Source organism: Carcharodon carcharias, chromosome 30, assembly GCF_017639515.1.
Source record: "Carcharodon carcharias isolate sCarCar2 chromosome 30, sCarCar2.pri, whole genome shotgun sequence".
NCBI classification, from domain to species: Eukaryota; Metazoa; Chordata; class Chondrichthyes; order Lamniformes; family Lamnidae; genus Carcharodon; species Carcharodon carcharias.
In genome coordinates, this window is record NC_054496.1 from 15,793,763 (window position 1) to 15,865,851 (window position 72,089).

The 72,089-nt window shown below is 45.2% G+C and overlaps 1 protein-coding gene across 1 annotated transcript; it reads right to left on the bottom strand.

Annotated features, from left to right (window-relative positions):
* Positions 1 to 13,937: 13,937 nt before the first annotated feature.
* Positions 13,938 to 48,964, bottom strand: LOC121271426 (G-protein coupled receptor 54-like). The gene is made up of 5 exons (XM_041177433.1): positions 48,795 to 48,964; positions 34,254 to 34,378; positions 32,006 to 32,141; positions 30,179 to 30,417; positions 13,938 to 14,829 (listed from the first exon to the last, which is right to left on the bottom strand). The coding sequence occupies exons 1-5, from the start codon at positions 48,880 to 48,882 to the stop codon at positions 14,461 to 14,463; spliced, it is 957 nt and encodes a 318-aa protein (XP_041033367.1). The 5' UTR covers positions 48,883 to 48,964; the 3' UTR covers positions 13,938 to 14,460.
* Positions 48,965 to 72,089: the final 23,125 nt, after the last annotated feature.

The following is a 72,089-nucleotide window of genomic DNA, read 5'->3' on the forward strand; positions in this document are numbered from 1 at the left end:
ACTGTCGGCGGTCCCGCTTGCTACTGCCACGCGTACCCACCGAGTGAAATATCGCGTGAGTACACAATGGCATCGGGTCGCTTCAGCCAACATCATCTCGCGTCATTTCACGTCCATTTGAGTCAGACGCGTGCCCACCCGCTTGACATAAAATCCTGGCCCATATTTTGGGAACGATTCAGCTTCTTCCACCAATGGTCAGGAACGAGTGGAAAAATGGAATGGCTTGCTTACACCAGGGAGTTAATCGGACCATCAGAAGATCGGTAGAGATGACCATTTGGCACAGACCAGCTCACTCCCAGAAATACCCTGCAGTGCCGTCCCCGTCCTAGAACCTTAACTGTTTAACCTCCAGTATGGTAACCACTGCCGGCCTAAGGCGATGAGTCATTGTGCGAGTAATTCCTGAGCATTACACTTAAATTTGTCCTCCTCCAGTTTAAAAACCCCATTATTTTGTCCTGTGTCACGATTTAATTCAGGTAGTGTCCAAGACTTACCCATTCTATACATCACAACGTCTTATTTAATAAAATGCAACCTTCTATGGCAACCTTGAATGACATGATCCCAGCCTGACGGACAGTGTGGACTGCAGGCTTACCTTCCAGGGCCAGCTGGAGAAAGTAGCCACTAAGACAGAGTCAACTTGATCCAGAAACTGACTAACACCAGTTGGGGAGCCTGAGCACCATGGACTATGAGTGATGGTCCACATGTACTCTTCCTGTATGGACCAGAAGTAACTCTTTCGAGTACAAACACGTTTTCCATCTGTTCCTATTCAGGTGAAGTTACATTGTTTCATAGTTTGCCATTGTGAGATTTGAACTCTTGATCTTGAGGTTGCAAGCCCAGTACCATAACCACTTGGCTATTTAGGCCAAGCATGGACCAGAAGTAACCACACTCGACTGGTTGATGTTCAAGTGAACACTGTGATGAGGTGCATCGCTGGAACCCTCGAGTTGACCCCAGCACCCTAGCTCCCCCGTGCAGACACATATCGTAAACCCTATTCCTGGTCCCACTGCGACCCTCCGTAGATCTCATCAAATCGAGGAAAACAACAAACCCTCCCTATCCACCAGGGCCGTGCCAACGTCCCTCACCCTCCGCTTGAAGTCACATGAGCCCCCTTTTGAACCCAGGCACACAGCCACAGCCAATGAGGAAGCTTGGAAAAATGAATGGTACTCGCAATAAGTCACAGACATAAAACTGAAAGACACCAACACTAAAGGTCCCTGGTCTCGTCCTCCCACAAAGCTCACGGGAGCTACAAAGGAGCACCGTCTGAACTTTAGTCCGTGAAGGTGACATCGCTTTGGGGGCCAAATGCAGCAGCCAAATCCACAGCCCCATCCAACTCAAATTGCTGGCACTAACAGATTTTTGGCTAAGATCTGCCACTGAGATGGATACGAATGTCTGCATACAGGTGGTTGTTAAGGCCTGGAACACAGCGCCTGAAAAGACTTGTGCTTGAAGAGGACTAATTTTTTTTGCAGGGTTACGGAGAAACAAAGATGAGGTGCAGGGCTAAATTGGACAGCCCTTTCAAAGAGCTAGCACTAGCACAGCAGGGCCGAATGGCTTCCTTCTGAGCTGTTAGTTTCTATGGGAGCGAAATTGGTCTCCTTCAAAAGTACGAAAAGAGAGAGAGCCAGCAGACGATTATTAATTTCCATTGAATTAGTTGGAAAACAGTGCTAGGATTTTTAATTTCAAGCCAAGTTAAAGTGACAGTGAGGCCGAGAGACTGAGTCCCCAAAATGAATTTGAACTGTAAATTTCGGTGGGAAAATGTCAGGAGCAGTGAAAAAAAATCAGCTGTTCATTCACTCTGAGCCCGCTTAACACTGCTGGTATAACTGATCACACTATGACTCAGTCAGAAAAAAGGCCAGACCACTAACCAACAACATTCAAACCAGCAAAGAAGAAATGTAAAAGTGAATTGGGCTGATTTTTTTTGCTCGACTTCAGGGAGTGGATTGCCAGGCCCTGGCGTTAACAGGATCCAAGCAGGCTGGTGAAGCCAAAACCAAGACACAGAGCTTTTCTTTATTGAGAGAGCTCATTGACTTGTTCAGTCTCACAGCTCTCCTCCCACTCAACCCAGTGTCCCAGCTATCCCCATTCATATGTGCTCAAAGACAATTAATACCCATCACCTGTTTCTCTTAACCATAACAATGTAATTGACACGATATTAACACCTAGATCCCCGCTCCTGTGACAGACAATGGACATCACTACGAGGGACCTCCATTTTCAGGCCCCATAGTACAACAACAACGTATATTTATATAGTGCCTTCAACACAATGAAAAGTTCCCAAGGTTCACACAAAGTATGACACCATGCCACTTAAACAGATAGGTCAGATGATGAAAAACTTGGCCAAAGAGAAGTGTCTTAAAGGAGGAAAGTGAGGTAGGGGTGCAGCAAAGGAATTCCGGAGGCTTGGAGGAGATTGCAGAGATAGGGAAGGGCCAAGCCACAAGGGAATTGGAAACAAGAATACTCATTTTAAAATCAGGCGTTTTGCCGGGAGCCAAATCGGTGAGCACAAGGGTGACAGGGGAACAGACCTTCTATGAGCGAAGGCACAGGCGGCAGAGTTTTGGATGACCTCAAGTTTACAGAGAGTAGAATTTGAGAGACCAGGCAAGAGTTGGAATAGTTGAGAATAGCTGGAAAGTAGATCATAATAAGCTTTGAGTGTATACTGAAGACTACCCTGGAATTAAAGATAGGTCACAATATAATTGCATCAATAGAATTTGTTATAACAAGGTTCTGCTTCACTTTTTAATGTAGGTTTCACTCCAGGCCTCCTCTGTTTCAGGTGTAACTGAGGAGTATGATGTTGATAAAAGCAAAAAACTGCAGATGCTGGAAATCCAAAACAAAAACAAAAATACCTGGAAAAACTCAGCAGGTCCGGTAGCATCTGTGGAGAGGGACACAGTTAACGTTTCGAGTCCGAATGACCCTTCAACAGAACTAAGTAAAAATGGAAGAGAAGTGAAATATAAGCTGGTTTAAGGGGGGAGTGGGACAAGTAGAACTGGATAGAGGGCCAGTGATAGCTGGAGATAGCCAAATGATGTCACAGACAAAAGAACAAAGAGGTGTTGAAGGTGGTGATATTATCTAAGGAATGTGCTAATTAAGGGTAGAAAGCAGGACAAGCAAGGTACAGATAGCCCTAGTGGGGTTGGGGTGGGGGGAAGGAACCAAAAAAGGCTAAAAGGTAGAGATAAAACAATGGATGGAAATACATTTAAAAATAACAGAAATAGGTGGGAAAAGAAAAATCTATATAAATTATTGGAAAGGAAAGGGGGGAATCGGAAAGGGGGTGGGGATGGAGGAGTGAGTTCATGATCTAAAATTGTTGAACTCAATATTCAGTCCGGAAGGCTGTAAAGTGCCTAGTCAGAAGATGAGGTGCTGTTCCTTCAGTTTGCGTTGAGCTTCACTGGAAGAATGCAGCAGGCCAAGGACGGACATGTGGGCATGAGAGCAGGGTGGAGTGTTGAAATGGCAAGCGACAGGGAGGTCTGGGTCATGCTTGTGGACAGACCGAAGGTGTTCCGCAAAGCGGTCACCCTGATGTGTTTGGTCTCTCCAATGTAGAGGAAACTGCATTGGGAGCAACAAATGCAGTAGACTAAGTTGAGGTAAGTGCAAATGAAATGCTGCTTCACTTGAAAGGAGTGTTTGGGCCCTTGGACAGTGAGGAGAGGGGAAGTAAAGGGGTATTTTAGATCATGAACTCTCTCCTCCATCCCCACCCCCTTTCTGATCCCCCCCACCCACTTTTTTTCCAATAATTTATATAGATTTTTCTTTTCCCACCTATTTCCGTTATTCTTAAATGTATTTCCATCCATTGTTTTATCTCTACCTTTTAGCCTTTTTCGATTCCTTCACCCCACCCCACCCCCACTAGGGCTATCTGTACCTTGCTTGTCCTGCTTTCTACCCTTAATTAGCACATTCCTTAGATAATATCACCACCTTCAACACCTCTTTGTTCTTTTGTCTGTGACATCTTTTGATTATCTCCACCTATCACTGGCCCTCTATCCAGCTCTACTTGTCCCACCCCCCCTTAAACCAGCTTATATTTCACCTCTCTTCTATTTTTACTTAGTTCTGTTGAAGAGTCATACGGACTCGAAATGTTAACTGTGTTCCTCTCCGTAGATGCTGTCAGACCTACTGAGTTTTTCCAGGTATTTTTGTTTTTGATATGATGTTGATGTTGCTCAACAGTGACCTCTGCTGATGAAGCCTAGTAATTAAATATAGCAGAGGGACTTTACAGCAGAAGTAAAAATCACGCATTTATATGGCACTTTTTGCAACCACCAGACTTCTCAAAGCACTTTACAATCAATGACATGCTTTTCTAAGTGTAGTCATTGTAGGAAACAGGGCAGCCAATTTGCACACAGCAAGCTCCCACAAACAGCAATGTGATATTGGCGGGATAATCTGTTTTCGTGATGTTGGTTGAGGGATAAATATTGTCCAGGACATTGGGGAGAGCTCCCCTGCTGTTCTTCGAATTTTTTGCATCCACCTGAGCAATGGGGTTTCGTTTTAACATCTTGTTCAAAAGACAGCGCCTCCGACAGTGCAGGGCTCCCTCGGTACTGCCTGTAGTGTCAGCCTTGATTTTCGTGCTCAAGAGCTGGAGTGGGGCTTAAACCTGGGATTCAGAGGCAGGCACACTATCAATTGACCTATAGATAATGCATATTGTTGCATATGAAATTGTCTGATTAATCATCAGCTTTTGTATATTATGGACCTAGGTCTCCATTCTTAATGTCAGATTATTGTTTTAGGGGTTCAACAGGACAGAGATATATTATTTCTGTCATCCTACCTCCAGTCCCATCACAAGGGTTAATCGCATTTAGGCAACATTAGTAAGCCATCAATGAAATTGTGAGATAAAAGCAAAATACTGCGGATGCTGGAAATCTGGAATAAAAACAGAAAATGCTGGGAAAACTCAGCAGGTCTGACAGCATCTGTGGAGAGAGAAACAGAGTTAACGTTTCGAGTCCGTATGACTCTTCTTCAGGGCTAAAGAGTAGAAATATGATGGATTTTACACTGTTTAAGAGGGGGTGGAGCAGGTGGAGCAAAATAGAAGGTATGGGATAGCGGGAACTCAGGAGAGATGCGACGGATTCAAGACAATGGGAGTGGTAATGGTAGTGTTAAAGATTAAAGAAGGTGCTGACAGTGGTGTAAAGATAAGATAGCAGAATGTATTATTAGCAGAAAAAGGGTCAACACTCTGTGAAAGAACAACATAAAAAATGAATGAAATTGTGTAATCTGGCTAACATGATTAAACATACTTTTAATCCCTTGCTTCAAACTGTTGCCACCACTGGGAGCTACACCCTGAGGTTATACCCAAGATGCTTTCTAGAAGAGAGAATCAGAATCTAGAACTTAGGGTCACCATTTCAAAATGAGGGGTTGCCCATTTAGGTAACAGATGTTTTTTTAGGACGGAGATGAGGATTTTTTTTCTCTCAGTGGGTTGTGGGATTTTGGAATTCTCTTCCTCAAAGGGTGGTTGAGGCAGAGTCTTTGGATATCTTTAAGGCAGAGGTAGATAGATTCTTGATAAGCGAGGGGGTGAAAGGTTATCGGGGGGTAGGCAGAAATGTGGGGTTACAGTCAGATCAGCCATGATTGTTTTGAATGGCGGAGCAGGCTCGAGGGGCTGAGTGACCTATTCCTAATTCGTATGTTTGTCTGTAAACTTGTGGTCCAGAATGTATTATTCTGCCTCTAAGGTGGTGCTCTGTTCCTCAAAGGCCCCAATGTGTCATTGTGAAGTGAACATAGTCTCTGGTCAAACGAGGTTCAAGGGTTTTTTCATGAAGGCATGCTGCAAAATATTATGCATCTGTAGATTTTAACACTTTGGAGTGTAGCGTCTGGAGTATTACAACCAAGCGACAGGAGAGGGGTGGGGCCAGTGGACACACAGCTTAGGTTTTCCTAGAATCGTACAGCCACAGAAGGAGGCCATTCAGCCCACTGTGTCTGTCTTGGTTCATTGAAGGAGCTAGGCAATGCACAGCTTCAGGTTTCCTCCTCAAAGTTTTCTGATATTTGTTGCGAATGAAAAGCCCATTAAATACCTTAATAAACTTGTCAATAATGATGATTGCCAGAGATGCCTGTGGTTTTGAGCAGGAGTCAGGTTCACATTTTTAAAATATTTTTGGGAAGGCCCACTCAAACCCAGACAGTCTGAAACACAGCCAGTTAGCTGCCATAGCGTGAGGTAATCTAGGAGGTTGTCGAGCAACCTTCTCCACATGGCCATTCTCCACACTTAACTTTAGATTAATTGTCCTCTCCTTACTCAAGCACTGGGGGTGGTTGTATAATGGTAATGCTGCTGGAGGTCTGTATTGATACCTTAGAGATGTGAGTTCAAATCCCATTACAGCTGGATTGATTAATCAATCCAGGATAAAATGCTGTAGTTACTAATTTTTTTTTATTAATTCACGGGATGTGGGCATCGCTGGCTGGGCCAGAATTTATTGCCCATCCCTAACTGCCCTTGAGAAGGTGGTGGTGAGCTGCCTTCTTGAACCGCTGCAGTCCACATAGTGTAGGTACACCCACAGTGCTGTTAGGGAGGGAGTTCCAGGATTTTGGCCCGGAGACAGGGAAGGGATGTGAAACTATTGGATTGGTGCAAAAACCTACCCGGTTCCTTCAGGAGAGGAAAATCTGCCATCTTTGCCTGGTCTGGTCCGGAGTACGTGTGACTCTAGGTCTTTGGATCTCTGAAATGGCCACTCAGTTGTATCAAACTACTACAGGAAGGGTTAAAAAAAAAGTACAGTACTGTGGGTGTACTGACACCACGTGGACTGCAGAGATTCAAAAATGAATCGGCTCACCTTTCAAGATTGAAGTGAGGAAATAAAGCGGTGACGGGGTGGGAAGCAAGTTACGACTCAAGTCAGACCCTACCCTCATCCAACGTCCAGGCAAAGGTGCTTTCCCGCGGGGGGGATCACCGGGCAGAGATCAGGAGCAGGAACCATGGCTGATTTTTCCCAGTTGAAGCCTATTGTGTGGCTGATAATTCTACTTCATTAAATTAATCCCCTGAGCCGAAACCACCGAGGGCTGTGATTCCTCTTTTAACAAGAAATGGAGAACGCCTGATTGACTCTGCAGTGAGCCAGTGACTAACCAGGTCACTGTACAAAACGCATACTTGATGCCAATTAACACCACCTTAGGTTTCCTTCTCCACCCTCAGAATTGATTCAGCATTGTGTGACCGCAAACCATGGGTCCCAGGCGTCTTGTGGTTTTGCCAGGGACGTGTTTGTTCCTCGAAACCAAAGCAAAAAAAATTCTCGGGAAAGGGTACCTTTCAGAGGTGGGCCCTCCCAAGGTTTCAGTAGCTGGATGTTAATTATGGAGGGAAAAGACACCCTTTTGTGGCTGAGGAATAACAAGGGAGGTTTCTCATCCCTTTCGAATTTTTTCCCTGAAGGGGCAGAGTCAGAGGCTCCAGGATCCCTCCTGTATCACTCCACGTGATTCCGTGCAGGATGGTCAACCAGGAAACCAACTAATGCTGCAGTGTCTTTAATGACAATAAGGATTGGTCAGGCCCTTCTCGCTGATGTACCGAGTGGACCTTTTAAAAGATTTGGTTCATAGGTTTAGAAGACATTGAATATCGTTGAAAAGAGAGACATGTTGCTGAAGATTTTCATCTTGCACTTATCAGGACAAACACAAGAATGCCAAATTTCAAACAAGCAATCACAACAATTTATACTGCAAGAGAAAAGGGACACTGAGACAATTAGAAAGCAATAAAGTTTCTGGTGCAGTTAGGTTACTGTTCTTAGAACAACGATCGCACTGGCTGCAGGGAGACTGAGGACTGCCCATAGTAAGCTGCCTTATATTTATTTTGTGTCAGATAAGATTCACCTGGACAGGTGATACATAGGGCAGGTAAGAATGAGGAAGTCAGGAGTAAGAAGGTAAATTAGGTGAAACCTTTTTCCCTACCAAGTAATTGAGTTGCAGAATTGCTTTGAAACTAATAATATTAATAAGTCGATTTAAGCTTCATGGCCCCTGAATGTTTTTACATTAGTTCTCAGGGTGCTGGCAAGCTCACTTTGCAATGACATTAGGGTCAATCTTATAATGTAGGCCAGACCAGGTAAGAAGTGGTATGGTCCCTTCCTTACAGGACACTGGTAAACCAGCCACCATCTAAAGACTCTTGAGCGAGCTACAAATTGTTAGACTAATTGAACTCACCGTCCCAATTTGTCACAGTGGTGTTGAAACTGACAACCCTCTAGGACAAGGATGTGCAGCAAACCTGTGGCTCTGGAGCTGGATGCAGCTCATTAAGGATCCACATGTGCCTCCTGATCTTGAGCAATCAAAACCACATTGATAGCAGTGAAATGGCTTCCTTCATTTCTTAAACTTTTATTCACATTGTGCTTGTGAGAAAGTTTTATTCAATTAACTTTTTTTTAAAAAACTTCTTTTAGCTTTTAAAATGCTGTTGAAATGTGTCTCTCTTGTTTTTCATCATGATTGGAATTTGAGTAATAGCATTATGGGTCTCGAGGAATGGTGTTTTTGTCTACATTTTTTTTTAAATGGCACGTCTTGCATTGAAGTTGCTGACCCCTCCTCTAGGATACCAGCCCAGCACCATATTCACTGCACTAACCCCACCATGACCATTCATGATTAGCAACTGAGTGTGTGGTAGCTGGGGCTCAGTGGGTGACACTCTTGCCTCTGATTTAGAAGGCAGTGGGTTCAAGGACTTGAGCACAAAATTCATGATTGACATTCCAGTACAGTACAGAGAGAGTGCTGCACTGTCAGATGCGCTGTCTTTCCAATGATGTGCTCTCTTGGGTGAAATCCCATGGTACTATTTTGAAGATGAGTAGGAGAGTTGCCGCTGGTGTTCCCCAATATTTATCCCTCAAATAACATCACTATAACAGATTATCTGGCCATTATCCCATAGCTGGTTGTGGAAGCTTGCTGTGTGCAAATTGGCTGCTGTGTTTCGTACATTACGACAGTGACTACACTTCAAAAGTACCTCGTTAGGTGTAACACACTTTGGGACATCTTGTGGTGTAAATGGTGCTATATGAATGCAAGATTTTTAAAATTATCATATGAAATTTTAAATGTATTTGCTTTTGGAAGGGGGGTGACAACCTGTATATTGGAAGCAGATTAACAGTAAAGTAGTTAACACGAAAATTAACACGAAAGTAGTGAACAGGGCAAACTGGTATGCAATAAAGCTTTCATCCTGTGCTCCCACATTGTGACTACACAGCCCAGGTATTTCTGCAGAGGGAATGGATTGAGGAAAGTGTCAGAAGTGAAGTGGGTGAAGTTGGTCTCTGGAGATAGGCTTTTTGCCACTGATTACCTTTCTCTTGCTCCTTTAAAAACAATGAGCCAGAACTTAGGAAGTCCTTTGGAATCGGATCGCCATTTTGCTCCTCTCCGCTTACCCATGTTGCACATTTTTCACCCACTCTTCCGACCCGGGCTTGCTGAGAATTGTGCAGCGCACCTGGTTCCTGGACCCTTCCAGCGCAGGGCAGCAGTGACGGGGCAAGTGAAGTGATGCCCCCTTTTAACAGCTGCCATAAAGCGGTAAGTTTCAAAGTCCCTGTGATCAAATGCCACCTTGAGAAGCAGGGAGAAGGCAAGTGTATAAGGTAAGTAGGTAGGATGGGGGGGGTCGGGGGTTGGGGGGCAGAGGTAGGATAAGTTGGGGGGCTAGCATGGGTAGGGAGGGTAGTCGGGGGATTGAGGGGGGAGTTGGGAGGGTGGGGGTAGTCAGTGAGGGAGGGAGGGTAGTGAGAGTGGGTGATGGTTTGTCAGGGGCTGTCAGGAGGGTAGTTGGGCTTGGGGGGTAGTCAGAGGTCATGAGGCTTGTCGGGAGGGGAGGGGATAGTTGGGGGTATAGGGGTGGGGAGGGTCAGAGAGGTGGTCAGGGGGGTTCTCAGGTAGTTGGGGGGTGGGGGTTGGTCAGGTTACTAGTAGGGGGTCCAGTGGAGGTGGGGCGGTGTCAGGTGTTCATTCCTAAAGTTACCCAGAAGTTAGAAATGGGCTTCATCCTTCTAAGTTTTTCTGGGTAACTATTTTGCTAAGAGAGTTGGAACCATCCAAAGTCTCCAATTCTCCAATTTAGATCAGAGTTGCTGGTGCAAGGCAATTCCCCATCGGAAGTTTAAACTTCTCGGGCAATTCCCGTGCAGTTCTTGTGTGGGGACATCCAGGGGAGAGTCTTTTTGGATACCTCTGGGGTACGACCCAACCCGGAGATCAGAAGTTCTGGGCCGATCTCACATTGCAAGTCAGCATGGTGCTCCATCCCAGGCTGTGTATTTCAGCTCAGCTAAACCCCTCAATAAAATGTAGTGAACTTTATTTCAATATCTTCCTGTGAAGCTTCGCGCTCAATACCAAGCAACATGTTGGAACATTTCCCAGGGTCTCTTTCACAGACTCCATGTCCGCAGAACAACTGCAGAAAGTAATTCCAGAGGGCAGAATCTTTTAGGTGCTAATCTTGTGTTTGTTTTTCTGTCTGTAACAGGCCTGAATGTTAAGACACAAAAATACCATAAGCAATCACCTGTTTAAGATGGAAGACCACCCTGATCTAAGTCACTGCGCAACCATTAGAAAAATCCTCAACTGTCCTTAAACTCTCCTCACCTGGCATTCAAACACTCATTTTTCAGGATGGATTGAGAGGGAACAATCCGGAAGGCAGGATTCTGATTCTTCTTCTTTAGGGCTATTGCCTCAAAGCGCCTGAAGTGCCCCGACTTCCCTTCTCCTAACCACCCCCACCTCCTCTGGCTGAGATATATTGACAGCACAAACTCGGAATCGGAAAGGCTGAGGCCTTTTCCTGTCTATCACCCAGTTCCTGACTAGTCACTGCATTTATTCAAAGCCATTCAGGAGGCTGATACCACCATGTAGTCGCTGAAATGAATGTTGGAATTCACATGCGTCCTACATCAATAAAAGTTGGTATAAAAGGGGATAAATGTGGTAGGACTGACAACACAACGATAAGACAAATCTAAGCTCTCTTCTTTCAGATATTAAAAGTGTGGAGTCTCTCTTTCTCACCAAGTGACATTGAGGGGCATTTTGTCTGTATTATGTCATCCAGTGGTTTTACATACCTCAAGCTCAATAACTGAGCTGATGCCCACAACTCATTGATTACCTTCATTAACAATTTTTAAAATTCTTTCATCGGATGGGGGTATCGCTGGCTAGGCCAGCATTTATTACCCATCCCTAATTGAGAAGGTGGTGGTGAGCTGCCTTCTTGACCCACTGCAGTCCATGTAGTGTAGGTACACCCACAGTGCTGTTAGGGAGGGAGTTCCAGGATTTTGACCCAGCGACAGTGAAGGAATGGCGATATTTTTCCAAGTCAGGATGGTGAGTGACTTGGAGGGGAACTTCCAGGTGGTGGTGTTCCCATGTGTCTGCTGCTCTTGTCCTTCTTTGGGGCAGAGATCGTGGGTTTGGAAGGTGCTGTCGATGGAGCCTTGATAAGTTGCTGTGGTGCATCTTGCGGATGGTGTGCACTGCTGCTACTGCACATCGGTGGAGGAGGGAGTGAATGTTTAAGGTGGCGGATGAGATGCCAATCAAACAGGTTGCTTTGTCCTGGATGGCTTCTTGAGTGTTGTTGGAACTGCACTCATCCAGACAAATGGAGAGTGTTCCATCACAGTCCTGACTTGTGCCTTCTAGATATTGACGAATTTGTAGAAAATTGATTAATTTCCACCACCCCCTTCCCTCCTTCACACCAACTGAATACCAAAGTCCTGTACATATGTAAGACCATTGGATGACATAATACAGACAATATGCCCCTCAATGTCACTTGGTGAGAAAGTCCTATACCTGAAGCTCAAACATAATACAGGAGGCAACTTGACTCAGAACCTTGTCCAAATGTACTGTGAAAACATTACATGCTTCGCCCTTGAGTTCTTGTTCCAATTTGCTTTAATATAACGAACTCCAGCTGATATTACAAATACAGAAAGCAGGTTTGGAATACATAGATTTCAAATTAACTGCAATTACTCCGGATTTAAGCTCTCTTCCTTACAATAATACTGTACTTCACTGGGTGCAAAATGGCTTGAGACATCCACGCAATGTGCTTCATATTAAAATGCAAGTTCCTTCTCTCATTTTCTTTTTCTCTCTTCCTTTGATTTCCAGATTGTGGAATGGCTTTCCTTAGTGATTAAGATAGCAATAATATAACCATGGTGTTACACTACCCCAGGACTCTGGCTCCAAGCACTCTGACAGCTGTTCAAAGGTGCCTTTTTGCTCCAACTCATGTTAGCCATGGCTCGGTGGGTCTCTGAGACAGAGGGTGCCTTTGCAAAGGAGGTCTGGAAAGAGATGCCGTGGTTTTTGTTGAGCTTCATCCCAAGCAGCACCGTGACACGGGACTTTTGACCTATGGGCTGTTCCCAGGCCATGGTAAGACACCACTGCGGCTGGGGTACCATCAATCAGTGAAAGACGATCTTTGGTCTGCCCAAGACTTGATGCACGTTCCAATGCCCAGGACTATGTGCTAAAGGTCGCACTAAAGCCTGGGGCAGGCAGCCACTGCAAAGGGGAAAGGCCACCATCGAAGATCTTTCAGCCCTAGAAAATCGAGGGACTGGAAACTGGGTAAAACCCCTCGGGCTGAATGTTTGACGTAACAAATATTATAAATAAGAACTAATTGTTAATGCAGTAACATACAGTATTGGCAGAAACTAATTTGGTTTACACCTTATCTAATGTCAACTTTGAACTGTCACGTCATGTGCTTTTATAAATTTTATGAATCAAGTATATTTTTGGGGGAAGAAAGGTCTGAGGATTCAGGCCCCACTCTAGAGAATGGGACCCATAATCTAGGCTGACTCTTCAGTGCAGTCGATGAGATAGTGCTTTCAGATTAGATTTTCAACCAAGGCTCCACACTGTTTGAAAATAAGCAGGGGCAATCGCTCCAGTGCCCTCACAGAAGTTATCCTTCCGCCAACATCACTAAAAACACATATTACCTTATCATGTATTCCACAGCTGTTTGTGACATAAAATGGCTACATTTCTCTAAACTACAACAGAGACTACACTTTTAAAAGTAATTAATTGACTTCAAAGTGCTAAGGTTGCAAAAGTCAATATCAAAATGCTTTCCTTTAATGAGTGATGATTTTTGCTACATGTTCCCTATTATATATTACATTGCAAGCTCATGCTCTGATGGGTAGCTACTGTTGATCTCCAGTTATCACTTCAGCCACAGCTCAAATACACTTAAGCCTCTTGGTCCCCACATAACCAGTAAGCTGTTATTAACTTTTATTATCCTCCTCCCTCCCATCCTTTAACCATGCAGCTGATCCAGAATTTCCCAAGTTGGAAAATGCTCTGCTTTTAGCTCCAGTCCTATCTCGCAAAACATTTTGAATATCTGGACGGTAATCACCCCAAAGTTGACACAACACAGGTAGTATTCAATAATAATAAGCCATGCAGTCACACTTCATTTGAATACTGAAAGTTGATTGGCTGAAATTTGCTCTTGACTCTATGAGTTGGGTTGAGTAGATTATGAGTTGAGTTGGGTGGATCCATTACAGATGTGTTGGTGGGGTAAGGTTGCCAACTGTGATTAAATGGATTCCTGGAGGTTTCATCACATGATTTGCTCCCAGTGTCCAGCCATTAGTCAGCCAACACATCCATCCTAGTGACGTACTGCCTTCCTACGCCAATTGCAAAGCAAAAGGGACTCTTACCCAATTGGATGATGCTTGACTGTCAACCAAACAGCACTTTTTCCCATTTCCAATATTTTTATACCTGGACAAAGGCAATTACAGAAAAAAACAATCTTTTTAAATATCCTGATGGCTTTTCTCCAGGGCTGCACACAGCAGTGTCCTGGAGATTGATCTTCAACTCCTGGAGACTCCAGGCCAATCCTGGAGGGTTGGCAACCCTATGGTGGGATCAAGTCCATGGTAGATCATTGGATTAGGTAAATTCCAAGATAGATCAGTTGGGTTGGGTGAATAGTATGCTAGATGAGCTTTGGAGGGAATAGATTCGTTGGACTGAATGGTGTTCTCTATTCCAACTGACAATTACTCACTAGATCATTAACTAGAATTTTGGCAAAAGTCACTAATTCAAAGGAAGGGCGTGTAGAGTTAATGATGAAGAATTTCTACTTGCACCACTCAGACATTCAGTTACTGAGGATTCCATTATTTTCTGGTCAATTGCCACCTTCTAAGAACTTAAGACTCCCTCTGTGACAAACTTCATCTCTGCATTTCTGGAACCATTGGCAACACTGCTGTCTCTCACTCGTTTCTTAAACATAAAGGGGAAGGCTTTTTTGAATGACTTCCTGAAACTCTCACCCATGAAGGCATAGACAATGGGGTTGATTGAAGAGTTAGCATATGACATGCAGTTGGCCCAGGTTTTAATTTTGTACGTCTCATAGTTGGCTTGGAAGTTTGTGTAGAAACCTTGGAAGAGGATGAAGAGTTGGATGGGGCCCCAACAGACTGTAAACAGCAATATGATCACCACCACCATCTTGGTGACCTTAGCTCTCATAGCGATCGACCTCTCTGATAAAGGATGTACTTGCTGCAAGAGAGTGTATGGATGGAGAATTAACTAATAGCTTTCTCATGCATCAAAATCAGTAGCAACCAAACATTGCTCATAAATAATTTGTTCTGTTCCTGCCCTCACCTTCTCTTGCTCAATGAGGTCTTTCAAATCTTGGCTTTGCTTCCTCAAAATATATTTAAGATCCTCCATGGATAAGAAACATAAAATCCAGTGTGAGAAAAGGCCTTTCAGCCCATCACACACTATCTGTTGGCCTGTTAGGTCCTTTCGCCTCCCTTCAGCCAAGCAGGGATATTGATAATTCTCTAATCCTCGATCCATCTTCTCAGCAAATATTGACCCAGCTTCTTTTGAAGGTGCCAATTTTATTTGAACAAATTACACGCTCGGACTCTGAGGCTGTTCCCTATCCACTATCCGATGGGGAAAATAGTGTTCTTTCCAATCAACTTTACATATTAGGTAACATTAGCAAACTGAAGCATTTTGGCATTTTCTCAACTTACTTTTGGAGTAATTGAGCAGAGTTAGAGTAGATAGGTTGGAGTTCCATAGTTCACAAGTTGGGTAATGTGGGGTTCACGACTGTTAAAATACATGATAGCCAAAAGTACCTCACTGGTAGTAATCCCCACAGTGTCCCAATGATCATGGCCAAATCCAACCCATAGAGTATGCAGCACTCACAGAGGCTATTCAACCCAAATGGTCTATGCTGGTGCTTGTGCTCCATGTGAGCCGCCTCTCACTCATATCCCATCCTGCCCTATAATCCCTCCATTTCCTTCTCCCTCGTGCATGCCTTAAATGTGTCAGGGGTGTCCTATCAAGCCCCTTCATCATTTTGAAGGTCTCTATTAGGTCTCCTACAAAGAACAAGCTTGTTCTCCTCAATCGTTCCTGATACTGGCATCCACCTGTGGGTCAGACGAGAAACTTAAGTTCCAACATCACTGACAATATTTAATCTGTTCAGGTACCTCAGTGCTCTTTCTGGAGTCTTGCTGTGCACAAATTAGATGCTGCAGTTTCCTCCATTAAAATAGGTCATGAGAGACATTATACAGATGTAAGCTCTCTCTTTTCTTGCAAACACACGTACAGGCCCCCTATGTCATTGGCTTTACAGTTCCCTCAGTGGATGCACAACTCAAGGCATGACTCTGCTCTTACATTCCCAGATTGCTCTCAGTCTGACTGTGTGCAATGTGAAATAATTCCAGCCTAACCTACAAATGAGCCAGCAGTGACTGTGGCCAGCATTGGTCAGAGGGCAAAGTATCCCTTCCGGCCATCCAAGAAGTTGGCGGTGAATACATCCCCACTGATGCTGGCTGCCCCGCAGCCATTTCACGCTCCAAGGAGTGTTAATTGGCTGGTGGCGGGTCTTCCGCCCCTCACCCAGAAAGAAGTCCCGCCTCAGAGAGCTACCGGCCAATCTGATAGGCCAGCAGCTCTTTAGCCCCAGTAGCGCCAGAAGCTTCAGTGGACAGGACTGGGATTGCAAGCAGTCCCCAGGGTCCAAGTCCCAGGAGTCCAGGACCTGGTAAGTTTTTGGGGTCTCAGTCTGGGGAAGGGAGGTGAGGCCTGTGGGAGGTGGGCAGAAGTGGTAGGGGTGCTGTTGGTGGAGAGGCTGGGGGGGCGGGTTAGCAAGCCCCCACCTGCAGTAGCTGGAACCTTTGGTTGGAGGGAGCACCCAGTGTCAAGAAGGAGGTCGTTGATGGAGGCACTGCCTTGCCCCACCCCCCTCCCTCCCTCTTCCCACTTCCCACCCAAGGCCTCAGCAGAGTCACTTTTCACCTCTGCACCTGAACTGCTCCCGTTAACCTTAAAATTGTGTCTGGGCGGGAAACGGCCTTTAAGTGGTCATTAATTGGCCACATGAAGGTCTCAACTGGAGCAAGGGCAGGTGGGGGTTGGCTTAGGCATCATCTGTGTCGCTGTAAAATTGCAGAGAGGTCTGGACGAGCGAGAGCCCAGTGGAAAGGCGATCCGAAGAATTCTAAGGCCACACCCCGGCCAACAAACCCGTCGGCGAGGGAACGTAAAATTCTGCCCTATGAGTCATTTATGTAGAGTCACAGAGTCATTTCTGGCACAGAAGGAAGCTATTCGGCCCACGGTCTTGTTCAGTGCTAAACCGCGACCACTTGTGGTAAACTGCCCCATTGCAAATAAAAACAATCAGACACAGACACACACACACACACAGACACAAGAACACACACAGACGCACACACACAAACACACAGGCACATGGACAAACACAGACACACACAGACACAAGCACACACACAGACGCACACACACAAACACACAGGCACACAGACAAACACAGACACACACAGACACAAGCACACACACAGAAGCACACACACAAACACACAGGCGCACAGACAAACACAGACACACACAGACACAAAGACACACACAGGCACACACACAAACACAGACACACAGGCACACACGCACACACACACGCCAACACAAACACCGACATACACATATTAACAGACACACACATGCACACATGCACACAGAGCAACACAGACACACACAACACAAACACCGACATACACACGTTAACAGACGCACACACACACACACACAGACACGCACACAGACACGCACACAGGACACACAGAGCAACACAGACACACATACCAACACAGACACCGACACACACACATTAACAGACATGCGCCCGCACACACAAACAGCTAGGAAGAGAAATCATGTGCCCCGGGGCTTCTCCTCTTTCCAGGCCTCAGGTATATCTGTGCAGCAGAACTTTTAAGAGACCAGAGAACAAAGACTGAACAGTTCACAATTGTATCTGTTTCATGATCAGCAAGTCCGAAGCCTCTGCTGATCGCTGCTTCTCACTACAAGATATTTTCAGCATCTGCTATGCAGCACAACTTTATTACAATATTTCAATATCTCAAAAACTCATAAAAAGCACCAAGGTAGAGTGAGATTATAGGTAAGTAGACAAAGGACAAGGTTGAAATCAGTGGAAAAGATGCTTGAAAATCATTGTGTATTAAAGGTTACCGATTCACTGTGAGCCCATTATGCACTCCTGTCCTGTCAATCTCACCCCACAGAGCCTGCTGAGTAAACTTTCACTAGTAACAAAATAAACTCCAGCCATGATTCCACCACCTGTTGTATGATGCTGTGTGTGCCTGCATGCCATTGTAATGTAAAGGTGCTTGGCAGAGCAAGGATTAATGTGGGACTGAAGAATAACACCATCCACAGTATGATGTATGGAGTCACATGGTAATAGACTGGTAGAACACTCTAGAATGAGCCTGGTTAGAGACAGCAGCACCATGCATGACAGTAACTGGGATGTGCACATAGTTAAGAATTAATACTAATGTGTTCATGTTTAGACATATAAGTCTCAAAATCTCATCATTGAGACAACAAATGATTTTATAACACAAAATGGTGATCAGCAGTGATATGAAAGGTGGCAGTTAAACAATGAACTCAGAACAGAACCCCACGATATGGAAGCTAAAGCCTGACTAGAGAGACACGTGCCTAAGAAAAAATATTGAAGAAACAACTGAAGAAGCTTCGCTATTGACTTAACAGTTGAGGAATTGATCAGAGCGAGTGAAGGTTCATTGCAAGACCCTGAGTGACACAGCGTGAAGAAACCTGGTCAGGCCACAAGACAGTGAGCAAAATTACAAAAAAATTGCAAGATCCTGAGTGATGCAGAGTCAAAGAACCTGGTCAGTTCACAAGATGGTGAGCAAAGTTACAAAAAAAAAAATCTGTACTTTGCATTATGAACTAGGTGGCAGTCCCAGGGTCTCAGCAGATTGGAGCAGTAGTGGCTGTGCTGCACTGAAGTTGAAAAAAAGTTAAATAAAAATCAGCTGGCAAAGTAAAGAGAGAAACCTGCAGAGCACAGTTTCAAAAAAAGGGAAAAAGCTTGCAGAGTTTAAGAGAAGGGGAAACCTTTTCATTCGAGTCCCTGGCTCCTTGTACAGAGGAATGAATTACTGCTGTTTTAAAAGTTCCTGCAGAGTTCAAAATAAAAGACAAAGAGGAAGGAGCTGCTGTATTATTCTCTTTAGGATAGTTTTAAAAAAAAACAGCCAGGATCACGGGGATCCTGTCAAACCCGAAAATGTGCAGGAAAATCACAAAGACAGAACTGACAGCTGCAGACAGCCTGAGTGAAAAAGTTACTACACAGATAGCCTTAAAGAGGCAACTACATTTAAAATTGTAACTACTACAAAAAAAAACAGCTATGATGAAAAAACTAAAAGAGCCAGACACATTTTGAATAAGGAAATGGCTAAACCAGACCCAAGAATAGGAGACAATTTTAGCTCACGGGAGAATTACTGAATTAAATAATAAATCAGAAGAAGTCCACGCTGGCAAGCTTTTATTCATGTTTCGTTCATTTGCAGGCAAAGTATTCCACAGCCAATGTATAAATGAATACTCAACAACATTTGTGAGATATTTAAAAGGCTTGGTCAGATATTTTAAACTCCAAGTTGTGGAGAGAACAGGCTGTAGAAGAAAGTCCAGCACACCCCCAATAAAATGCCAGGACAAAAGACTCCAGAGCGAGGGAGACAGAAAATCCCAGGGCGAGGGAGACAGAAAACCCCAGGGCAAGGGAGACAGAAAACCCCAGGGCGAGGGAGACAGAAGGCTCCAGAATGAGAGGGACAATATTCAAGTAAACCACAAAATGATTGCCAACCAATGCCTGTGCAATGAAATGCACAAGCCAAAGGATTTAGTGCAGTAGAAAGAAATGGCTGAGATGCAGCCAAAAAAGCTTAAAAATAGAGTTTCTTGAAAATGCTGATGCAGTACCCAACCAGCAACAGCAGATAGCAGTATGGAGTGAGCAGTTGGCTGTGAATGAAGGAAAGCTATCTGAGATAACTTAAAAGAAGCAAAATGTGCAAAAAGTGAATTAAGCTGTTCCACAAGAAAATGTTCACATCAGGGCAGAACTGGAAGATTTGGAAGTGCAAGATTCAAGCTGAGTATTTGCTTTTGAAAACGCACGATAAACTGAAGTCTACAATGAACCAAGCTGTTTGAGGTCTGAACAAATTTCAGAGACGACACAGAAGTATCAGGAGGAAATAACAACCCTCAATGAATGGAGTGCAAATTCCCTTCGGAAAGAACAGGAAAAACCCACAATGTCCGAACAAAGCAGATGAGCTGTTAATAAAGAGAATCACAACTTGAAGGAGTGCAAATAGTGAATCAAATGGAGATAATCAGGTGCCAGAAACACAGAGTACTATTACCATTCCTTCAAATGTGACAGGCTGAGATGTGGGTGAACTGCCAAGCCTCAAGGCTGTCTGAATTTATAAAGTCAGAGACTTGAGGTGGGGGAGAAAGGATAGCAAGTAAAGATTGTATTGTAAACAGCTATACTCAGTTGGAAGGGAGGAAAGCTTTCTTTCAAGAAGAAAGGGGGATGCTGTATGAAATTGTATGTGCCTTCAGGCTATTGTAATATAAAGGTGCTCAGTGCCCTTAAAACCTTTCCCCAATCCCACCAAAACCCTCCTCCAGCCTTCCCCCAACCCTCCCCAACCTTTCCCCCAACCTCCCCACCAATCTTCCCCCCAACATCCCTCCAACCATCCCCTCACCAAACGTTCCCCCAACATCCCATCCTACCTTTCCCCCATCACCCCCACAATCACCCCCTCTCGCATCCACATCCCCACACCATCCCCCCCGCCCCCCCCCCACCCACCCACCCACCCCCACCCCCATCCACCACACACAGCATCCAATTGGTTGTAAAAATACAGGGATGTGATTTACCGTTTTTCAAGCAGGAACAATCTCAGTTGCTGTTGCTGCTTCCCACCTTCGGGCAGCTTCATGGTTTCCGGGCGTGATTTTCAAAAAGAAAATCGGAATCACGAAGCTGCCCGAAGGTCGGAAGCAGCAGCAGCAACTAGTGAAATTGACACTGCCACTGACAGACGGCTTAAAAAGTATCGGAACTCTCAGCCTAACAGACCCGTGTTTTTAAGCTGGTCTTTCAGGTCTGCAGCTCTGGCTGTTCAGCGTGGACCACAAGAAATTGTCTGAAACACCAAGTCCGGGCCCTCCAAGACCCCAGGCCCCAGTTTAGCACCACCTTCACCCCTTTCTCCCAGTACCTGCACACACACATACACACACACATGTACACACACACACATGTGATGGCATAGTGGTATGGCCATTGGACTAGTATTCCAGAGACCCAGGGTAATGCTCTTGGGGCCCAGGCTTCAGTCCCACCACAGCAGATGGTGAAATTTGAATCCAATAAAAAATCTGGAATTAAAAGTCTAATGGTGACCATGAAACCATTGTCAATTGTGATTAAAAACCCATCTGGTTTGCTAATGCCCCTTGTCGTCCTTATCTGGTCTGGCCTACATGTGACTCCAGGCCCACAGCAACGTGGTTGACTCTTAAATGCTGTCTGAAATGGCCTAACAAACCACTCAGTTGTATCAAATTGCTACAAAGTCTCCCCCCCTAACAGCGCTGTGGCTGTACCTACACCACATGGACTGCAGCAGTTCAAGGAGGCAGCTCACCACCACCTTCTCAAGGGCAATGAGAGATTGGGCAATAAATGCTGGCCTAGCCAGCGACGCCCATACCATATGAATGAATAAAAAAAATATATGCATACTACACACACACACACACACACACACACACACACACACACACACACACACACAAACACACACACACACACACACACACACACAATACCACAGTGAAGCCACCAGAGGGAGTTGCTGGGAAGGACCCATTGAGCCAGTTAAAAGTACAATTTTAATTGGGACTATTTGTCACTGACTGCCTTAGTTACAATTTGTGACAGAAACAAATCTATTCTGCATGTTCCATCAAATTAAATTAGACTTTTAAATTAAAAAATAATTCACAGGTTCTGACAGGAAATGTATCCCAGCGAACTGTAGTCCATCCGATCACCTCTCATTTCTAGACACTCATGCACATATTTTTAATCTAAATGCACTTGTCTCATTGTTTGGTTTTACTGACCATCACTTGAACAAGCAGAATTAATGAGACTTTATTTTTCTTCATTTTTGGAATATGGAAGTACTGGCAAGGCCAGTGGTGTCCTCATCCCTAATTCCCAGAAACTGAACTGGACCAGCCTTATAAATACTTTAGCTACAAGAGCAGGTCAGAGGGTTTGGAATTCCACAGTGAGTATCTCACCTCCTGAGTCCCCACAGCCTGTCCACCATCTACAAGGCACAAGTCAGGAGTGTGACAGAATGCTCCCCACTTGAAGGTGCCAACACCACATGGACTGCAGCGGTTCAAGAAGGCTCATCACCACCTTCTCAAGGGGCAATTAGGGATGGGCAGTAAATGCTGGGCCCAGCCAGCGATGCCCACATCCTCATGAATGAATAAATAAAAAAGCTACCCTGGAGAAGGTGGTGACGGGACATTTAAAAGCAGTAGAAAGGGAACAACTCAGGAAGCATTGAGGAGGGGGATGGAGAAGAGACTTCATGTCAATGTGAAGGGAAAGAATAGGGGCTTTTATAACCCAAGTGCTCAGGAGGCTCTGCGTGAAAGTGACAACTCTGAATGCCAGTCAGAGCCAATCTCTACACGGATCTCACATGTCAAAACCATTTGGCACAGGTCAAGATAAATCAAGCCAGGAGATCACACAAAGGGCAGGCGTCTGTCCTCATAGGAGCTCTCACGTATTCAGCTCCACTGGGTTACTAGTGGAACAGAAATGAGCCCTCCATGTATCTTGAGTTGATTGCAGTGCTCCGGATTGCTGTGGCTCAATATGTAGCATTCTTGCTTGCCTTAGGTTAGAAGGCTGTGGGTTCCAATCCCACTCCAGAGACTAGGACAGAACCGTCCTTGCCCGCTGGCATTGGGTGTGTTTGGTGGCGTGAGTGGACAATATGGTGAGAAGGTCAAAATTCGGTTTCACAATGCCGTGAAACCAGTTTGCAATTATCTGCTCAGCCCGTCGATGGCAGCCACGTTTCCTGCCATTAGGCATCAGGAACCTTGTTGTAATACATCAGCAGATAATGAGGTTAGCCCACCAGACTCATCCCCCCCACCCCCCCACCCCTCCCCCTTCCCTACTGCTGGGTCGCCAGCCCACAGTGACGTGATTGCACGCCGACATATTTCACAACAGCATATGAAAGGCATGCACTTGACGGGCTGCACTTTAAGGGACACTCAGAGGTTGAAGGTAGTGTACAAGCATGTGCGGGGTGGAGGGTGGCGGATGAGGGAAGCGGCCACACATTAGGGACACCTTGTATAAAGTGACCATTCCTCTGCAGCTGAGACAGTTCAGGTGCAGCCACATGGATATGGCTGGAGTCGGGCCTCTAGCTTCTCTGCCCACTCCAGCAACGTAGAGGCATGAAAATACCACCAAGTGCTGCAAGGCCTTTCACACACACCACCCCCCCCGGTACAGACTGCAAAGTTTTGAGTGTTTTAGAGGGCTGCAGAACAGTTGGATGTCTGCACACATTGTATGATCTCCTTGCTAAAGCTGGCCATGGAGCAGTCACTGCTGAAGGCGCTCACAGCCCCTCGCAATGTCAGCATCCCGGTTTGGACCAGTCTCCCCCATGGTTCAAGCCAACAGTGCAGCCTTGCAGTGCGGGTTAGGAGAATACCTGTGCCTCAGCTGAAAGCGCAGCATGCAGTCCAATGGGCAAAGCTGCTGCCAATCGGTCAAGTGGAGTGGGGCGGAGGTGGGTGGGGTTTCAGGCAGTCATTCAGCGCACTATTCTCTGGCCAAACAAGTGGTGGCCAGCACTCTCCGAGATGCTTTAAAGGGCCTCCAGGCTTAACCAAGACAGGTTCTTAGTGCGCCCACGCTAACCACACGTCTCTCTCCTTCATCCTGCAGAAGGAGGACATCAGGATCATGGAGCCTGGTGAGTGAGCTGCATGCTTCATGGCCTACAGAGAGCGGAGGTGATGGAGATGAGAGTGACTGAGGTGCCTGGCTGCGCAGAGGGATGAGCAGCACCCTCTGGAAGAAGGGGCAGCTGGGGCTCCTGCACAAGCTGCTGAAGAGCCACAGTGACACCCGGGGTCTACAGACACCGCCTTTCATTCCTGCAGATGACCGAGAACCAGTGTCACTGAAAACTGCGCATGTCCAGGGAACGGGTCAGTCACATCTGCCACCTGCAGCAGGATTTGGTGCCACGGGGACATGGAGGGCATCCACTGCCAGTGGCTGTGAAAGTAACAGCGACGCTCAATTTCTACCCCAGTGGCTCCTTTCAGGGTTCCACAGGTGACCCTCTGTGGGATATCACAAGCCTCCACTCACAGATGCATCCATAAGGTCACGGATGCCATCTTTGTGAGGGCACACGACTTTGTGCATTTCACCCGGGACCAGGAAAGCCAGGATGCAAAGGGGCTGTGACTTGCCCAGATCTCGGGTTTCCCACAGGTACAGGACACCATTGACTGCAGTCATGTGGCGCTCAGATCTCCATCGCTACACACGGTCAACTATGTCACCCACAAGGGATTCCACTCACTGAATGTGCAGCTGGTGTGTGACCACCACAAACACAGTTTCCAGGGAGGGTGCATGACTCCTATGTTCTCAGTCGATCACAGATCCCTGAATTCTTCCAGGGTCCACAGAGGCAGCAGGGATGGCTCCTTGGGGACAAGGGCTCCCTGCAGTGGACGTGGCTGATGACACCCGTGTGGTGGTCTCAGACTGCAGCAGAGAGACGCTATAATGAGGCTCATGCTGCAGCTCCCAACTTGGTGGTGCAGACCATCGGGATGCTGAAGATGAGGTTCCGGTGCCTGGACCGGTCTGGTGGAGCCCTGCAATACAGTCCGCAGAGGGTGTCATGCATCATTGTCATCTGCTGCACTCTTTACAGCCTGGCACAGCAACAGAGAGAGGAGCTGGGGAGGAGGAGATGGAGGAGCTGGAAGTCTCCTCCGATGAGGAGAACACTGATGGGGATGAGGGTGAGGAGGTCCTCGGAGGTGACAATGACTGGGCTGAGGCCCTCGCACTGGCCGGACAAGACAGACATGCTCGGGAGGCCCTCATAGCTGCTAGATTTGTGGAGGCTGATGATGAGATGCAGTGAGGGGACACGATAGATCCTCACATTGTATCTATGAATGTTTGACTCCAGTCTGGCTTATGGCAGCACCAGTACCCTCTGTGATAATGCTCCTGTCATGGAGACACAGTGGAGGCCCTAATAGTCACTATATTGCAGGCGAATGATTACAACATGCCATGAGGACACTCCACAGATCTTCACACAGCCTCTGAGAATGTCTGACTCCTGTCTGGCCGAGGGCAGCTCACTTGCGCTCTGTGATCAGGGTCATATCATAGAGACACAGCCATGAAACTTTAAAAGAATCTGATTCTTTGTTCGCCTTCAGGAGCACAGTATCACCGGTCACAGATGCTGAAGAGATGGGGGCCAGCTCCAGCTTAAAGGTGCTGAGAGCACACAGAGAGAATGAGGGAACTCTGTGACACCTGCCCACTACATTCTGGCAGCAATAACCAGCACCATCGAGGTGCAGGCATCAGTAACGTGTCCAGGGAGTGTGAGGCTGGACCATCACTTTGGTCTGAAGGTTACACAAAGCACAGGGGAGAGACCCTGGAGAGAGACACCTGCCTTTACCTTGTGCAGAAAGACTTCACATCTGAGTGACAAGAACACTGCTCATCAGAACAAGGAGCCATAGATAGGGAGACATTCTTGGGAGTTTATTGATAATAGTGAACATTATGTACAAGTGATTAGCTCCCGTGCCCAGTCTGTGCAACTACATCTCCTTAACCACCCAGTGCGGAAGGGGATCGGGAAGGAGGAGGACCTCCTCGTGAACTTGCTCCTGGGCCTGGCCAAGTTGGCCATTAACAGGTCCAGGCAGCGGGCGATCGATGGGGGAGTCCCGCCTGATTGTTTATCCCTCTTCCGTGGCTACGTTCGTGGCCGGATGTCCCTGGAGAGGGAGCACGCGGTGTCTGCTGGCACTCTCGAGGCCTTTCGTGCCCGGTGGGCACCGCGGGGACTGGGGTGTTTTGTTGACCCCTTTAATCACATTTTGATTTAAAGTTCGTAAGTTTCCTTTAAACTTTGTTCTTGGTTTTACAGCTGACCTGAATTAGGGGCTGTGCCTGATTTATCCCAATTTTGTTAATTTAGTTTTATTGGTTTTAACTCAAAAGAGTTACATCTTCTTTGCGAGCTTGGCCTAAATAGCCAAGTGGTTATGGTACTGGGTTTGTAACCCCAAGATCAAGAGTTCAAATCTCACAATGGCAAACTATGAAACAATGTAACTTCATCTGAAACAGCTGGAAATGGGTTTGTACTTGAAAGAGTTACATCTCCTTAACCACCCAGTGCAGAAGGGGGTCGGGAAGGAGGAGGACTTCCTCGTGAACCTGCTCCTGGGCCTGGCCAAGTTGGCCATTAACAGGTCCAGGCAGCGGGCGATCGACGGGGGAGTCCCGCCCGATTCTTTATCCCTCTTCTGCGGCTACGTTCGTGGCCGGATGTCCCTGGAGAGGGAGCACGCGGTGTCTGCTGGCACTCTCGAGGCCTTTCGTGCCCGGTGGGCACCGCGGGGACTGGGGTGTTTTGTTGACCCCTTTAATCACATTTTGATTTAAAGTTTGTAAGTTTCCTTTAAACGTTGTTCTTGGTTTTACAGCTGACCTGAATTAGGGGCTGTGCCTGATTTATCCCAATTTTGTTAATTTGGTTTAATTGTTTTGACTCAGAAAGAGTTACATCTCCTTAACCACCCATTGCGGAAGGGGGTCGGGAAGGAGGAGGACCTCCTCGTGAACCTGCTCCTGGGCCTGGCCAAGTTGGCTATTAACAGGTCCAGGCAGCGAGCGATCGATGGGGGAGTCCCGCCCGATTGTTTGTCCCTCTTCCGCGGCTACATTCGCGGCCAGGTGTCCCTGGAGAGTGAGCACGCGGTGTCTGCTGGCACACTGGAGGCCTTCCGTGCCCAGTGGGCACCGTGGGGACTGGGGTGTTTTATCGACCCCTTTTATCACATTTTGGTTTAAAGTTGTAAGTTTCCTTTAAACTTTGTTCTTGGTTTTACAGCTGACCTGAATTAGGATCTGTGCTTGATTTATCCCTTATCTTGTTAATTTAGTTTAATTGTTTTAACTCCAAAAGAGTTACATCTTCTTAACCTTCCTAACCCTGCTGCTACGTCTTGGTGCTCCCCGAACATCCACAGCGGAGGTGGGGGCAGCCTGCTGACTGCTACGCCCTGTTTGTGATGATCTTGGCGGGCATCCTCTGGAGGGCCGAGACCTGAAGGGCCCCGGCCTGCTTTCAGGATCCTGCTGTGTGGCAGTGGCACCTTCCTCGGGCTGTGGAGTTGGAGCTGCTGGGGTCACAGAAGAGGGTGTTTGGATGGGCCGGACACTCTCGGAGTCACCTGGATGGATGGCCCCCAGGGTTACACCTGCTGATCCTCCTCACTATGGGTGCCTGAGGGCACCAGGCTGACTCCTTGAGGAGAAAAGGTAGCTGGAATGAGACCGAGCTGCTTGGCACCCCTCTCGCGTACACACTGTTGGAGGCCAACTATGGCGCCAGCGATGGAGTTGACCCCATGCAGCAGTGCAGGAGCGACGTCCTGAACCAAGGTCTCCATGGCGACTGCCATCCTACCAGTGTTGACCTCAGTGTGTTGACATGCCGGCACTATCACCTCAGCCTGAAGGCGGACGGACTCCTCCATCGTACTTTGCAATCTGAGGAGTGCAGCAGACACCCCTTCCTGATGTTCCCGAGATTGCCTTTGCAGCTCCAGCAACTGAGACATGACCAAGTCCAGAGGCTCCTCATCTGACTCGGACTCAGCAAGTTTCTGGCCAGCAGTCCTCCGAGTGGGAGGCCTGGGAAGTCCCTGCCTCCACCTACTGTGGATCAGACAGCGTGATGTGCTCACCAGATTGTGATCCCGAGGCTACTCTAAAGGTAGATCCCACTGAGGTGTGTGTCTCTGCGCTGATGGATGGTGTGGGTGAGTGCTGTGTCAGGACTTCAGGGAGCGTCCTTCAAATTCCTCTTGAGGTTTTTTTGGGGCTTGATTGGAGGCCCTGTGTCATGGATGATGTCAGCTGTTGGCAGATTTGCCTGCAAAAGCAAGGGGAGATAATTAGTGCAGTGGCCTGTGAAAGAGGACACATGACTCACTGCATGGTTGTCTGGTGGATGTTGCATTGCTGGATCCTCACTTGGTACAGCAGCATCGACCTCACCGTCAGCACAGGACCGGTCCTGTCATCGCCGGCCAGCTGGATGGCTCTGTTTTCAAAGTCTGAGGACCTTAATGTCAGGCATTCCTCCACCAGTCTGCGACCTCTCTCTCTTGTTGTGTGTCAGCTTCTCCTGCAAGAGCCAAGGTAGAGAAAGTGTAAGCAGGACACCTGCCAGGCCAGATGATAAGTATAAAAGCAAAAAAGCTGCGGATGTTGGAAATCCAAAACAAAAACAGAAACAGAAATACCTGGAAAAACTCAGCATCGGCAGAGGAGAGCACAATTGACGCTTCAAGTCCTCATGACCCTTCAACAGAACTAAGTAAAAATAGGAAAGGGGTGAAATATAAGCTGGTTTAAGGGTTGGGGTGGGGGGATGTGGTTGTTGGGATAAGCAGCCAGTGATAGGTGGAGATAACCAAAAGCTGTCACAGACAAAAGAACAAAGAGATGTTGAAGTTGGTGATATTATCTAAAGGAATGTGCTAATTAAGAGTAGAAGACAGGACAGATAAGGTACAGATAGCTCTAGTCGGGATGGGAGAATACTGAAAGTTAGAGATAAACATTGGGTGGAAATACATTTAAAAATAATGGAAATAGGTGGGAAAAGAAAAATCTATATAAATTATTGGAAAAAACAAAAAGGAGGGGGAAGAAAAGGAAAAGGGGTGGGGATGGAGGAGAGAGTTCAAGATCTAAAATTGTTGAACTCAATATTCAGTCCGGAAGGCTGTAAAGTGCCTAGTCGGAAGATGAGGTGCTGTTCCTCCAGTTTGCGTTGAGCTTCACTGGAACAATGCAGCAGGCCAAGGACGGACATGTGGGCATGAGAGCAGGGTGGAGTGTTGAAATGGCAAGCGACAGGGAGGTCTGGGTAATGCTTGCGGACAGACCGAATGATAAGTATGTCCAGCCTGTGCGGGTGGTGAATGGTCCCATGAACGAGATGAGGACATGATGGTGAGTGTGAGAGAGTGAATGGTGATGTCCCTTGAACTGGCAGTGAGTGAGGGCCCTGTGGATGTGTGATGGGTTTGTGAGTGTGTGAGTTGAGAGCGATGGGAAGAGTGACTTACCCTGACAGAACAGAGGAGATCCTTCATCCTCTTGCAGCACTGGGTGGCTGGTCTCTGTTGAAGGGTGTTGGCGCTGACCACCACTGCCACCATCCTCCAAGCCAGATTGGTGATGTTGTTGGCCCTCCTGCGGCCAGAGCAGGGGTAGAGGACATCACAGCGAGACTCCCCTGCGTCCAAAAGCCACTCGAGGGACACGTCATTGAACCTGGGGGCTGCAGTCATTTTACCTTTCAGGGCCATTTCTTCCGTACAGCAGTCATGGGCTGGAAGCGCTGAGAGGTGCGCGCGCGGTTACACTTTAAACATGGCTCCCGGCGTGATATGGCGGTGAGATGACACTGCGGCAGGTGAATGAGAGCCCATCCACCATAGAAACTGCATGTTTCCTGGGAACGTATGATTAATGCGGCGGCTTTGGGATGATACGGTGTGAAAAGCAGCCATTGTGACCGGTGGGTAAAACGTCTCACCCGCCCGCTACCTCACATAGCGCAAATCTGGGACGATTCCGCCCTATGAGGGCAAAATCTAAGCTGGCAGTCCAGTGCAGTACTGAGGAACTGCCGCACTGTTGGAGGTGCAATCTTTCAAATGAAAAACTGAAATGCCAGTCTGCTCTCTCTCAAGTGGATGTGAAAGACCCCATGGCACTCATTTGAAGGACAGGGGGTTCTCCTTAGCATTTTGGCCAATATTTATCCCTCAACCCACATCACTAAAGCAGATTATGTGGTTGTCATCATACTGCTTTTTTGTGGGAGCTTCCTGTGAGCAAATTGGCTGCTGCATTTCCTACATTCCAAGAATAATTCAAAAAATTGCTTTTTTGGCTGTAAAGTGCTTTACGATGTCATGGGGTCAAGAAAAGCACTATATAAATTCATGCTCTTACTCTCTTTACCTGATAATTGTTGTCAATGGGGTCAACCCTGGGCCTTCCCACTCGTTTCAACATGATGGTGTAACACACGCAGATGGTGACCAGGGGGAGAAGGTAGACAGCCAGGAATGTGTACACAATAAAGGCTTTCTGCTGGGAATCTGTTGGGAATGCCTCAATGCAATAAGTCTGCAGTCCATACCAGTAGCCCCACTCTATTCGGTGGTACGTAGCCATGGGGACAGACAGAATGAAGGAACCTGCAAAGGGCAAACAAAGAGAAAAGGAGTGAGAGAAGGCAGAAAGTGAGGACCAAATGGGACCAGATAAAGGGAAAGAAACAAAGGTCATTCGGACAGGCCCCATTCTCTTTATACAAGATAAGAAAGAAGAGGTGAAAGAATTAAAATTTAAATAGTTAAAGATGAAGCAGAAGCTTACATATCTTGGTATCAATGGTTTGACTGTAAAGTGAGACCATGATGTGAATTCTCCAGTTTAATCCCCTGTGATTCACTAAGGCTGCTCTGGGGAGTTCCAGCAATCCTGTGATCTCAAATGAAATCCTTAGCTTTGAGGTGATTCAGTAGTGTAAACATCAGAAGGAGATATGAGATTTTTATTCCACCATTGTTTGACATTGTTTCAGCTGCCTAGGCTCCATAACCCAGAATTCCTTCCCGCTTTGCACAACGCTCAAGATGTTCCTCACAATCCACCTCCAATTTTTCAGTCATCCTTCTTTGACTTTTTTCTGTCTTAAAGGCACTTTATGAAGGCATGTGCTTGTTGTTTAGATGAAATGTTAAACTGAGAGTGTTCCTGCCTCTGCTGGCAAATGGTAAAGATTCCATGGGCACTATTTCAAAAACAGCAGTTCTCTTAATGCTCAATGCTACATTCACCTCACTGCTGTCTGTGGGACACAGCTGCCTCAACATGGCTGCCTCAAGAGCAAAAGAAGTGAAGGATGCCAATTCTGTGAAGTATTTTGATGTGTTGTAGGATGTCACATTAAAGGCAGAATTCCCATTTCTGATCTACTCTTGTTTGTAGTCCATAATTTGTTACTCTTAACGTGTTAACCTGGGCCCTAAATATTGGCAGTTTATTTAGTTGTACTTGACATCAGAGCCATGCCTTATCCTGTTCCCCTCCCAACCCAGTCCCCCGGCCTCTCCCAGTTCAACTACCCAGCCAGGATCCCTGGGTAGTGATCAGCAGCAGGAATCCTCACTCATTATTCTTGCCAGTGTGCAGGGATGAAATCGCTTGACAGCCCAGGTCACAACTTTCCCGAACCGCGTGGCCTGGGTGGTGCTTCTACCAGCTGAGCCAAACATGGAAGCCACACATAAGAGTCTGCTGCAAAAAAAGTGGAGACTGGGAGAAGAGTCACTTCCAAATCATTGAGGGAAAAAAAACTCAAGAAGCCTGTAAACTTACAAATGTAATGCACGGGCACCTCTTGTGCAAGAATTTTCATTTTGTCCCAGTTTTTAAGCTTTGTTGCCTGGATGTTAACCCCAATAGCAGTCTCATTGCTCCAGTATTTAGTCCATCTGAAAGAATGTGTTTACCAAGGTCCCACCCATCCTTCTTTGTGTGTTATGGGTCCCCTAAGGGATCGGCCACCCTCGCTCTCCTATCCTGTGTAAAGGTCTATAAGCAAAATGTTAATTTGTCTTTTGTCTTCCCGGAGTTTGCTGTGTGTTTCCAGCGTTTGCTGGTGTTCGTCCCCACCCTCCACTCCCCCCCACCACCCCACGCACCATCCCCCCCACCACCCCTCCAGCTGTCAAACCCCCCTGCCCCCCCATCAGCTCCTTGGCTTTCAGTCACACTCACCAATCCAGATGGCCATGCTGACTGCCATTGCCAACCTGGGCGTGCGGTGACGAAGTGACTGGAGCGGATAAACGGTCGCATAGCAACGATCCACACTCATTGCGGTTAGCGTGATACAGGTTGCCTGGACCGTAACCTACAGAGAGAGAAAGAGAGGGGGCAGGGGGAGGCGGGAAATGGAAAGACACGTCAGTTGTTAAAATTGTAGTGGCTTTTGCCCCATTGCAAATGCTTTCCACCTCCTCCTCCTCTTCTAAGAACCATTAGGAAAAGGATGAGATCATTTAGAATAGACCATCACTGATTTGTACCTCAACTCCATTTAGCCATTGCTCCATAAGCCTTGATACCTTACCCAACAAAACCCTATCACTCACAGTGTTGAAAACTCTGATTGCCACCCCCCACCTCCCTCCCCGAATCCTCAGCCTTCTGGGGGAAAGAGTTTCAGATTTCTACTACCGTTATTGTGTGAAAAGTGCTTCCTGATTTCCCTCCTGAATGGACTAACTCCAATTTTACAATTGTGTCCCCTCGTTTACGATTCCTCCTCCAGAGGAAATGGTCTCTCCATTACCTTCCCTATCGAATCCTTTGAATATTCTAAACTCCTTGATCAGATCACTCATCAATCTCCTCTACATAAGAGCATACCAGCCAAGTTTAAGAAATGCACCTTTATAATTTATCCTTCAAAGCCCCTGGAAATCATAGCTTTCATCAGTTCTGAAACAGATGGCTATTTTTGGATGAGAATTGGTTGGTTCTTCATAAATCCACTAGTTCGATTCTCCTTGTATCCCCAGAGTTATTCTCCCTTCCTCGTCTGCTACAGGTGACACTTGCCCTCCAATATCTTGCCGCAATTGCATGAACCTTGACTACAGGTGGCAGTAATATTTTGCCCTTTCGAGGGGGAAATGGTTGTCAGGTCCTCACCTGGAGTCCACAAATCCTCCCTCTCCAGCACAACTTATCAGGAGTTAGAACCCTAACTGGCTTCCTCCCTAATTCTGAAGATAGAGGCCAGCTGGAAGTCTCCTGTTGGTTTGCCTGTCACATTACTGATTCAACTACATATTTCTCCAGACCAACAACGTGCCAAAATTGCTTCAACAGGATTTCCCTTCCCTATGACCTATACCACCAAGAAGGTCATGTTGTGGGAACATCATGAGCAGCAAATTCCCCTCAAAGCCACGCATATTGCTGTTCCTTCATCCTCACTGCTTCAATCTCCTAGAATTTCCAACCTAAGAACATCGTAGGCGGTCCATCACCTCAAGGACTGGAGCGGTTCCAGGAGAAGCCCCACCTTGTCAGAATAATTAGCATCGGGCTATATTGAGAAATAAAGGTTTTAAAATGAATCACTATCTTAGCCCAAACTGGGAAATTTTATCTTGGACCTCTCTGGTCCTGTGTGGCCTAGCTATTCACTGAATAAACTTACTGAGCTATAAAAAGAGCATAAGCTGGTGTCACTTTTTAAAAAAAAAAATTATCTATGGGATGTGGGCATCACTAGCAAGGTGAGTATTTATTGCCCACCTTTAATTGCCCTTGAGCGCAGTTACGAGTCAACCATATTGCTATGGGTCTGGAGTCACTAGGCCAGACCGGGTAAGGAGGGCAGATTTCCCTCCCTAAAGGACATTAGTGAACCAGATGGGTTTTTACAACAATCAATGATAGTTTCATGATTGGCATTACTGAGACCATCTTTCAATGCCAGATTCTTCTAAAATTAATTGAACATAAATTCCACCAGCTGCCATGGTGGACATTTGAATGAATGCCCCCAGAGGGTTAGTAAGGGCTTTTGGATTATTAGTCTAGTGACATGACCACACCTCAACTTGTGGTGTAACCCCAACTCCTTGCATTAAAAATAGCAGTAAAGAAGGACAGGCTAAATACATGGGCAAAATTTCTGATGGATGCATTTCCCCTCTCTCTCATATCCTGGATCCCTTACGTATTGAATCATCCACATTGCTATAGGGAAAAAGACAGAACCTCAAGTCTAATTCCATGTACCTTCTGAGCCCTTTCCAAGTTTCCTGTTGATATTCTTACCTAGGTCTCAAAGTTTGCGTTCCTGCACTGTGCCATCACTTCCCTACTCCAATCCAAGAGCACCCCCTTGGCCATGCGGCCAAATCCATCTTACAGGTCAGCACAGACCGATCCCAAACCCGCGCTAATCACAGTTCAGCCAGAGAAGGCTTCCTTGGCCACTTGTTACCTGTTGTAAATAGTTGACAAATTTGCACATGAAGTCTCCAAATATCCAGCTAGGCAAGGGATAGAGAGTGGCTGTAAATGGCACACAGCATACCAGGAATATGATATCTGTCATTGCCAGGTTAGCTGAAAACACAGAGAGGGAAGAGAAAAGATGAGTTGCTTAGTCCTCGGAGTTTTGGAATTGCAGCATACCACCCTATAAAACTGGCACCATGAGGAAAGAAAAGGACTGGACAAGCTTTCTCCCCTCTCATAGGGGTGGGGTGGCATGAGAAGATCACCCATTTACTTTTATGTTGCAGAATTGTTGAAAGGAGAAGGTTTGGGGACCAGACATTTTGTGAGGACATCCTCCTCATGATGTTCTGCCCAGTGACATTGTCCCATCGGCCCATAATCCATCATCCTAATTCACAACGTGGTCAACTTAATGGGCGGTATTTTATGCCAATGGAATTTTACGGTCCCACCGACGTCAATGGAGTTTAGAATAAGTCACCACATTTTAAGGCCCTGTCCCCGTGGCGACAGGACCGTAAGATTCCGGCCAATGAACAGGTCACGCAGGCAAATGGTCATATTTAGATTGGTGGGCGGTTTACTTTACATGAAGAGTGACCCAATATAAGGAATGAGTTTGCAGCAGGCTAATGATGAAAGATTAAACCGAGGAGCTATATTTGCCACTGCCAAGGCCAACATTCTTCCCTCAAGCAACGCCAAACCAGATAAACTGTTATTCACCTAATTGTTGTTTGTGGGATCTTGCTGTGTTCAGATTGGATGCCGCACTTATTTATGTAACAGTAATTACACTTCAAATGTAGTTAATTGCTTGTGAGGCATGCTGGGATGTCCTAAGGAAGTGAAAGGAGCTATATAAAAGCAAGTTCTTTCTAAGACCCCGGAATGATTTAAGAAATGTTTGACGTTAATTGTCATGGGGAAGCTGCAGGTTATTTTTCGATGGATAAGTTGGGATGGATCAAATGATCTTTGTCATCTGTAAGTTTTCAACTTGATCATGTATTTGACATTTCTCCTCTTGCCCTTCCTCCCCCTCCCCCACCGAAAATATTTACCAACGATAATGCCCTTTTTAAAACATGTCCCATCCTCCGCCTCTTTTCCACCTTCATGAGCGTATGTAATGCTCTTCCCTCTGTCCCTTCACGGTGCCACTCCCAGCTGCCTGGGTAATAGGGACAGCAGGTGTGAGCTCCTGCCAGCTCTCTGCCGGTGTTGCTTACCGCTAGGTGCATGAGACCAACTGGGCTCGGTTGGCAGCGGCGGGGGGGGAGGGGAAGGGGTGGGGGTGGCGGGCCGCTGGGTGAGATGGGGGAGGGGAGGTGGGGGGATGCTGAGGGATGTTGAGAATTTTCTTTTGCACCCTAAAAGTTCAAAGAAGGGATTTTCTTTTCGAAATTCTGTGATTATGCACCTTCCTGCTCTGTAGTAATCGGTACAACATCCACCTACTGAGCCACCAGGTTTAGATGTCAGTAAATAGCTCTATTCTGCATTGGATAATTTTTTGTGCTGCACAAACCAGTTTCTCACCACATAATTAAAGATTTCCATTCATTGTTGCAAAAGTGTCAAGAAAACATTTGTAACTGATTCCCAGTATAGTCTACAAGCAACATATGATATAATTGTAAGTCATTTGGCACTGATAGCTTTGACTATGTGAACACAACTGGACTCCAGAATCCCATTAATTATGATGACAGAGAAAAATGTTCAATGTCTTTGGGCGATAACATCCACTGCGGGTGGCTAAACAATAAATTACAACTGATCCTTACTGTCTCTGAGCCCACTCATTCCCATGTTTTCGAAACTCAGGAATTGATTCCAATATTTCATGTTACACCATCTGGTGTGGAAGTCCAGGAGGAGAGGGCGTAGCTGTCAAATCAGAACCAGGCCATTCAGAAGATGAGTAAGGAAAGCTTTCTTCACACAATGAAGTGTGGAACTTGCTCCAGCAAAAATCAATAGGTGGTATGTTGCAGTTCACTCAAGGAGACCTCGATGCTGCGGCAATGTGCACTTTTCCACGTCATAGTCTGGAGCTATGGTGGAGGCTCCAATACTCAACCTGTTTGGCTGTGTTATGGGCACACCTTCCTTGGCCAACAAGTCCTGGAGTGGAACTTGAACCCAGAGCTTCTAGTTCAGAGGCAGGGGAACTACCCACTGTGCCACACAAAACTTCCAACAAAGACCAGTAGGCACTAGCTTAATTAATCATTTTAAATCTGAGGTCGGTAGGGTTTTTTTTTTAGATAAGGATATGGAGCCAGAGCAGGTGGCTGGAGTTAAATTACAGATCCGCCATGATCTCATAGACTCGTGGAATGTGATCAAGGGGCCGATAGTCTCCTCCTGTTCCTATGTCAGTTGTTCTCAAATCTTTTAGTCCGCGGACCACTTACACAGCACAAAAGACCCTGCGCACCACCTACCGGTCCTAACCCCACCTGCTTTCGCTTGTCACCCCAAAAACTCTCATCATAATTAATGGGGAGAATGGAGGCTGCTTCTGATGAGACACCAATGGGGCGATAAAAACAAAATACTGCGGATGCTGGAAATCTAGAACAAAAACAAGAATACCTGGAAAAACTCAGCAGGTCTGACAGCATCTGCGGAGAGGCACACAGTTGACATTACGAGTCTGGATGACCCTTCATCAGACCCAAGACATATAGCTCTATGTCTTAGTTCTGACCAATGAGGTGATATCTGGTTCCCAGTTCCAGTCTCCTGCTGGGCTCCGCGAAAATCTGATCTCACGGTTGTATGTTGTTGGTTAAGGCAGCAGGTTTTCAGAGCTACCTCCAGGATGCTTGGACCGTGACTTGGAGCCAGGAGTCCGTCAGACTCTTCTGGCTGAATGCCAGCTTTGGTGACTCGCACTTTGCAGCAGCCCCTGGAGACCCCCCACGGGTCACTTTTTGAGAAGCGCTGCCCTATGTAGCAACCTTAAGTGAAGCAGAATGTCCTGGAGCCACCGCAGCACCTTGCATTCGCATGATGCAGTGGTGTGATCGGACACCAAACTTCCTTCTGCTCTTTGATGTCAAATTGGCACAGGCTGGGTGGACTTTGAACAGGACCCGGCGACATTGGGTTTCTTTTTTGCCCAGCAGAGTTTTGCCCTTGCCCACTTGTAAGTGGGAATTATACGAGGTAATCCCTGCTAGTTGCAGCCCAGCAGCACGAGGCGTAAGGGAACTTTGGTCCAGCCGTCCAGTGCTGCTAACATCTCCGTGGTGAGAGGGATCAGGTTTTAAAATTCCTGACAGCAGCGTAACAATGAAATTTGCCTTCTTGAACTTGGGCTACGGTTTCCACTTGCGTTTTGAAAGCAGCAGAGCACAGCAAGGGACCAAAGCCTGTTCGCTTCCCATCACCCACAATGATAAATGGCATGTCTGTTGGCCGGTAATAGGTATATGTGCCTGATCGCTGAAAGTGGGAAGTGGTCAGGGACACAGTGAAGTTGTCAGGTAGAAGTTCTGCCCTGTCGGGCTTATAGCAGTGGAGCAGGGCAGGAGGAAAGTCAGGGGAGGATGGGGCACGTGTTCAATTACTGTGGATTCCCCCCACTCGGAGAATTCCCCATTCTCTGCCAGGCCATTGTGGGGAGGATTCACGGGAGGGTCACCTGTTTTCTGGGAAGGAACTCTGAAGGTCTTCTCACTCAGGAGTGTTGCCATAGGCAGTTTATCTTGAGAAGCCTTGAAGAAGGGTCAACATAATGCATGACCCAACAGGGTTTATAACAGTAGGAGAGAAGATGAGTGTAATCAAACTTATGTTTTAAAAGACCTGAAGGACTTACATTTAGATTATCATAGGATGTCCCAAATTGCTTTACAGCAAAAGAAGTATAGCCACTGTTGCAACGTAGGAAATGTGGCAGCAGCCAATTTGCACACAGCAAGCACCCAAAGTAGCAATGTCATAATGACCAGATAATCTGTTTTACTGATGTTGATTGATGGGTAAATATTGGCCAACACAACTTTCAACAACATCCTGAGGTTTACTATTGACCAGAAATTTAACTGGACCAGCCACTGTGGCCTCAAGAGTAGGTCAGAGACTGGGAATTCTGTAGTGAGTAGCTGTCCCACTAATTCCCCCGAGCCTGCTGACCATCAACAAGGCGCAAGTCGGGGATGTGATGGAATACCCTGGATAAGTGTAGCTCCAACAACATTCAAGAAGCTTGAAATCATCCAGGACAAAGCAGCCTGATTATTCATTGGTACCCCATCCACAACCTTAAACATTCACTCCCTCCACCACCGAAACACAGTGGCAGCAGTGTGTACCAACTACAAGATGCACTGCAGGAACTCACCAAGGCCCCTTCAACAGCACTATCCAAACCTGTGACCTCTACCACTTAGAAAGACAAGGGCAGCAGATGCATGGGAACACCATGACCTGCAAGTTTCCCTCCAAACCACACACCATCCTAACTTGGAAATATATCACTGTTCCTTCACTGTCACTGGGTCACATTCCTGGAACTCCCTCCCTAACAGCACTGTGGGTGTACCTACACCACATGGACTGCAGCGGTTCAAGAAGGCAGCTCACCACCACCTTCTCAAGGGCAATTAGGGATGGGCAGTAAACGTTGGCCTAGCCAGCAATGCCTACATCCCTTGAATGAATAAAAAATAATCACCTCTGTCTTCCATCCTACCACAGTCTTTCCCTTTTGCTCTTCACCCCTTTCCCTGGCATCTATACTTCCTTGAAACCCATCTCTAACTTTTTGCCAGTACTGATGAAAAGGCAAGAACCAGAAATGTTCACTTTCTTTCCGTCTGCACTGACGCTACCTGAGCTGCCGTGTGTTTCCAGTGTTTACCACTCCTATTGTAGTTGGTGCAGCATTAAACATAACAAAAGCAGACATTCACTATGCCACAGAAAAGCTTAACTAATTTGTGACAACAAGAAGCAGGCTTAACAAACAGGAGGCCTCAAGAATTTCATAAAACATTTGGTTTATTATGTGCCAAAGGAGTTGGCAGCTTCAAATGATTCCTTTGTACTGTCAGAAACACTAGTTAAATTCAATTTACGATCCTCCTGATATTTACATTTTCAAGACCAATGACATAAAAACAAGTGGAAATTGAGCATCTGCAATCAGTTTGTATTTTAGTATCTGCATTGTTCACATGCCAGATGCAATGGATTAAAAATAATGTCTTTCAGCTCTGAGATCTGCATTCAAGTCTACCTTACATTGATGGAATTGAAGTCTTTTTTCTATGATGGTCACTGGGGAGAATAAGTGAAACTGATTTGCTGCATTTCTACCACCGCAGGGGATTAGCTTTTGAAAGGACTCTTATTGAGAATTCCTACTGATTCTTCATCAAGAAAATTTGTCAAATACTAGGGCCTTGGAATTGTGCTCGGGAATCTTAGCATGCAGAGAATTACTTTCGTGAGCAGTTTAACAGTATTTTGTGTTATGTCAAACGTATGTGTCAGTTGTAGTCCAGTGGGCGGACGTCCCATCTCTGATGCAGAAGGTGTGGGTTAAATTCACACGGCAGCACAAGGGTCAAAGCTGACACTGCATTACAGCACACTGCATTGAGAGAGTGCTGCACTGTCTGAGGTGTTGGCTCCCAGGTGAGTCTTTACTCCAAAGATCTGTCTGCCCTCTCAGTTTGATGCAAAAGGTCCCATGGCACTATTTTGAATTAGAGCAGGAGAGTTCATCCTGCTGTCCTGGCCAATATTTATCCCTTAATCAACTTTGCAAAACACAGATTAGGGTCATTATTACTTTGTTATTTGTGGGAGCTTGCTGTGCGCAAATTGGTTGCTGCATTTCATCCATTACAACAGTGACCACACTTCAAAAGTATTTCATTGGTTCTTAAGCATTTTGGGGTGTTCTGTTGGTTGTGAAAGGTGCTATATAAATGTAAATTTTTAAAATATTTTTATGTATACAGACACAAGCACAAAATCACCTCCTGACTCATGAAAGCCTTTGCACCGTCGACAGGGCACAAGTTCAGGGGTGCAAGGCAATACTCTCCACTTGTATGAATGAGTGTAGCTCCAACAAAACTCAAGAAGCTGTAATGGGTTGCTAACATTATCTCAAAAAGTCAAGTTTATGCTCTTGTATTTATGAGTCTGGCACATCCTCACAATGTTCCATGGCACTTCACCACAATGTGGAATCATTGCAATTTTGGAGGAATGTGCAAATACCAATTTGCACACAAGTGCACACAACAAGAGATGAATATTGGTCAGGTTATGAAGAATTACCTCTGCTTCTTCAAAGAATTACCATGGATCCTTTACTTGTAGGTATGTCAAATCTCAGTTCAACATTTCATTGGAAAGATGGCATCTCTGATCATGAGGCCTGCTCTCAGCATTGCACTGGAGCGTTAGCCTAGAGTATAAGCTCAAATAGAGTGAGGCTTGAGCCCACAGTTCTCTGATTTGAAGGTGACACTGCTGCCAACTGATTCAAGCTGACACATACTAGTCAGGCAGCGATATCCATACTGCTCAGCGCATTAGTTTAATATATTGTTATACATGCTCATGACAGAAAAGCAACCTTTAAAGCTTTTATGTCTTTGAGTAAGTAAGTTTGTTGGCCAATCGAACTCTAACTGCACGCCTTCCTATGTTCCCTTCAGTTGCTGCTTGCAATCAATAATGGGGAGAGACTGATGTAAGAATAAACAGTGATGGCTTATTGAAACATAGGGCAGAGCACCAGATCATACGTGCTCACTCAAAAACCTCCAGAACTAGACATACAGTTCCCAGTTGCCCGCACTATACAGTGATTTGTCAGTGCTGCCAAATGATCAGTACGCTTGCATTCTCTTAAAGGGACAGGCTACCTCACTTTATCACAATAGCAAAAGATGCAGCCTCAGCGGCGCATTGGATTCTTTTCCTCTTTAAATGGCTCAGAGGTGTCTGTGCATGCAAGCAGCTCGACACAACTGCAAGCACATTAGCGCCATAATGTACGGGAAGAGATTCAGTGCGAAAGCAACATCTACGAGTATTTGCATTCATCATATTTCATAGGAACTTCTGCCCAAATACCACAATGGTGCGTTAGGTTTTGAAGCAGACCAAGTCCTCATTTCTGAGTGATTCTGAGCAAAAGCAAACTGGACAGCTGCTCGCTTGCCTTATTTGTGCTCAATTGGAAATACTGGGCTTAAGCCAAAATGCATCCCAATATTCCTGTATAAGACCATAAGACATAGGAACAGAAATTAGGCCATTCAGCCCATTGAGTCTGCTCCCCCATTCAATTATGGCTGATAGGTTTCTCAACCCCATTCTCCCGCCTTCTCCCCATAACCTTTGATCCCCTTACCAATCAAGCTATCTATCTCAGTCTTAAATACACTCAATGACCTGGCTTCCACAGCCTTCTGTGGCAATGAATTCCATAGATTCACCACTCTCTGGCTAAAGAAGTTACTCCTCATCTCCGTTCTAAAAGGTCTTCCCTTTACTCTGAGGCTGTGCCCTCAGGTCCTAGTCTCTCCTACTAATGGAAACATCTTCCCCACGTCCACTCTATCCAAGCCTTTCAGTATTAATCCACCCCCCACCCCACCAAATTGGTCTCCCTAGTAACATCACCAGTATTTAAATAGCTCAAAGCCCACTTGCATTGCAAAACCTAATTGTTAAGTGAGCAAAATCCATAATTACGCAGTTAATTGTTTTGCATTGTTCAAGTGGCACTGAACAAAACAAAAAATGTCATTACAACCATCTCACTTTACTGGGATCCAAATTGAAGCCATCACTTCTTGTGCAGCTAATCAAACATTCCACATCGGCACCATTTCACTCTATCAAAACCCTAGTAAAAAGAATATTATGTTCTGTTGCTTTTCACTGTCTCAGGCATTGTCATTGCAGTTTGGAAGGTTAGTCCTTCACTGAGGGAAGCCCAGAAAGTGCTATTGACCTAAAAGTCTGATGTCAAAATGTTCACTTGTTTTGGCACAGTCTGGCAGATTTAATCTAAGATAGAGGCACTGCATCTGAAAAGTTTGAGAACACTCCACAGGGATTTTACTTCATCCTGTTAGCTTATGTTAACCAGTGTGCTACCAAAGCAAATTAATTGCCAGCAATAAATGAACTGTGTACTGCAGACTTCCACATGAATTAACATATTCATTTTTTATGTCTATTCTGCACAGCAATCCTACTTCAGGATAGGTGTAGTTGTAGCCAATGATTCCCCAACCGGTCACATTCAAGGATAGAGATTCCTGCGGACTAGATTCATTTCTGAGCATTCAATACATTTAGAAATATTAACTGTGCAGTAGGGAGGTCTTATGGTGCATTGATACTGTCCCTGTTTCTGTACCGGAAGCTCTGGGTTCAGGTCCTCCTCCAGGGCTCAATGGCTGTGGAAGGTGTATTTAGAATGTGGCTAAACAGGTTGGTTTTTCAGCCTGTAAATCCTTCCGATACGCCTGATGGTAGGTGGTAAGTGCAGGAGAGTTCCCTGGTCAGCCAGACTGCAAAAGGCAACAGCAAACCACTGCAGTACTTTGCCAAGTATAATCATGGACCAATCCAATGAAGGTTCGTGCTCTCTTAGGGAATGGTGTCTGAAGGAAGGACAGTGCAGCCAGGGGCTATCATGTCTGTGCTGACTCTTTAATGCTGATATAAAACTAACCCCTGTGTCATGCTCTCTCCCCACCATTCTGTATATTCCTCCACTTCAAATGTTTATCAAAATTTCCCTTGAAAGATTCTTTAACTACTCCCTATGATTAAGCATTCCATTCATTAACATGAAATAATTTCTTCTATATTTATATGCATATAAATATGCTATATATATATATATATATATATATACACACACATGAACCCATTTAAAATAAACAGGTTAATGCTCCATTAAAAAAGTACACAGAAGAACACAGGTTCAGCATGTTGAACATTCAGAGGTCAATTTCCCTATGGTTTCACTCTCCAACTTCCAATCTCACTGAAATTTTTAATTGAAACTTATAATGATTTAAAGGTGTTGACAGGGGAGGATGATTCCCCTGGCTGGGGAATCTAGAACATGGGGTCACAGCCTCAGAATAAGGGGTCATCGATTTAGGACTGAAATGGGGGTTTGGAAATCTCTGCCCCAGAGAGTTGTGGGTCCTATGTTCAAGACAGAGGCTGAATGATTTTTGGGTACTAAGGAATGTGGTGAGAAGGTGGAGTTGAGGTAAAAGATCAGGCATGATCTTGTTGAAATCCAGAGCAGACTGAATGGCCTACCCCAGTTCCTATTTCTTAGGCTATCTTCTTATAACTAAAATATTAGTTCCCTTCAACTGAAGGCATTTGACCAGGTCCCAGGAGAGTACTGGCCTCCTCAGTCTACACTGCCATTCCTAATTCTATGTCAGGAACATTTGTGTTCTCCATGTGTGGGACCTGTCTGATTGTATACAATGTGACCACTGTGACATATCCATATGGCGTGGGTGGAGTTTGAGCTGGTGCGGTGCGACTGTCTCGATGAATCATGACATACTCAAGTAACACCAGGAAAATATGCAACTGCATGGAACTGGCTCCGACATCCAGCAAGACAGCACAGTGGGCACCTGACCTGACAGCAGTTTGCAAGATACATGCGGAAATGAGGCTTCAATGCCTCTTGAGCTATAGGGCTTGCCTCCTTTATAGCATGTGCTTGGCCTCCATGATGAGACAACTGTGCTTCTGCTGTTGATACCAGGCCCTTGCCCAACCTTAAGGAAAAACATGGGAAAGATTTGCATTTATGTAGTGCCTTACACAGAGTATAGGAAGGAGAGGCCATTGGCCATTTGGCCCCTCAAGCCTGTTTTTTAACTCATTCATGGGCTTGTGGGCATCACTGGCCAGGTCAGCATTTATTACCCATCCTGAGTTCAGGGGGCAGTTAAGAGTCAACCACATTGCTGTGGGTCTGGAGTCACATGTAGGCCAGACCAGGTAAGAGAGATTTCCTTCTCTAAAGGACATTGGTTAGCCAGATAGGTTTTTACTACAATTGTTTCATGGTCATGATTTAGACTTTTAACTCCAGATTTTTATTGAACTCAAATTCCACCGTTTGCTGTGGAAAGATTCAAACTCGGGTCCCTGGAGCATTACCTTGGGGCCTTTGATTAATAGTCCAACAACAATACCACTATGTCATTGCCTCCCCCCACAGATCAGGGCTGATCTGTGACCTAGCTCCATCATACGCCCACCTTTGTCCATACCCTTTAATACCTTTGGATAACAGACATCTATCAATCTCAGTTTTAAAATTAGCAATTGATCTAGCATCAATTGCCATTTTCAGAAGAGAGTTCTAAACCTCTATCACCCTTTGCATGTAGAAGTGTTTCCTAATTTCACTTCTGACTTTTAGGCTATGCCCCCTAGTCCTAGACTCCCCAAGCAGAGGAAAAAGTTTCCCTTTATTGACCTTGTCTGTCCCTCTTAATATATTGAAACCTAGTAAAACTCTACTTTGTGTAAAATCGCCTTGTAATTTAACCTTTAGTGTTCAGGTAACATCTGGTAAACCTATGCTGTACCTCCTCCAAGGCCATTATATCTTTTCTAAGGTGTGGTGCTCAGAATGGCCTCAAGGAGTCCCTAAGTGCTTTATAGTCAATGGATTGTTTTATTGAAGTGTACTCACTGAGATAGCGCAGGAAATGTGGCAGCCAGATTGCACACAGCAAGCTCTCATAAATACCACAGATGTCGGTGTATAAATTGAGCCTTTGGAACCTCCAATAATCATTCCAAGCTCAGGGATTGATCTATACACCAAGTGTAAAATGTAAACCCGGTGTCGGGTGTAGGTGGTCGCTATTTTGAAATGTGAAAAAAGCATAACATCAGTAATTCATATTAAATGATTGTGGCATGGTTGTTGAATAAATTATACAAAGGTAGCTTTAACCACAATGAAAGCATCTTAAAACCCATCAAACTCATTGTCTTTGGCATCCAATGGAAAGAGTTCATTGAATTCATTCTGAGTCACTTTGGCTATGGCATCATCTTAGCTCTTTTTGTTTCATAATCATCACCCCAGAACAAATCATCCTCCTTTCCATCCATTGAATTGGATATTCCACATTTTTGAAGTACCTGATGACAGTTTTTGCACTAAGATAACAATGACAAATCCACACAGAACATTAAACGGGGCAGCGCGCACATTTTCAGTCTTTGTGAAGGTTTTTTTCTACATCAACCACCTGCCTAATCCATTCAGCATGAACATGAACCTTGAATGGCTTATTGAGACACGCATCCAAAGCTTGAACGATGAACGTTAGACTCTCTGGTATAATTGCAATTTGGGTGTTATTTCTTCACAGGCACCTCTTGATTTCATCAGTTGTTTGGTATCTGAACATGTCCCACGCTATTAAGCTGCATTCGTTGCGTTAGACCACTGGGATGGCTATTCCACACATTATCGATCCGTATCTTCACTCTATTCTCATCCATCTAACTGTTGTCATGGAAATGCACAAAAGCCCTTGCATTGAATTTCATTTTTGACACGGTCTTACATTTGAAAATCATCAAAGGCTTTAATTTCATTCCGTCGGCCAATCAGGCTAGTACCACGGTGAATTTTGTCTTCTCGCGTCCTGTCATTTTCACTGGAGCTGTTTTCGAACCTTTCCACTCCACAGTGTGGTTGCTGGGCCAATGGAAATTCATGGGTGTTTCATCCATGTTGCCAATAAGTACTTAGAGCACATATAAAAAGGGGACAGTTGGGACACTGGGGCATGAGAAGAGCTATGAGACTGAACAAAGCCAATAAACTCTCTCAGTAAAGAAAAGCCCTGTGTCTTGGTTTTGACTTGGTTTTGACTTCCTATTAACCCATCCTTCTCTAGATCGAGTCCCTGTTCTCATGGCGCATTTGGTCTTGGGCATCTTCCTCAGGGCAGATTCCTTCTTCTTCGATTTGCGCACGTTTTTTTCACTAACACCAAATTTTCTCCCTGCGGCGCAGTTATTTGATGAGTTAGCAAATGCCACATCTTTTAGCTTGAAATTAGCTTCATCCTTCATCCATTTTAATGGAAGGCCCATTTCTCTTTGTTGATCGTCTTGTGGGGTTTGCTCTCTCTGGTTGTAACTATAACACCTTCTCGAACCCTTGTACAGGGTTATAAAGTAGGTAACCATGCATTTGTGGGGTGATTAATGGAGGCTGACGACTAACGCGAGTATAGAGTGTCATGGTTGAAAAGAGGGGTTGACTTAATCAATGAGTATATGCAAAAACACAATTTTTGGGGCCAGAAAAATTGCATCATCTGGTACACTGGCTTGACTTATATATCGCAATCTACAGTATCAAATGATATCATGGCTGGATAATCTGCTTTTAGTGATGTTAGTTGAGGGATAAATTTTGACCAAGACCCCATAGAGAACTCTTCTTTGAAACTTTGCGATGGGAGGATCTCTTATATTAAACTGAGAAGGCATTTAACATCTGAAAAATGGCTACTCCAACAATGTAGTGCTCCCTCAGTTCTGGCCCCGGGCCGTCAGCTAAGAGTATCTGCTCCTTTCAGCAATTTTTCTTCTTTCAACTGGTTAATGGGGCAAAGTGCTCAAAAAACTGTTGGGAAAGAAAAGACTTTCCAAACAGTTCTCTACTCCCAGACAAAGTATTTCAGCTTGGGCTCAGGTAGTAATAACTAGGGGCAGCACAGTATCTGGTTTGTTGACATCAGTGGCTCAATGTGTGGAACATTGTGCTACATTAATTATTTGGGCTGTTATAAATTTTAAAATATCTAGCTCCTGGAGTGAAAACTGAGTATGAGAGTAAGTGAGTATTGCCAACTCCAGTCCCAGACTGCTAAATGTTCCCTGCATCTTGAACCTTGGAGTTTTTACCTGTAGCCAGGAGTCCATTCCAGGCACTGTTCGTATACCTGAAGAGATTTCTGCTCTAAGCGAACCCTTTGCCAGGTAGAGCCAGAGGAGAAAGCACTGGGTATGGTGGTCAGGAGGGTGGGATTGAGAGGATGTCCACCCCTGCAGTCTTTCAGAAGATTAGGAGCAGGAGTAGGTCATTCAGTCGCTTGAGCCTGTTCCCACCACTCAACTGTGGCTGATGTGATCTTCAACTCTCTTTACCCACCTTGGAACCACATAGCCCTCAATGCCATTTGCTAATAAAGCTATCGATTGCAGTCTTAAAATTTCAATTGGTCATGCCTCCGGGGTTTATTTTGGAGGAAGGAAGAGGGATTTCACATTCCCACAAATCTGACTGTACTCTTGAATGGCCTATCCCCCACCACCCACTGCCCCCGCCTCTCCCCTACCCAACTTTGTTTTGGATTTTCCCACCATAGGAAACCGTTCTGAACATAAAGTCACAAGGACTCGAAACGTTGAGCCTGTTTCTCTCTCCACAGATGCTGCCAGACCTGCTGAATATTTCCAGCATTTTCTCTTATTTCAGATTGCCAGCATTCGCAATATTTTGCTTTTTATTCCTATTTTATTATAGTAAACAGCTCGTCTGGATCCACTGCATCCACATGGGCTTTACATGGCCCCACACGGGCTTAACATGGCCCCACACAGGCTTAACATGGCCCCACACAGGCTTAACATGGCCCCACACAGGCTTAACATGGCCCCACAACCATCTAAACACCAGGGGACAGAAGCCAGGGTTACGAGGCATCCTGGACTTTAATTTAACCCTTTAAAGCCTGACAACATCATTGTGTATCTGTGCTGGAGTGACATCCTTACTGGGGTACAGTGCCCGAACCTGAATATCAGGGGTCTGGCCAAGGCTCAGTTTCCCTTTCAAACCGTCCCAAACCCGATTTGATGCATTCTGTCATGGGACGTGGCTGGCAAGGTCAGCATTTGTTGCCCATCCCCAATTGTCCCTTGTACTGAGGCGGCTTGCCGCACCATTACAGAGGGGCAGTTGAGAGTCAACCACATGGCTGTGGGGTCTGGAGTCACGTGTGGGCCAGTCCGGGTAAGGAGGGCAGATTTCCCTCCCTAGAGGGGCATTCGTGAACCAGATGGGGTTTTTTTTTCTAACAATGCCAGTTCTGCGCTTACCATAACTGAGACTAGCTTTTAATACCAGGCTTTATGAAGTGAATTTAAATTCCGGCAGCTGCCCTGGCGGGGAGGTTTGTTTGCCCATCCCCCCCCCCCCCCCCGCCACCCCGGTCCTTGACCTTCAATTTTGAACCCCCTCACCCCAGGAGCCCTGCTTCGAATCTGGAACACTTCCAATTCCAACCCATCCAACCCATTGCTCATATCTGACCTTGGCATCTCTCTCCAACCACCCCCCCCCCACCCTCCCAACCCCAGCCCCGCGTCAGTTTTTGGGGGTTTTATCGCACAGGTGTTGAGAGGGCGGGAATCCCGACTGGAACCCATATCTCACCGATGTAGAAGTTGGTGACCGTCCTCATCTGCCGATTCCGGCTGATCACGTAGATCACCAGCGAGTTCCCGAGCAGCCCCACCAACATGATCAAAGCGAAGAACAGGGGGACGAGCCAGGCGTCGGTCAGGAACGGGGGGCCCTGCTCGCCCCCCGTGAGGTTGAGGGGCCACATGTCGATGCCAGTGTCGATGCCGCCCCCCACGGCACCCGAGCCGGCGCTCGCCTGCACCTTGGCCGCCGCCCCCGCCTCCGTCCCGCCGCCGCCCGTCGACCCGATGTCCCGCCTGGCGCTGGATCCCGCGCCGATCCCGCTCCCGCTCCCAGTAAACGGAGAGCGGTAGCCCGTAGCGGGGACGGCGGTCACCCCAGCACCGGAGTCGACACCTGGGCTGGTCGGGCGATACATGACTTTGGCAACGAGAGAGTCGAGGCAGCCGCCACTTGGCAGAATCGGAGCGGAATAGTGGGCGATGCCCTAAATAAAGTTCTACTTCAACTGGGCAATTAGCCCGCCTGGGTCAGGGGTAAGTGCACCCGGAGGGTGAGGGTCCTTTGGCGAATTCTTCAGTTCACCAGCTGAAGCAGCAGCCAAGTTCTTCTCTCTGCTCCACTTGTGCTGTTCTCTCTCTCGCCCAGGGAAGGCTCTGAGTCCGGCTCGCTGTCTGAATGCTGCTGCCTGTGACCGCTCAACACCAAGGGTTGCACATGACTGAGAGGCGAAAGGCAGACCAGGTTTCCCCTGTCCCAGGTAGACTAACTTCAGCCGGGATGCAGACCACTCGCCGGCGAGAGGGTCCGAGCGACAGCTGTCTGTAGGAGGTGTTTTTTTTTACATTATGTATCCCCATCCTTTCTCAGCCAATCGGTTTCATTCGGCCAGTTACTTTTGTGCACCTGATATTTTTTTTATTTTCCTGACATTTGTTACTGGCTATCATTTTTTTTAGACCCTCCTCACAGCTCAGCGATCTTAAATCCAGGCTACATCTTTATCTCTTTCTCTGAATCCCCTTCATTGTTCAATATCTTCTTAGAGACTTGGTAGTGCAAAAGAGAACGATCAGGCACTCTCCAATGAAAATAGGTTTCTCGATGAGATCAATAGGACAGCAATGCCTACTTCATGCCACTCACCAGCTTTCCAGTGATGTTGCAGATTCTAACACCTGTCAACCGAGGCTCGGATCTGGGAGAGCAACTTCCTATAATTTACCCTAAGATTAATAGAGTGTCTACTACTCACTCGCTACAATATTGAACGTAGCTATCCAAAGAGGCGGAGTGAGCTAGTTCCAATAGCTTCCCACCTATTTCCATTATTTTTAAATCTATACCTTTTATGCCCTTTTAGTCTTATTTCACCCCAACCCCACTAGAGCTATCTGTACCTTGCGTGTCCTGCTATCCACTCTTAATTAGCACATTCTTTTAGATAATATCACCACCTTCAACACCTCTTTGTTCTTTGTCTGTGACATCTTTTGATTATCTGCTCCTATCACTGCTTGCTTGTCCCTACAACCACCCCCCCACTCCCACTTCTCCCCCCACTCCCCCCCCCCCACCCCCACCTTAAACCAGCTTATATTTTACCCTGCTCCTATTTTTACTTAGTTCGGTTGAAGGGTCATGAGGACTCGAAATGTCAACTTTGTTCTTCTCCGCCGATGCTGACAGACCTGCTGAGTTTTTCCAGGTATTTCTGTTTTTGTTTTGAGCTAGTTCCAACATTGGATCCCAACAAATATAGGGGATAATAGAAAATATTGCCTACCTCCATTGATTCAGCGAGTGCACAGTCGAACTATAACATGCAGGTAGGTATCCAGCCTCCCTATCCCTTTAACCTCTTCCAGCCCTAAAACAGACCAAGATTATGCCCATCAGTTTACTTTCGATCACCAGCAAAATGATGGAAAGTGTCATCAACAGTGCTTTGGAGCAGCACTTACTCAGCAATAACCTGCTCACTGATGCTGAGTTTGGGTTCTGTCAGGGTCACTCAGTTCCTGACCTCGTAGAAACATAGAAACATAGAAAATAGAAACATAGAAAGTAGGAGCAGGAGTAGGCCATTCAGCCCTTCGAGCCTGCTCCTCCATTCATTATGATCATGGCTGATCATCCAACTCAATAGCCTGCTCCCACTTTCTCCCCATATCCTTTGATCCCTTTCACCCCAAGAGCTATATCTAACTCCTTCTTGAAAACATACAATGTTTTGGCCTCAATTACTTTCTATGGGTAACGAATTCCACAGGCTCACCACTCTCTGGGTGAAGAAATTTCTCCTCATCTCAGCCCTAAATGGACTACCCCATATCCTTAGACTGTGACCCCTGATTCTGGACTTCCCCACCATCGGGAACATCCTTCCTGCATCTGCCCTGTCTAGTCATGTTAGAATTTTATGGGTTTCTATGAGATCCCCCCTCATTCTTCTGAACTCCAGCGAATATAATCCTAACCGACTCAATCTCTCCTCATATGTCAGTCCCACCATTCCAGTAATCAGTCAGGTAAATCTTTGCTGCACTCCCTGTATAGCAAGAACATCCTCAGGTAAGGAGACCAAAAGTGCACACAATATTCCAAGTCTGGTCTCACCAAGGCCCTGTATAATTTAGCAAAATATCCCTGCTCCTGTACTCGAATCCTCTGGCTATGAAGGCCAGCATACCATTTACCTTCTTTACCGCCTGCTGCACCTGCATGCTTACCTTCAGCGACTGGTGTACAAGGACACCCAGGTCTCGTTGCACATTCCCCTTTCTCAATTTATAGCCATAAAAAAAACATGATTGTGATAGTTTTATTGGTCATTGTGACCAAGCCTGACCTTTTAATGCCAGATTTATTCATTGAATTTAAATTCCTGGGATTTGAACTCATGTCCCCGGATTACCAGTCTGGGGCCTCTAGATTACTAGTCCAGTAACATTACCACAATCACTCCCATTGAGCCTTACAGCCTTGGTCCAAGCATGGACAAAAGAGCTGAACTCAAGAGGTGAGGTGAGAATGACTGTCCTTGACATCAAGGCAATATTTGACCAAGTATGGCATCAAGGAACCCAGGTAAAACTGGAGTCAATAGGAATCAGGGGAAATCGCTCCACTGGTTGGAGTCATACCTAGCACAAAGGAAGATGGTTATGGTTGTTGGAGGTCAATCATCTCAGTCACAGAGACATCACTCAATCCCGGACATCACTGCAGGAGTACCTCAGGGTAGTATCCTAGGCCCAACCATCTTCAGCTGCTTCATCAATGATCTTCCCTCCATCATAAGGTCAGAAGTGGGGATGTTCACTGATGATTGCACAATGTTCAGCACCACTCACGACTCCTCAGATACTGAAACAGTCCATGTCCATATGCAGCAAAACCTGGATATCATTGATACTTAGGTTGACAAGTGCCAAGTAACGCTTGCACTACACAAGTGCCAGGCAATGGCCATCTCCAACAAGAGTGAACCTAACCATCTGCCCTTGACATTCAATGGCATTACCATCACTGACTCCCCCACTATCAACATCCTGGGGGTTACCATAGACCAGAAACTGAACTGGACTAGCCATGTAAATACTGTGGCTACAAGAGTAGGTCAGAGGCTGGAAATTCTGCAGCTCATGTTCCCCAAAGCCTGACCACCATCTACAAGGCACAAGTCAGGAGTGTGATGGAATACTCTTCACTTGCCTGGATGAGTGCAGCTCCAACAACACTCAAGAAGCTCGACAACATCCAGGACAAAGCAGCCCTCCTGTTTGGCACTCCATCCACAAACATTCACTCCATCCACCACCGACGCACAGTGTGTGTACCATCTACAAGATGCACTGCAGCAACTCACCGAGACTCCTTCAACAGCACCTTCCAAACCCCCAACATGTCCCAGCTAGAATGATAAGGGCAGCAGATTGATGGGAACACCACCATCAGCAGGTTACCCTCCAAGTCACTCACCATCCTGACTTGTTCCTTCACTGTCGCTGGGTCAAAATCTTGGAACTCCCTCCCTAACAGCACTGTGGGTGTACCTGCACCACATAGACTGCAGCGGTTCAAGAAGGCAGCTCACCACCACCTTCTCAAGGGCAATTAGGGATGGGCAATAAATGCTGGCCTAGCCAGTGACGCCTACGTCCCATGAAAGAATTAAAAAGCTTTGCATTCCTCCAGTCCCAGCCTCTTGCATTCCCTAATTTCCTTCATCCCGCCATTGGCTCTGTGCCTTCAGCTAAGGTCTAGAATTCCCTCCCTTAACTTCTCTGCTTCCTTCCCTTTTCTGTCTTCCTTTAAGACCCTCCATAAAACCTATCCCTTTGACCAACCTTTTGGTCATCTTTCCTATTATCTCTTCATGTGGCCTGGTATCAAATTTTGCTTCTATGATGTGTCATGTTTACTATGCTATATAAATACCAGTTGTTATTTCAAATTGTTGCACGATCCTGATAGAAACTGATAGGTCTTAGAGAGATCCTGGGGTAGAGTTTCAACATGTTTTTTGACTCTAAAAATGGGATTACAGATCATCCACTACTAGAGAACATAAGAAATAAGAACAGGAGTTGACCATTCAGCCCCTCGAGCCTGCTCTGCCATCCAATAAGATCATCGTTGATCTTCTTGTGTTTCGATTTCCACATTCCCATCTGACCCCAATAACCTTTGATTCCCTTGCATAACAAGAATCTATCTACCTCGGCCTTAAAAATATTCAATGACACCCACCTCCACCACCTTCTGAGGCAGAGAATTCCAAAGTTGCACAACCCTCTGAAAGAAAAAAATTCTCCTCATCTCTGTCCTAAAAGGGCGACCCCTAATTTTAAAACAGTGCCCCCTAGTTCTGGACTCACCCAGAAGAGGAAACATCCTTTCCACGTCCACCTTGTCAAGGCCGTTCAGGATCTTGTATACTTCAGTCAAATCACCCCTCACTCTTCTAAACTCCAGTGGAAACAAGCCCAGTCTGTCCAACCTTTCCTCATAAGACAGCCCACTCATTCCAGGCATCAATCTAGTAAACCTCCTCTGAACCGCATTCAATGACAGCAACTGCCGACATTGGGTCAAAGAGCAATTAAGTCTAGATGGCCTAGATGGCAAAAGAATTCAAGAAGAGCTGAAGAGAAATTGCTTTCTGCAATGGGTTGTTCTGATCTGAAAGGGTAGTAGAAGCAGATTCATTAATAGTGTTCAAATGGGAATTGGATACACGCTTGAAATTGAAAAGTTTGCAGGGAAAAGAGAAGGGACCAATTGGATAGTTCCTTCAAAAAGCTAGCAGGATGAGCCAAATGGCCTCTTTCTGTGCTATGAAATTAATTGAACGTGGAAGTTAGAATGAGTTAAGGTGTCCATGTTGCAAAGAAAACCATACACTGTCAGCATGTGCAAGGTTTAGCTGTCAATCAAGGATAATGGCTTAAAACAATTTCTTTGTTGTCCCATGTAATATTTAGCAGAGAATATTCTCCTCTGGAATTCACCGACAGCCCCTGACAGTGGAAAGCCTTTGATTGCCAACTATGAAAATTTCAATTATTGCAAATTTAGAACTAGCTCAAACTAAGCTCATCTCCTGCAGACCACTGAGAATCCTGCTGGGCTCTATTTCGGGTGAGGTCAACGGAGCTGTAAACAATCAAGCTCTTCAGCAGGGCTGTGACTTTAATGCCACAAACATGGTGGAAATGTGTAATTAAAGGAAAATCAGCTTTCTATTCCAAGTTCAGGAAAAGTGGGATAATCAGGGAAATATACTGGATTGTGGCATGTTGCGAGATGTGCTGTGTTTTTGCACAAGTAAAACAATGCATCTGAAGATGCTTCTTAGCCAATTATGTACTTTTGAAGTGTAACTTAACTAATAACTATTGTAGCGAAGGGAAACTTGGCAGCACATATGTGCAAAACTGGATTCAATGGGGGTCAGGGAGAAAACTGTCCGCTGGTTGGAGCCATACCTAGCAGAAAGGAAGATGGTTGTGGTTGTTGGAGGTCAATCATCTCAGTTCCAGGTCATCGCTGCAGGAGTTCCTCAGGGTAGTGTCCTAGGCCCAACCATCTTCAGTTGCTTCATCAATGACCTTCCTTCCATAAGGTCAGAACTGGACTCATCCAGGCAAGTGGAGAGAATGCCACCACATTCCTGACTTGTGCCTTATAGATGTGGGGAGTCAGGAGTTGAGTTACTTACTGCAGGATTTCTAGTCTCTGACCTGCTCTTGTAGCCACAGTATTTATATGGCTGGTCCAGTTCAGTTTCTGGTCAATGGTAACACCCAAGATGTTGATAGTAGGGGAGTCAGCAATGGTAATGCCATTGAATGTCAAGGAGCTATGGTTAGATTCTCTCTTGTTGGAGATGGTCATTGCCTGGCACTTGTCTGGCATGAATGTTACTTGCCACTTTTCAGTCCAGGCCTGGATATTGTCCAGGTCTTGCTGCATTTGGAGATGGATTGCTTCAGTATCTGAGAAGTCATGAATGGTGCTGATCATTGTGCAATTATCAGTGAACCTCCCGACCTCTGACCTTATGATAGAAGGAAGGTCATTGATGAAGAGGCTGAAGATGGTTGGGACTAGGACACTACCCTGAGGAACTCCTGCAGTGATGTCCTGGAAATGAGATGATTGACCTCCTACAATCACAACCATCTTCCTTTGTGCTAGGTATGACTCCAACCAGCAGAAGGTTTTTCACCTGATTGCCATTGATTCCATTTTTTCTAGAGCTCCTTGATGCCACACTCGGTCAAATGCTGCTTTGATGTCAAGGGCAGTCACTCTTACCTCACCTCTGGAGTTTAGCTTTTTTGTCCATGTTTGAACCAAAGTTGTAATGAGGTCAGGAGCTGAGTAGCTCTGGCGGAACCCAAACTGAGCATTAGTGAGCAGGTTATTGCTAAGCAAATGCTGCTTGATAGCACTGTTAATGAGCCCTTCCATCACTTTACTGATGATTGAGGATAGGCTATGGGGTGGTAAATGGCCGGGCTGGAATTGTCCTGTTTTGTTGTGTACAGAACATACCAGGGCAATCCTCCACATAGCTGGCTTGGTGCCAGTGTTGTAGCTGTACTGGAACATCTTGGCTAGTGGCGCAGCAAATTCTCAAAGCACAAGTCTTGGATGCCCAGTGGCCATGAAAGGCTCTATATAAATGTAGGTTCTTTTATTTCATAAAGTTCATCTATCTGTCTGCTATTTTAACAAACCAGTATACAATAAAAGGATTGATGCTGCATTTCGCAACACACAAAGGAATTTCACATCTGGGCAATAATGTTTTAATTGTCAGCATTGTACAGCATGATGCCAAGCCAGCATTTCACATTTTTAAAGTTAAATTGAAACATTCCAATGAAATTCCAATGCTATTTCCCTTTGTGTAAATGAAAATCATATTGATTATATTAATTGTGATGCATGATCAGGGTAAACAGGTAGGACAATGATAACATTTTGACCAGCAGAACCCATCCCCAAGCACCTTCTTCACAAAGAACGTAAATTCTGACTCACTGCTGCAGTCAGTCCCAGGACAGATAAAAATGATTTTAAATGATTTCAAGCAGAATACATATAGTTTCGACTAAAGGGCCTCTTCGTTTCTTTGAATTGTCACCGGTGTCTGACTCAACAACTATTCCTGCAACCTCACAACAAGCAATCAGAGCAAATGCGGACAAGCAAAGGACATTTTAAATTGGGATTCAGGATGGTTGGTGTCTTGGGGTTTTTTCTCAGAATATGGGCACATTAAACTTGCTGGGAATGAAGCAAATGCTTGGCTGAAGGATTGGTACTTTCATTAAATTTGCACCAGTTGGCAGTTATCGTTCTCTCTACTCACTGACGCCAGTGAAAGTACAAAATCGGTTTTTAATTCATGGCAACATTATCAATATGGAGTAAAAATATAACTCCCAACATCCAAGGATGCTGCGCAGAACTAGAGGAGGCATATAGAAGAGGAAAGGTATAAAAACAGAAAGTGCTTGGGAAACTCAGCAGATGAGGCAGCAGTTTTGGATGGAGAAACGGGGTTAATGGGCTGACTTTTCCCAGCCCCATGGATGCCATATCATGGCAGCCACTTCATGGTGACCGATGTCTCCTCTGATCTAGCTCCTGCTGCCCTCCTAGTTGCCCACTGCCCCACCGCCCCCCCCCCCACCCCCCATTACATATTGCCACACCTGCTGCTGGCCCCTTAGCAGCACCCACACTGCGAAGGTGGTCGGTGTCCCAACCCACAGGCCTCACTGAACTGACCTCCTGACGCTGAACCTCGGCCACTGTCCCCAGTCGAACAGGGAGACGGTTCCTCAATTGGCAACCTTCGGGAAGACCGCATCCTACATCCGCCAGCCACTTCCAGTTTCCCAACCCTGAATCAAGGCCGATGTCCGGATCAAAACCCAATGAGGAAAATTCAGCCCAATCTTTCAGGATGAAAGGTTATCATTTCTTACCCAGGGATGCTGCCTGACCTGCGGTGTGTTTCCAACATTTTCTGTCCTTATTTCAGAATTCTAGCATCCGCAATATTTTCTTTCAGATAAGGACAAAGGACCTTATTTAGAGATTAATAATGACATGCTTCCGAAATACCCCATCAATGTAAAACTAGGGGCAACAGCAGCAACACACTATAACCCAACATTACATAAATTCTTCAGATAAGAGTTTGTCACAAATGTATTTATAAGGTTACTTTGTATGGTAATCAGATGTATTTCTATCCCACATTATTTTATATAAGACTAGCATATATATGTGCTTTATCACTGCTTTTTTATTCTTTCATGGGATGTGGCTGTGGGGATTTCTGGCAAGGCCAGCATTGGTCACCATCATTAATTGCCCTTGAATTGAATGGCTTGCTAGGCCATTTCAGAGAGCAACATTACTGTGGGTCTGGAGTCACATGTAGGCCAGACAAGGTAAGGATGGCAGATTTCTTCCCTAAAGGACATCATTGAAATGTATATAACATTTCATCCCGTTCTGATGAAGGGTCATTGACCTGAAGTATTGACTCTATTTTTCTCTCTCCGCAGATTCTGCCTGACCTGCTGAGTATTCCCAGTATTTTCCATTTCTATTTCAGATTCCTGGCGTCTGCAGTTCTAGCTATTTAGGTATTCGACTAAAAGGAAAATGTATCATTCAATCCTGCCTTTTGAAATTGAGAAGAAGAGTTAGCAAAGTTTCAAAATTGAACCTACTCCAAGATATTCATTGTCATGAGTTGAATTTCATTACAAACGTTTGGCTTTATTCACAACTGATCTCGCCTGGTTCTTTTTAAGCCTAGCACAAGGAAGAAGGATAAAAGAATGTGGATTGACATTGCTGTGTTTAGCTGAATCTAAATCTCGCTCTGAACCCTTTAATAACTCCCCAAGCTGCTCCATTGAGCTCACAGTCCTGCGTTAGTATTCCAGGTCGGCAACGAGTGATTGGAAGGACATCAGTGAGGTTTGGAGCACTCCAGTGCCAATTTGCAACCCAGAGGAGCCTGAATCATGAATGGGAAAAGTTCAAGTGAAGAATCAAACTGACCAGGGGTTTGGAAGAAACTTAATTGCCTGAACCCAATGTTACTTTCAGAAATGTAGTCTACTGTTATCTGTTAACCCGTCATAAGCAACTGTACTTTTTCTTAGAATTAGGAATTTATTTGGAAACCTTGGCCAATCATAAATATTCAAGGAATGGGGCCACTTGGTACTACAGCAACTCACCAAGATGTGACCTCTACCACCTAGAAGGACAAGGGGTAGTAGAGTAGGTCGAGGCTTGGTATTCTGCAGAGAGTAACTCACTTCCCAACTTCCCAAAGCCTGTCCACCATCTGCAAGGCACAGGTCAGGAGTGTGATGGAATACTCTCCACTTGCCTGGGTGAGTGCAGCTCCAACAACACTCAAGAGGCTCGACACCGTCCTGAACAAAGCAGCCTGCTTGATTGGCACTCCATCCACCACCTTCAACATTCGCTCTCTCTCCACCACCGACACACAGTGGCAGCAGTGTGTACCACCTACAAGATGCGCTGCAGCAACTCACTCTTTCAACAGCACCTTCCAAACCCACAAATCCTGCCACCTAGAAGGACAAGGGCAGCAAGTGCAGGACCCTCGCCAGCAAATTCCCCTCCAAGCCACCCACCATCCTGACTTGGAACTATATCATCATTCCTTCACTGTCGCTGGGTCAAAATCCTGGATTTCCCAACCTAACAGCATTGTGTGTGCACCTACACCACATGGACTGTAGCAGCTCAAGTTCATGAAGGAGGCCCACCACTACCTTCCCAAGGGCACTTAGAGATGGGCAATAAATGATGGCCTTGCCAGCAACACCTGTATCCCATGATAGAATTTTTAAAAGCTGCTCTAGACTCTGGAATATTTTTGGGGCACCTGCCCCACAAGGGCAGGGAGGGGTTGGGGGAAGGAGCAGGAGTTTTAGGGTAGAACCATGCAATAAGGCTGTATGGTATTTAAAATCATAGAATTCTCAGTCGGGCCATGTGACGGATAAAGGAAGGCCTGCATTTATATAGCATCCTGCACAACTTTAGGGTGCCCCAAAACACATTGCAGCCAGTGAAGCACTTTTTTGAAATCTAGTCTTTTTTTCATTCATTCCTGTGATATTTTTACATTCTATGGTCTAGATTTGTTGTAACATTGCCAATGTTGCTGGGTAGAACAGAACTTGAATATTGATGAAAAAGGGGACATCCTGTTGAAGCTTTCATCAGGATCCTGTGAATCTGTCCTGATGAGTGCAAGACAAAAAGCTTTGGCAGCATGTCTCTTTTTTCAGCAATGCTCAAGTAGTGTCAAAGTTGTGATATTTAGATTTTAGCTTTGTGCTATGGATTTGTGTCTGTTAGGATGTAAAGGCTCCTTCAACTCAGTTCACTTATATGCCTGCTCAACCTGGAAGCCTCTTTTAAGTTCCACCTGTTTGGGGAAATTTTTAAATCAATATTGGAAAAGCACATCTAAAGTTGCCCCAAACTTCAACTTGTCAAAGTTAATTTCTCGCAAACTGAAGTGAACCTTAATGTAGAGGCAAACATAATAGTCACTGTAAAATCCCATAAGCACCCATACACCGAATGACTGGTTAATCAGTGTTCATTGAGAGAAGAATATTTACCAGGACACAGGGAATTCCATGCTCTTCTTCAGTTATATCCAAGGGATCTTCAAGGACTAATTGAAGCATTCAAATAGGTAAATAGCTAGGTTGATGTCTCCTTCAAAAGATGGCACCTCCAACATTGCAGATCTTCTTCAGTCCTGGACTTGAATGTCAGCCTAGGTCAGTTCTCCTCAAACTGAGGTCCATGGACACATGGGGGTCTGCAAAACATTGAAAGGACATACTGAGCAGGGTCGGTCTTATGGGTGGACAATGTTGGCAACAGCCCAAGGTGCCTGGGTCAAGAGTAAATGAATGAGTGGCAGGCAGAGGCAGGCTTGGTGTGAGCCAGGAAGCAGAGTGCAACTGCCACATATGCAATACAGGGCAGACTGACTGTCTCACCTATAACGGGAAGCATGCAAGGAGGAGCACTCAGAGTGGCACAAAGATCACCAAATAGGCCACCAAGGCTGGTGGTGGATGCCAGGTGTTCAAGAGAAGGGAGCTTTTAAAAATAAATATTTAAACACTACATACCTAAAGTCAAAAGGAAAGGGCACCAAAATACAAGTTCATGTGCTGTCTGGAAGTGGAGAATGATTTACAAGTGTCATTACCAGTCATCACACCAAGGATAGACAGATTTTGCATTGAAAAGCAAGAAGATCCATCTCGCTGGTAACTGTAATACCTGTTCCTTTAAAAGCATCATCCAAGCACTCTTTACATGCAGAACGTTCATATTATTAGCATTATGAAGCATTATAATCTAGAAGAGAGTGGTCCGTGATTCCAAATTCATTTGAAAAGGGGTCCTTCAACCCAAAAAGTTTGAGAACCACTGGCCCGACTCTGTGCTCTATTATGGGAATGAAGTTTGAATCAAGAGTGGAGTTAGGTCATTTTGTAGATTCATAGAGAGACTGCATGCAAGTAAACACTGAATAAATATTTTCTTTTCCCTGTTGCATGATTCTGAAGGCAGTAACATTAAAGAAACCCACCAAGTACACGAGAGAAATCAGCAAGATAATTAAGTCAACTGAAATTTATTTTTAATGGCTTTCCTTTTCAAAAACGTACTGAAGAGTCTATTTCTTTAGTGGCACATTTAGCTGTGAAAGCTTAATTATTAAATAAAAATGGCATATATAACCTGACGCATTGACCTTTTACATGGATTCAACTAAAGAGACCAAAGGTTCGATTGTGCTGAATGCCACTTTCAATACCACAATGTGCTCTATTATGGGAATGAAGTTTGAATCAAGAGTGGAGTTAGGTTATTTTGTAGATTCATAGAGAGACTTCATGCAAGCAAACACTGAATAAATATTTTCTTTTCCCTGTTGCATGATTTTGAAGGCAGTAACATTAAAGAAACCCACCAAGTACACGAGAGAAATCAGCAAAATCAAATTCAAATTACATAGGCTGCTTTTCCCATTAACATTTCACAAAACGGATGGGTTTCGGAACCCATCAAGCTTACTCAAACATCCTTAAATATTCTATGAGAAAAGGACCTGTTTCATTTTTATTTCCTATCAAGTATTCATTGAATTGTCTTTGCAGCCACATAGTAATAAAAATGCAAAGCAGATATCTCCATCCAGAGAGTATTGCAGTGGTACTTGGGTTTGTGAAACGGTGTTTGAATAGCAATGAATGGGAACCATTCATAAAATCACTGTCTCAGTTGTCATTCAATTGGCAGGATATGCTCAAATTCCAAACTATGCATCATTATGATCCTCACAATCTAGTCCTCAATGCCTAAGCAACTCATTTTTCACTTGCTAATTGAGTTTAGTGAGCCTGGGATTTGGAAAATTTTAATACATATGACCCACTAATGGATAAAATACCTAGGGCCATTTAATAGGATCATGGCTGAACTGATTGTGGCCTCAGCTCGATATTCACACTTACCCCCAATACTCTTTGGATTCTAATTCTATTGGTTTAATCCCCTTTAAGACATGTTAGAGCTATTACAAACACAATATAAAACACACTAAGTTTAGCACCTTTTCCTACTTCTGGTAACATTTCAAAATATAGTGGAATATCCAGTTCAATTGATGCAGATCTATAATGGTAGTCTCACTGATGCACCTAGTTAATGATGTCATCAGCTAATTTTAACACAGCTTTCTCTCATAGCATAGTTCATTAATTCCTTGCAGCCAGTGCCCCTACATGACGCTTAGCATTCAGTGTTCGAGCAGAAATATTGTCGTATCCTAAAGAAAAGTTCTGTCTTATTTAATTTACAATTTATATTTGCAGGTTTTTGATGGTATTGCAGGATGTCAGGGTTGGGGAACAGCACACCTTGAACACAAAGGGAATAAAAACAGGAAAAGCTTAAACAAACAGCAGGTCAGTCAGCCTCTGAAACGTGACTGGGCTGTCAATGTTTGAGCTTTTACCCTTTCTCAGAAAAGATAAGTAGCCCGTGAGCTTGAAATTATAACCATTCACGTATGTCACAGATACTGACTGTTACGTGCTGTGCATTTCTAGTGTTACGATATGACAGGTGGTATTTACCAGGCTGACCAAATCCACAAGGGGAACTTAGCCACGCTATTACAACGATTTTGTAATTTGTATTTATTATGAAAGAGCTCGTGCGCTGAAGTCAGAAGTAATGAGTCCACTACCATCAGTAGAGTTTTTAAATATTAAAGTAAAATATTTATTAACAAAAGAAGAAAAATCTTAAACACACACACAAGATTTCAGTTACACAGTTATAACATTTCCCAAAATTTCTACCTAACCAAACTGCCAATTACACACCCACTTTAGTGAAACAGTCCAAATAGATTCCACATTTACATAATCACCCAGCAATTTTACCACAAGCACCCACTGGACAATGGAACTCCAAAGGCTTTTAACACAACTTTGGTTACTGGAACAGCAAACTTCTGCAGTGTGGCTAGTGGTTTTTTCCCCAAGTCTGTTTCACACGGTGCATCTTTCAAAATCTCACACAGCCACCTCTAACACAGTCTTCCATCCTTCTTTAAATATATTTCTCCTTTTTTGATCTAGAAATCCCATTGTTTGCATTTAGCTTTAGAAGGAACTTTTCCCAGAATATAACAATCTTTCATGTTATCATTATGGCCAGTGCTTTTGGGAAAAATCAAAGTAATAACCTTGCCTTATTTATCTTGCCAGTTGTAAACATTTGCCATGGTCCCTTTGAAAATCAAACACTTCTCCACTTATCTAAAAATGCAAACTTCATTCACATCTTATCTGCTGACATCACCCAGGTTCTACTCATCTCCATTTCAAATGCTTGTTTTACACCTCTTTTCTTTGATAATGCAAACCTTGCAGTCTAACCGTCTCTAGTTTAATTAACTTAGCCACGCACACAGAGCCATGCATACACATACACATAAGCCTGCTTTAAAATATCCAACAATTATATTAGGAAAAATATGATAGTTTCTTAACACTAGCTTTTTGAGGTTCTATTTCAGATTTCCAAGAATTTAATGCATTTTCCTTTCGGTTGCATTTCCCAGCCAGGTATCAGTTTCAAACTGATTTACATTTTATTCGTTCCTGATGTGTGAGCATGGCAGGCTAGGCCAGCATTCATTGCCCATCCTTAATTGCCCTTGAGAGGTGGTGGTGAGCCACATTCTTGCCTTCTGCAGTCTATATGGTACCGTGCTAGCAGTTTTGATACAACTGGGTGGTTCTCTAGGCCTTTCAGAAGGCAATTAAGAGTCAACCACATTGCTGTGGATCTGGAGTCACATATGTAGGCCAGACCATGCAGATTTCCTTCCCTGAATGACATTAGTGAACCAGATGATATTTTATGACATCCAGTAGCTTTATGATCACCGTTATTGAGATTAGCTTTTTATTCCAGATTTATTAATTAATTGAATTTTAGATTCCACCAGCTGCTGTGGTGGGATCTGAACTTGTCACTCCAGAGCATTATTCCAGATCTGGTTACTAGTTCAGTGACATTGCTAGTACATTACTGATTGGGAAAGTAAGGGGAAAGTAAATCTACCCTGAAAACAGGTTCATTTCCATCATCACCTATCAGTCTCCAAACAAGGCTGCTAATTTGTGACAAAGTTGGCACAGTTTTGTGATGTTGATTTGTACCTACATAAGTTTAGAGCTCCCCAAAACCAATTCTCTCGGGAATCATAAAATCTGGTTTGGATTTGGAAGTCCTAGAGGTGAAAGGGCATGGTGGTTCATTAACCCTTTTAAATGTTTCGTCAAACTGCTAAAGAATAAACAGACAAAGGTACCTGGCCCTGTGCCATTTGTGACACTGAATTTTAGACTGTGCGTTAAACATGTAATTGTGTCCCTTATTAAAATTCAACTCAAATAGTTTCTCAGTACACACAAATGTGATGGAAATAAATTTAACAAAGCGTTTTCAGAATTAGCATGTGGCAGTTATGATTACGGACAGATTTGGGAATATGAGGACATCAGTAAACAATACTGAATAAACAAGCCTTCAGCTTCTTGAAGAGACAATCACTGCTTGGCAAAAAGCAACAAACTGTTCATTGTCTGCTGTCCTGCAACAACCTCAGCAGTTATTCTGTAATTCTGTCTTCTATTTCTCTCCTCACAGCACCGACTCTTGTCGGGCTTCAGTTCCACAGGCGCTGGCAACTGTATCTCACTCAACTGGTATCTCACCCAAATGCGTGTGTCAACAGGCCATAGAATGCGGAACTGCTGAACGCAATGTCATTCTCACCCAATATACACACATACACACACAGTTTTCAGAATCAGAACTTTACAGCCTTCCGGACTTAATATTGAGTTCAAGAATTTCAGATCATGAACTCTCTCCTCCATCCCCAACCCCTTTCCGATCCCCCTTTTTACAACTATATATTTTTTTCTTTTTCCTCCTATTTTTAAATTTATTTTGATCTATTGTTTCATCTCCACCTTTTAACCCATTTAGATCCCTTCCCCCCACCCCACCCGCACTAGAGCCATCTGCCACTAGCTTGCTTCCCTTAATGTCCCCATTAGCACATCCTTTAGATAATATCACCACCGTCAACACCCCTTTGTCCTTTTATCTATGACATCTTTGGCAATCTCTTTGCCTCCACCCATCACTGGCCCCCTGTCGAGATCTCCTGTCCCACCCCCTTCTACCAGCTTATATTTCATCTCTTTTCTATATGTCTTAGTTCTGATGAAGAGTCAAACAGACTTGAAACATCAACTGTATCCCTCTCCGCAGATGCTGTCAGACCTGCTGAGTTTTTCCAGGTATTTTTGTTTTTGAATCAGAACAAGAATCTTGGCTGATTTCACACCATTCCAGCCAGTTTGTAGGTCTGTACATCCATAGAACTATTTCCACTCTGTGGATCATCCTCGACACGTGGAACCAATCCTGGTGCGATTGAAAGCTGACATTCGAGGGGTGAAATTTATTCAAACTAGGTGTGTTCATTCTCATTTATATTGATATCCTTGACCAGCGTAAAAATGTGGGTGAGCAGTTATTATCTCTTTATTGGTTATTATATATTTGTATTCAAGTCATTGGGCCATAAAGTCTGATCTCCTGGGTGTATCTGCGGGGACACTAAAGATGTGCTGGAGAATTCCAACCCACCCCCACCAGACATTCCCAGGTATGGAATGCATAGCAATTGCCTGGGAAGTGCAAAAAGTTTTAAGAATCACAAAAGGCTAGTATAGCAGCTATAGCAAGTAGTTATAAAAACTAATGGAATGTTATCATTTATTGCAATGGCAATTGAATAGAAAAGTAGGAAGGTTATGCTTCAGTTAAAAAGGGCGCACATCTGGAGAGCTGTGTACAGCACTGGTCTATTTATTTAATTAAAGCTGTAAATACATTAGAAGCAGTTCGGAGAAGGTTTATTAGGCTAATACTAGGAATGGGTGGGTTGTCTTATGAGGAAAGGTTGGACAGACTAGGCTTGTATCCGCTGGAGTTTAGCTGGGTAAGGGGCAACTTGATTGAAACCTTTCAGATCCTGAGGGGTCTTGACAGGGTGGGTGTGAAGAGGATGTTTCCTCTCGTGGGGGAATCTAGCATTAGGGGTCACTTGTTAAAAATAAGGGGTCGGTCATTTAGGACAGAGATGAGGAGAAAGTTTTCCTGTCAGAGGGTCATGAGTCTTTGGAATTCTCTTCCTCAAAAGGTGATGGAAGCAGAGCCTTTGAATAATTTTAAAGCAGAGGTAGACAAATTCTTGATAAACAAGGGGGTGAAAGGTTATCACGGGTACATGGGAGGTTACACTCAGATCAGCCATGATCTTATTGAATGGCAGAGCAGGCCTGAGGGGCCAAGTGGCCTACTCCTGCTCCTAATTCGTATGTTCGTATGTATGTTTAAATCACAAACGTTGGGTGGTTCCAAATGTGTTACATTAATAGTTACCCAGAAAAAGTTAGAAGAATTAAAACAACTTCTAGCTCCTGGGAAGCCATTGTACAGACAAATGTTGACCCCTGCCATGGGACTTCCCAACCACTCCCCCACAACCGCCCCCCCCTCCCACCCCCCATTGGACCTCCCCCCATCCCAACCACCCGACTATCTCCTCCCACCACCACAGGCCCAACCCGACCCACCCTCCAACCAAGGCCTGACCACCACCCCCCCTCCACTCCATGACCCCCCCAACCGTAGCCAATCGCCCCTCCCCACACCTCCAAAGGCCCATCCTGACTCAACACCTTCACCACCCCAAGGCCCAGCCCAGGCCAAGCGCCCCCATCTCCAAGGCCCAGCCAGGCCTGACCTCCCCAACACCCAAGGCCCAGTGTGACCAGACTCCATCCCTGACCCGAACTTCCTCCCAAGGCCTCACCACCCCCCTCCATTCCCCCAACCCCACCAATCCTGCCCCCTTACCTTACTCACTTATCTTTTACCTGGCTTGCCAAAGACCTTTAAACCTGGCTGGATCTTTAAACTCACCTGGTCTATGACAGCTCGTGCTGTTATAAAGGGGCATGGCTTATTACCTTCAACTCCCCAGCCCTTGAGGCTAGGTCCCGGGGATGTGCTGCACTGCCCAGATCTTGCCTGGCCTGAGTCGAATAATCAGGTGAGATAGGATCGCCTGGATTTCCAAGTAAGTAATTTCGAGCAGAGTGGCAATCCAATTCAATTGCCATTCCATCGGAAGGTGTGGCCAATAGTTTCAGTGCCTGCTAGCTCTATTTTTTTCATTCTTTCATTGGATTTAGACATCTCTTGCAAGGCCAGCATTTATTGCCCATCCTTAATTGCCCTTGAGAAGGCGGTGGTGAGCTGCCTTTTTGAACCGCTGCAGTCCATGTGGTGTAGGTACACCCACAGTGCTGTTAGGATGGGAGTGCCACGATTTTGACCCAGTGACAGTTAAGGAACGGCGATATAGTTCCAAGACAGGAAGGTGTGTGGCTTGGAGGGGAGTTAATGCAGGTGATGGTGTTCCCATGCATCTGCAGGTAGTAGAGGTCACAGGTTTGGATAGCGCTGTTGAAGGGGCCTTTGTTGCAGTGCATCTTGTGTACACACTGATGTCACTGTGCATTGGTGGTGGAGGAAGTGAATGTTGAAGGTGGTGGATGGGGTGCCGATCAAATGGGCGGCTTTGTCCTGGGTGGTATTGAGCTTCTTGAGTGTTGTTGGAGTTGTCAGTGGAGAGTATTCCATCACACTTCCGATTTGTGCATTGTAGATGGTGGACAGGCTTTGGGGTTTCAGGAGGTGAGTTACTTGCCGCTGAATTCCCAGCCCCTGAATTTCTCTTTGGCTCTGCTTAATATTGCAATGCACAGTACGTCTGTGCCACATTCCTTGTGTTGATTAGCCAACTGTCATTCAATATTAAACCCTTACAGTTTGAAGCCTGCTTAAGATTTCTATCATAGGAACTGGAGTGTTACAAATTGGTCTCACATCAGTGAAAATATCCATGTCAGGTCCATTAGCAAACATACAGCTTAATATCTTTGAAGAACCATTAGCAGTTTATATATTCACTCTGAAACAAGTATCTAGAGAACAATTCCTTTAGCTTTAAGTCTCAATACACAACAAGCAGTGCCATTATCCTGTGAGCTGCTAGGGTGATGGTGCTTGCACATGGAACGGGAAGGGTGGAGGAGGAGAGGAGGAGGGAACAAGGGTCAACTCCCTCTTTAAACCTTTATCCCAAAAAGTCTAAACTTTTCACATCTACCTAATTAATAGCCAGTAACTCAGAGGACGAATTTCGAATCGTAGAATGATGCAGCACAGAAGACCATTCAATCTAGCAAGATTGTTCCAGCTCTTTGAAAGTGTTAGCCAATTAGTCTCACTTCCCTACAGCCCTGCAAAACTTTCCATTCAAGTGTTTATTCAATTACCTTTTGAAGGTTACGATTAAGGTTGCTTCCATCACATTTTCAGCCAGCACATTCTAAATCATTGGGCGAAATTTTATGGTCCCTCCCACCAGTGGGATTTTCCAAACCCACTGAAGTCAATGGACTTTTGAATGGCCCCCACTGCATTTTATGGACACACGTCCTCAAAAGGGCTGTAAAATTCCACCCTTAAGAACTCCCTATATAAAAATTATTACTCCCATGTCACCTCTTATGGCAAAGTGAGGTACACTGTCCCTTTAAGAGAATGCAAGTGTACTGATCATGTGACAGCACTGACGAATCACTGTACAGCGTGGGCAACTGGGAACTTTAAGTCTAGTTCTGGAGGTTTCTGAGTGAGCATGTATGTTCTGATGCTCTGCTGCTGATATGTGTAGTTTCATCCCCACACAGAAAGCTTTCAAGTAGACTTAGCTCAATTTTCACCATTCATAAAATCCAAATAAAAAGCTGCTTCCAACCATGCTGCTAATGCTGCCATATATATAATTTCTGGGTTTCATAAGCTTTGGTGATATTCTGTTAGGCCAGTGACAAAATTGGCCAATGATACCAAATGCACAGAGTTGTAATGTAATAAAGAACTTATATAGTGAAAAAAATAATAAATCATCACTGTTTATTATTACATCAGTCTCTCCCCATTATTGAATTTAAGCAGCAATTGATGAGAACATAGGAGGGCATGCAGTTAGAGTTTGGTTGGCTAACTAACTCATTGCCAAGACATAAAACCTCACTTCATGTTCCTTCCTCAAATCTATGTCCTCTGGTGATCAACCCCTCTACCACTGAACAGTTTCTCCTCACTTACTCGATCAAAACCTTTCACGATTTTGATTTCCTCTGGGATTCCCATTCCGCTACTGGGACCTTCCCTATTTACATACTTTCATTTGCTTTTTTTATTCTTTTATGGGATGTGGGCATTGCTGACAAGGCCCTTGAACTGAGTGACTTGTTAGACCATTTCAGAGGGATTACTAGGGATCTGGAGTCACATGTAGGTCAAACCAGTTAAGGATGGCAGATTTCATTCCCTGAAGAGCATGAATGAATCAAATGGGTTTTTAACAACAATCAATGATAGCTTCATGGTTACAATTACTGAGGCTGGCTTCAATTCCAGATCTATTAATTGAATTCAAATTCCACCAGTTCCCAAGTTGACTGGGCCTCTGGAGTCCAATGACTTTACCACTACGCCGCCATCTCCCCTTTTATGCTGTTATGTTTACCCACATTACAACAAAAGTGAAGAATAATTACCTAAAGATAGTGCTCAATGACTGTAGCTGCCCAAACAACCTAATCCCAACATGAGTCAGTATGTCCAAGAGGGGAGATAAGAAAATAACTCGCTAAATAAAGAGATAGTAACGCTCATCCACATTTTTACGCTGCTCAAGGGCATCAACGTAAGGGAGAATTAAAGCTTCCAGCTCGAGTAAATTTCTTCCCTGGCATATCAGCTGTCAATAGCACTGGGAATGGTTCCACATGTGGAGAATGGTCCACAGATTGGTAACAGCTCTATGGAGGGGCAATGTTTTTGGATTGCTCCAGTTGTCCATTGCATCTTGCCCTAGTGTTCATACTGTCAGCCCAAACAATGTGAGGGGGCGCAGTAACATAGATTGCAAAAGTAAGTTTGAAAGCTTAGTTACGCATCAGAATCCACATCCCCACCCCCGCCCCCCACCAACATTGCCCACATTTATCGGCGTTACATTTCTAAGCGAAGTAAGCTTTTTGGATTTGACCCAGTGCAAATGCATCACCAACAACACTGAATCCAGCCTGAGGCAAATGGGGATGCAAATAAAAATTATGGTAATGACTCTCCTGGTTGTTTAATGTCCACCTGAGTCTCTGCTGAAGTGGCGAGAGAGACCTAAAGAAGGACAGTTGGGGATAGTAATAAGCAGCACAAACCTCATGCCCCACCTGACATCCAAATACATGTGCTTTCGTAGTGTTTTTACATAAGATGGAATGGCTGGTCAGTCATTGTTTCACTGTCAGCCGCACTCTTGAAGCCTGGAGATGGAACTCCGCCTTCAGGATTCTGGAGGTTATCACCAATTTTCTGTTTGCTACTTCTAAGGGGCAGAAAGGGGGTATAAGCCATTCATTCTAATAGGTGCTTTCAGTGGGTGAAGACTCCTCAAGCATGACTGGCAGAAACCCAAGGAAAATATAGCCCTATAGATATGCAGTCAAGTGAAACCCTTCTTCTGCTCCAAGTTAAATGTGGGAGAACAGCATCACAAGATTACATCCTTCCAATACTGGAATGTCATATGCCATTGTCATGTCTCAGCCTGACCAGGCCCTTGGAGACTGGCACTTAATGATAAATGTAAATATAGAAGCAAAGAGCAATATAAAATAGCCAACAGAAGTTTGACTTTCCCCTCCCTAGTCTGGAGCAACCAGGAATAAACTTGTTTATATCTGATTAAAACGTACCGGGTTCTGAAAGGGTGAGTAGACACTGAGAGGCTATTTGAGGAATCTGGAGCATGGAGGCACAGTCTCAGGATGAGGGGCCAGCCACTTAGGACTGAGAGGCGGAGAAATTCCTTACTCATAGGTTGTGAATCATTGGAATTCTCTACCCCATAGGGACGCTCCATTGCTGAGTATATTTAAGGCTGGGATAGGCAGATTTTTGGTCTCTCAGGGTACCAAGGAATATACAGGGAATGTGTAGGAAAGTGGAGTTAAGGCAGAAGATCAGCCATAATCCTATTGAATGGTGGATCAGGCTCAAGGGGACTGTATGGCCAACTCCTGGTCCTATTTGTTATGTTCATCCAATCTGAGCTAAATCACCACACCAGTGAGTGAACCTACAATCTTTCTACTCACTGTTGGAGTCATCAGGGGAGCTCTGAATGCTCATATTGTTAAGTTAAAGACTTAATTTCAAATTTGCAGCTGACCTTTGCAGCTGACATGCTCGCTATACTGTTATTAAACTCCATCTCAGTGTTGCAAGGACTTCAACTAGAAAAGTACTTTATTCAACTAAAAGGTACTCTGATTCACAAAGCTTTTTATCCTAGTGGCAGAGTTAGTGCTCCTGCCTTCACTAGCTTACACCGTTTTTGAAGGTGAAAATTAAATGTGATATTTGCAGAGCTTATTAAGGCACTCTTCTGATATGCCACCACTTGTCTTTTATCTCTGCTTGCTCCTTGGCATTCTGGATCAAGGCCCACGCTTCCAAAGAACTACAAAATCTTATGCCTCAAGTAACAGGAACAACAGTTTCCCTTCTAATGTTTTGCCCTTCCTTCCTGAAGGTGTGGAATCATGTTGTGGGAAATGTAACAAGCCCTCTCCCCAAGGCATCGGCTCATGTTGGAGTAGAGCTAAACAGGAGTCTCCCAAAGGTGCAGGGTCATAAGAGCATAAGAACAGGGATAAAGCATTCAGTCCCTTGATCCTGTTCCACTATTCCATGAGACCAAGGCTGATCTGTAACTTAACTTCATCCACCCACCTTGGTTCAATATCCTGTCATACTCTTGAGTAACAAAAATATATGATTGAGGCCATCCAATCAGCTGCATCTGCCACTTTCCTCCCATTCACTAGCCCACCAGGCTAAACTTCCTATAATGCTCCCCCCGGCTCATCCTAAACTCTC

Bases quoted from the DNA above. Each gene is read 5' to 3' on its own strand.
- LOC121271426 (XM_041177433.1), bottom strand. From the start codon at position 48,882: ATGTTGGTGGGGCTGCTCGGGAACTCGCTGGTGATCTACGTGATCAGC. The intron at 32,142-34,253 runs GTAACAAGTGGC...CTCTCTCTGTAG, and splicing joins TTGTCAACTATTTACAACAG to GTTACGGTCCAGGCAACCTG. The intron at 14,830-30,178 runs GTAAAGAGAGTA...ACTCTCTTGCAG, and splicing joins CCATTGACAACAATTATCAG to CAAGTACATCCTTTATCAGA.